The 71,875-nt window shown below is 44.5% G+C and overlaps 1 protein-coding gene across 1 annotated transcript; it reads right to left on the minus strand.

The window, feature by feature from the left end:
- Window positions 1-13,221: 13,221 nt before the first annotated feature.
- BMP7 (bone morphogenetic protein 7) lies at window positions 13,222-54,874 on the minus strand. Its single transcript, XM_086852772.1, has 7 exons — window positions 54,361-54,874; window positions 29,783-29,975; window positions 19,866-20,014; window positions 18,502-18,699; window positions 17,170-17,246; window positions 16,502-16,612; window positions 13,222-16,001 (listed from the first exon to the last, which is right to left on the minus strand). The coding sequence occupies exons 1-7, from the start codon at window positions 54,872-54,874 to the stop codon at window positions 15,852-15,854; spliced, it is 1,392 nt and encodes a 463-aa protein (XP_086708898.1). The 3' UTR covers window positions 13,222-15,851.
- Between the last annotated feature and the right edge of the window lie 17,001 nt (window positions 54,875-71,875).

Below are 71,875 nucleotides of genomic sequence, written 5' to 3' on the forward strand. Positions count from 1 at the left end.
CTTCTGTTTTTTGTAAATTTTAAAGCAAAGTTGTTTATTCATTTTTGAAACACAAACATTTCACACTTCAACTATTTTAATTTTGAAATCAGAAAAAAAACCAAAACCTTAACTGAAAACAATACTGGGCATAAAATGCTGAAGTTGAGTGAGAAATGCTCTTGGATTCACAGAGCATTCCTGAGTTCCCCCATCCCATCTTGCAGCATGTCAGAAATTTTACATGACACTCTCCTGTGTCTCCTGCACACACACATACACAGGAGAGTTTCCTCTGACAAGCTGGAGAGCTTTGTTACAGATTTTCCATCCCTTACCATGTCAAGAAGAAAATATCTTAATGCTCTATTCACAAAACACTTTTGGCCTGTTTCCATTTGAATGTTATGCTTGTTTGCATAGGAAATTCAGAGGGGAGTTCATAAAACCTGAATTTTGCCTGAATTTGTGAATGTCTGCCCACTGCACGGTCTTAAAATGAAATTACGTTGGAAAAGGGGCTGTTTGGGGATTCATACACTTTGCACTCATCCTTTAAATAACTCAGATATGTTTTCTGAGGGGAATGTTTTTCCTGTGCACTGAAGGCCACGTTTGAACCACCTATGAATTTCTTCAGCTTCAAAACAGCACTGAGTAAACAGCTGAGGGTTTTGCCAACTCAGTGTTTCCAGCACTTGGATCTGCCCATTGGAGAGATCCCTCAGCACAGAACAACCTCTTGCTTTAGTTCTTGCTGTTTAGCTCCAGCAGAAAATCCTTCTCCTGCCTCAATTCCCAGCCTAAACCTGTGATAATGGGGACAAAGCCTCTTCTCTGCCCAGCCCTGCCAGGAGCAGCCAGCCCAAAACGGATGTTTGTCTGTATTCATCAAACACACAAAATGTGCAACCTGAACCGTGTACAGAAATGAGTGGAAAAAGTGCAACCTGACCACAGAAGTATTATTTTATAAATAAGGTCCTTTAGTAGCAGTTAATTGGATACACATTTTGCTGGATTCATGGAACATTAAAAACTATCATATCCAAATTGACTGACTGAGTTCATGTTACATCTCCAAATTGCCAGTGACCACTCTGCCTCGCAACATCAGGCCTTGGGTTCAGCAATCTCGCTCAAGGGCCTTTTTTAAGTACATTTTTTTTTCCCCCCTAATAGAGATTGATTTAGTGTATGTTTAATGGCCCCATAAATCACTCAACATGCCCAACTCGCATACAAATTCTGCCAAAAAAAAAAAAAAAAAACGTTTTCAAGGCAGCAGATGCCTTGTTGGTGGAACCAATCTGCCTTGCTCTCTGCTGTGCACGAACCCACCATTTCAAGAACCAACTCATAAAAATGTTCTGCTCTCCCAAGCCTTCACATGGGTCATTTTCTCTGGGGCTGCTTTCTTACCACGCCAAGTTAAACTCGGGCGATTCCCCCGCCGTGCCCGTTCTGTTCGAGCGCCTTTTGGATCAGCAATAAATAAATTCATTGTGCATTTCAACAAGGAGAAAGAGCCCGAGCTGGAGCGGGGTTTTGCCTGCCCTTGTGAAGATCTATTGTGTGCAAAGCAGAGCGCTATCGGATGGCGTGGGTCATTTTTCATTACCCCACCGAGGATGCAGCTCAAAGCAGAGGATTATAGAAACTCATTTCCTTTGGTTGGGGGGGGGAAAAAGAAAAAAAAAAGAGTTAACATTCAATAAAGTGGAGGGCTATGACGCAACGTGGCCCTCAGAACCTTCCGAGCAGAGCTGTTAATAGCTTCCTTTCCCAGGACGAGGGTTTGCCCCGCTCACTTATCGACTTTGATGCATTAGTAAAAGAAAATATCAACCCCTCATAACTCTCAGAAATGATACAATACATCACTTAAAAGTAAGCTAGGATCAACACGTTGTTAACTGTTTGATCTCTCGAGTCAAAATTAATGATAGGTGTTTTGCACACAAAAAAATGAATGTTAAAAGCCGATTTAAGCTAACTAAAGACATCCCTACAACATCAGGGTTGAATTGGAGGTGATTTCCTGCAATGCAGCTGTTATAAGTTTATCAGTCTGCGGGTGGCAGTAACCAGTAATCATAACCAGATTGCAGAGGGGTGGGATGGAACTTATCTTTAAATAGAAGATCTATCTAACTAACTAACTACAGAAAGCTGGTTGGGAACCGAGTCCACGGCATTATTCACTAGAACACCCAAGGGTCTGGGAGAAGCCAGTTTTCTGTATATTTTGAAGAAATGAAATGATTCTGAAGGTTTAACAGCTAGGCAGGGAGAAACCAAGGTTCATAATGATTAACAGCAGACCTCCTGCGCTCTTGTACTTGCAGCATTTACACAATGATGATAGCTAATAAGAAATGGCATTAAGAAATGACTTCAGCTTTCTCCACTGAGATGTTGCCATAGGCTGTTGATGAACTTTTAGCTCATTCTCTTGTGACACGGAAAGGAAAGATCTGAAATGCAGCGTATACTTCAAGCAGAAAAGCGATTGAAAAAATTCCAAGAAGTCTCTGTGAAGAGCCAAAGAGAAGTGTTGCGCTGCGAGACAATGCCTCTGGACAATTACAGCCTGTTAGGTTTAATGCAGCTCCAATTGCTTCCGTCTGCAGCTAATCTGACCACTGGAAACAGGCACTTTTGCAATGCCCTTTAATTTTTCTGATTTGTGTGTGGGCGGTATCTGTTGGTATTAATATGACTCTTTTCCGGATTGAATTAGGGAAAACAAGATGAGCTTTCAAAGGAGACTCAACTTTCTTTGAGAAACGTGAACTGCAGAGCACGGAATCCACGGGGATGGGTTAGGTCTGTCCCAAGTGTTCTGCAGACACAGAAAGGAGGGACAGAGAAGTCCCATGGGTCCCCAGATGTCTCCAGAACCACCCTACAATCACTTTAGCCGTTCTTGTTCCTAATTTTGTCAGATATTTCAGGTATTCCAGCTCTATCTTTAGAGCTGTGCCCACAGCCAGCAGGGATCCCCACAATTCCCAGCTTTCTGAGCCACGCAGATCCACGTTTTCTGTGGATGAATGGATGCCTTAAACAGCTCATGAGTGAACCAAAATCTTCCATCCCTGAAGTCAGACAAACACACTTTTTGTTTTTAAACTGAGTCTAGTTTGCAAGAGGTGCTGTGTGAGCCTTTCCCAGACCCTGCTCCCTCCCCTTGCAGGGATTGTCCCGTGCCTACTCTTAAGCCTGGCTTATGGAAACCACAGCTCTAGAGAAGTTCAAATTTGCTTTTTTTATGGGGAACAGGATGAAAAATGGCAAACACAAAATTCTAATAAAAAAGAATGTATTTTTAAAAATTCTCTACACAGCTTTCCTTCAGATTCTGCTGCAAGTTTAAACCTAAAGTAATTCTTCCCCATGTCCGACATCTGTACGTTATTTATACAACACCTTTTTCATAGAGGCCTTTTAATTATTATTCCAGAGGTGTTTCTCAGTGGACAAAAAAGGAAATTATTGATAAAACTGTAAATTTGAAATACATTTCAATTAAGACCCTTAGTCATTTCAAGTTTTTTGTTTTCCAAGCCTTACTCAACAAACCTTCTTAATTATTTCTCCATGGCGATGGGATCAGCTCACTCTGTTCCTCTCCCTGCGGGGCCTATAAAAGCCTCAGCTGGCAGATCTGCATGTGCAGCAGGCTGAGAGATGTGGCACATCACAAATATCTGCAGAGGATAAATTTTCCATTGAACAAAGTGTCAGAGAGGCCCCTGCATTGCCTGCATGAGGACAGGTGGATGGTGGCCCAGCGCTTCCCAATTTTCTGACTTGCTGTGTGATTTCCCAGTTGCTGCTTTGGAATTGACCCATTCCAGGCAGTCTGGGCTGGGCAGGACCTGTGGCCACACTGTGCTTGCCCTCATTGCTCCCTGTGCTCACTCCAGACTGCTCACCACAACCTCTGCCCCCTGCATGCAGTGCTTTGTGTCCTTCACAGCCCGTCCCATCATAGCCATTCCTTCCAAAATCCTGCAAAACTAAAATTTTACAGGTGGGGAAACTGTGGCACTGATGGGTGAGGCTCCCTGCACAGAGCTGTGTAGTGGATGATGTGAAACAGAAATCAAGACTCCAGGTCCAGCTCCTTCCACATCATCCTGAGTTATGTCTTGTTAAAGGACAGAAATGAAATTATCAATATTCAACACAGGAGCTTTGGCCAGACTAGGCTCTGAAATTCTCAGATGTGTAAATCTCCTAAGTTTTAATAAGGGCTGTGTTAAGATGTTGTGTGGTTTGCTGCAATCCTTACTCACACCCCCTGTTAAAGCTCAGCCCTGTGCAGGTGTGGGAGCGCTGCCTGTCCATCTGAACTGGAGGAAGATCTCTCTGCAGAGAATGGGGGAAACACCCAGGGCTGGGGCTCTGTCACTCCAGCCCTGCTGGATTCCTAAATGTGGGACCCAGCTGCAGAGAGAACAAAGACCACATTAAAGTGCTGCAGATCAGCCGAGCTGTGGCTCTGAGGAAGCTGCAGAAGTGCTTGGGAGGCTGACACAGGGCTGGGGACAGACAGCACAGCCAGCAGACGCTTTTGCAAGGCACATGTGAGGGGGGAAAAGGTTTCTGTGCCTCCACCAAACCTCCTTGTGTGAAGCCTTGGCATCTGAGACTGTGCCTGTACACCCACACACGTGGGCAGATCTCCCAACCCCTCTGCAGATGTGAGGTCCTCCTAGACCAGCTTGGGACAGGACTGTTTTGGGAGCAATCCTTGCTAAAATGAGCCATGAGATGTGAAAAATCTACCTTTGTTACACCAGGCTTTCCAGGGAACCAGTGATTTCACTAAGAGCTCCCCACTGCCCCTGTGGACACGAAAAACAGCCCAAAACATGCTTGGACATCCTGATTCTCTGGGTCAGCCTGGCTGTGGAGCCCCAGGACAGGGAGACAGGAGAGGCAGGCTCTTCCCAGTCCCCACAGTGATGTAGGGCAGAAAGTCCCCTGGCAGAGGGACCAGGTATGGGGGTGGATTCTTGTGGCCAGCAGAGGACTCTGAAAGGCTGTGTGAGAACACAATCCAGGAGGTGACTGCGTGTTAGGGGTGATTGCCTAATTAATGAGGTCTTTGGGGATGGAGTCTGGGAGAAGGGCACAGAGAGGCTTCTCCATACTAAAGCCATGCACATGGGGGAGAGACAACGGTGCCTCCTAATTGAAAAAACCGATGGGTAAATTATCACCAAATGAGGTGAAAATCAGAAGTTCCCAGAAAGGACTGAGCTGCAGGATTTTGAAGCAGTCACTGAGAAGTTGGGCTTGGTTCTGGGGCTGGGTTAGAGAGGCCAGAGTTTGTTCTAAGGAGGGGAAAGGTCTTATGGGTTCTGGTATTTTGGTGACTTCACAAAGGTGTGAGTTCTCTTTTCCCTGGAAGGACAAAATGCTGGTGCCACCTTTATGTCACAGCCTATTTCTATTGAGAAGAGTGTGTGGAAGAGAAAGGTGACCTCTGATACTGGAGAGGTAAGATTTATCTTTTGTAGTCCTAAATGAAATGATGCAGTAGTTTGAAGCATCTGAGAAACAGGTGTTTGGATTGATGACTGAACAGCTTGAAATTGTGTGTGAATCCTGGTGGAGGAGATTCTGTGTAGTGTTTTTAGAGTAATGTTATTTTAATTATTACTCCAATGATTTAATTGCTCTGGTTTTGCCTTCTTTTTGGTCCTGAGCAGGCTGGGGCTGGTGTGACAGAAGCAGTTTAGGCAGTGGCCCCAGCTGTTGTAGCAAAATCTGTCTGCTGGCTTTGTGTGTCGTGCCTTGTTCTGCTGCTACCTGCTCTGCTCCACTCACTGACAGGGGTGAGCACAGCAGAGCTGGGCATGCTTCCTGCAAGTCCTTCACACTCTGCAGACAAAATAATCTTAAAATTGTGAATTTTGTTGCTGTAGCTTGGTCTGTAGGGAAGAGTGGATGTTGCTCTATCCGTGTAGGGGGGACCAAAAGCGTTGCTTGGAACCAGGGGTGCAGAAGCAAAGGATGAAGAGATGCTCTGCCTTTGAAAGCTGGTTTGCTCTTGTCCTCAGGAGAGCAGAGCTCAGCCTGCAGCTCTGGCTGGAGGGATCCTGCTGCTCTCAGCCAGCCCTGGGTGGGGTGAGCTCCATCCCAGAGCAGGCTGATTCCAGCTTTCCCAGGAACGCTGCTGGCTTATTGGAATGAGCTGTCCTTTGATCTGGCAGAAGGAGCCCACAACAGCTGCTCTGCAGTAGATAAGGACAGGCACTCTGCAGGCTGGTGGGGTTTGGGGATTAGTCCTCAGGATGTTGTGCAACAGGCGAGGTTCCCCACCTGCAGCGAGGTCAGTGAGTAGGGAAGGGACCTGTGTGCTGTGCACCAGGGCTCAGGTGTGCTGTGAATGGACAAGATGCTGCTTTGTCCTTCTCTGCTGCCCACCCACAACTCCTTCCTTGTGCAGAGGCTGGGGAGAAAAGCTGTTCTTGCCAGTAAAATGTGTGAGCTGAATCTTGAAGTTGCTGTAAAGACTTTTTTTTTGTTGTTGGTTGGTTTTTCCCCCTCTTGAATGGAGATTGCTTGTTACAAACTCCTCTCTCACAGGTTTTTAGTAAGAAGTTCCTAACATTCATTATTCCAAATAGATTCACTAGAATGCTTCTTTGTGCATTACCTGACTTAAATGTTGATTTGCTCTTGTGAGAGAGGGTGATGTGGCTGGTGCAGCCCCTTTTGTGTCACGCCTTCCCTGACACCTGGGGATGTTGTGACAGTTCAGTCCCTGCCAGCAATGCCAGCGCTGGGTGAGCAGCAGCCCTGGGATCTGGGGGCTGCCAGAAGTGTGGGTGAGACTGGAAATAACCTTTGCCTGTTGTCAAAGGCAGTCAGGAGTGGTGGTGGACATGACTTCACCGTGCCCACTTCTCAGCATGAGTAACCAGTTCCACGCACGTCCGTGCCAGCCATTAATTTCCAGATGCAATGACGAGCACGGTATTTTCCATTTCCAGATTGTGTTTGTACTGGCATGATTTAAAATACTTTGTAATTGCAGTGGTTCCTATAGTCGAGCTGCTAGAGTGATGCAGGGTGCTTAGAACTTCTTTAACCAGCAATTTTGGTAATGACAGTAATTCACATAATCTATCTTTGTGGCCTTGTGGCTTTCAGAAGTATAGGCCTTTCTTTTGATTCTTCAGAGATGTAGCCCTGTCTCTAAATATAGCTCAGTAGATATCTGGTATCTAGATGTGTTAAGAAAAACTCCACTGAGGAATTCCAGTCCCATCACCACAAACTTGCTGCTGCTGCTGCTGTTAATGTAACTGGGTAAACCATGGAAGAAAATGGAGTGGGGAGGGGGATATGGCAGTTTCCTCTCAAAGATGAGGAGGCCTCAACAAATACAACTTCAGGCAGCAGTGGAGCTTCATTTTGGCTGACAACTCACAGCACAATAAGCAATTTTGGCAGCCAAATGTGACAACATCCTACTGAACAGGGAAAATCCTTTAGCTTGGGGAAGATGGCTGAATCCCAAAGCTGCTCTCATTTACGGGTTTGGAGTAACAGAGACGCTTCTAAATTACTTGAGGGAGAAACTGCTCAGACAGATCAGAGGCAGACATCTCCCTCCTGTGCAATTAGATGTGCTGCCTCCTTTGAGAAGGGGCCAAAGCAAATGGGAAGCAGCAATTAAGGTAGACACCAGCAATGAGGACCTAAAGTACAGGGCTCAGCGTTTATCAGCTGTCACTGCACAGAAAAGGTCTTTAATTTGACTGAGGAGGGAAGAGCTGTAGCTCAGTATTTTTGTGAATTGATTAACTGTTTTGTTTTTTTTCCCAGAAGATCCTCATATGTGCTGGGTGGGAGGGACAGATGTTGATTAAATGTAAACTTCTCTGCAAATGTGTGTGTGACCTCTGGCATGTTGTTCATTTGCACTCCCTTCAGAGGCAGGGAATAGAGCTGGGGAGGGTTTTCCATGCCTCTGTCTGATTAACCCATGTATTTTCAGCCAGAGACTGAAAAACTGGGGGATCCTGAGCCTAGAACAAGCCCCCGAGGTCACTGTTCTCATACTGGCGATAGATCACCCCAAATCATTTGTTTTTTAAGCTGTAGGAGCAGTAAATGCAGTGTCTGATATGCCAGGGACTGACCTAGATGGTGACAATCCTTGTGATCTGTCCCATTGCTGAGAATATTTCAAGAGGAGGCAGGTGAATCACAGACTCGATGCACCCCTGGTCTTCCACCTCTGCTGGTAAAGGGGGCTTGAGGAGACACCAGGGTATGTCTGACACATGGTCTGGAAATGAAGCAAAAGCCACTCCAATATCCTGCAGTGCCAGCAGAGATGTTTTTCTTTTCATTTTCTGAGAGGTGCTGCAGCAGAAAACCAGATCTGCTTCCTCAAAGACTGTCACTCCCATCTGGAGAACATAATATTTGACCCATGGGCTTTATTTGCTGTCAATCTCCCACAACTCCCAGGAAGGAGACTCCATCTCTTTTTAACTTGAGGCTGTTACCTCTTGCCCAAAAACCAGGTTTCTCAAGGCTTGTTCTTGAGCCAGATGAGAAACATGAAATAAATGAAGGCAAAATACAAGCATCTTCCTTTTTAATTGCCATCAATAAAAACTCTTTGAAGAGGGAATGCTTAGCCAGTGTTAATTAATAGGGCTGTCATTGTGACTCCCCACTGCCACTGCACAGTGCAGTGATCTCACTGGAGACACACAGCTCTCTTTGGCTGTGATTTTGCTTTATTGAGCATCTTGTTCTCAGCTGCTACCAGAAGCAGGAAATCTCTCAGAGCTGTGAAGAGCTGATCCAGTTTGTGCCTTGAACTGGTTGTGCTTTTCCACCTACTCCCATGAAGGAGTGCCTCCAGCAGCTCTCAGAGGGGGCTGCTGCCATTCCTGGCCAAGGAAGAAATTTCAGGGCTTTGGGACCCCCTGTCTCTATCAAGTGTGGTCTAAGCACGTCCCCACTAATGTAGACTACGAGGAGCTTTGGTTTTTTCCTGCAAACCAAAAATACCAACAGGGTTTTTTTAAATATCTGGAAATAAACAGTTACATGATCCACTGAAATTCATAACAAAGGACAAATTGAATCCTTCATGCTGTGTAACAGCCATAAATAAAGGCTTTATGGCTGAGAAGTTGTAGGCAAAGCTCCAGCAAAATCAGATTTATTCCCTCCCCACCCCCTGCACTATAAGTCTCTGGAAATGGGGGTTCCAAAGGCTCTTCTGACACAACTTTAAGTGCAGCTTCTTAAACCAGACTCCCTGCCAGTATTTACAGTTCACATTCTGTGCATGGTATGTGTGTATATAACTGCACCAGCTTTTACAGTTGATTTCTCAGTAGTCATGTGAAACCAAAACAACTGATGGCCTGAGCTTGGAATCACTTGTGCATTTTTCTGATCTAGAATAAAAAGAGGCTGCCTTGGTGTTAGGAAAAAAAGATCTCCTGATTAAAGTTGCTCCAAGTTGATGGTGGCCCAGTCTCTGTGAGTGTCGTGTTCCTTCTCCCCAAAACCACTGGCTGGGTTTCCAGGGGAATCTTGAAAGATGGATTTCAGAACTTGGTTGTAAATTGCAAAGGCAGTAGCTGCATTCTTTCTTCTCACAAAGGCATGGCCCTGCCTCTCCTTGCTGTCTGCTCTGAAACTTAGCCCTGAGGTGTCATGAAATACAACTTTGGAGTAATTAACCAACTCCTAAAACTGCAGTTCAGCCAGGTCATTGCCTGTTAAGGAAGAACAACTCATTTCAGTGGATTTAAGAGCTGGTTTCTCACTTCAGGAGCTGAAAATAGGTCAGGAGTGGCAGTAGATCACTGTGAGAAATGTATAAACAAATTGGAAGGAAAACTCCTCACGTGTTGGTTTTGGATCAGCTGATATTGGTTTGTTCTCCTTTCTTGTGTGCTTAGAATGTAGCCTAAGATAGAAGCTTAAAAAACAAAAGGATTTATTCTCATTAAGCAATTGCTCAAATCTCTGTTTTTAAAGAGTCTGAGTGGTGCTGTAGAGCCACTGCTCTGCTCTTGTCTAGAGCTTGTTTTGAGCACTGAGCAAAATGGCTTAAATTGTTGGGACCTGAGAAACGATATCTTTGAGCTCTGACCCTTCATAACTGAATCCAGACACTCAATGTCTCTGCTTCCACATATTTTATATGAAGCACCTGACACAGCAGCAACAAATAACACAGGAATAAATCCAGCAGCCTGCAACAGTTCTCCTTCATTAGCCAAGCCAAAGGTCACCTCACTGGTGTCACCATCGGTGTCTGGCCACTGCTGGGGCTGTTGTCCACTCTGGACCTCAGTGGAGAGGTCATGTAATGGAAGGGAAGGTGGGGAGCCAGGTCAAAAATGCCTCTGTAGCCCTTTTTGCACTCCACAACCACAGCGACTTCCCAAACCTTTGGTGCTGCTCTGGAAATTTAGCACAGCCCCAACATCCTGGGCTGGAGCCCCAGGTGCTGACACACTAAAGCACAACAGATCCACTGAGTTCCTGGCATCCCCTCCTTTCTTCTTAAGAGCTTCTTAAAATAAGCCCATTAGGCCCAAGTTATCAGCAGCACAGAGATCTCTCTCAGGAGTCACTCCAGCTCCCGGGCTCTGAGCGTGGTTTCAATTACGGAGGTTGCAGTGGATACAGCCACTCACCCCTTCCCAGTCCCAGCACAAATGCTCCATTCCCCAAATTACTGCTGACTGGCCTGGCATTGGCTTTTATTGCAGACAAGAAAGCCAATTCTTTGAGGCTGGGGTTAATTCAAGCACCCCATGTAGAGTTTCAGCCTGAGAATGGTTAAATGTTTAACCATGACTCCAAAAACTGCTCAAGTGCAAAGTTGTTTTTCTAAGGGTTTGTGGGGTTGAGGCTCAGCTCCCTTTTTCCACCCCCTAACATTCCCAGTGCCTTTCACTGGGGGAAAAATGTGTGAAACTGATGAATCTGTCTATGGCTTGTCCTGTTTTCCTTTTGAATACAAAGCCAAACTTAAGCTGTTTTAAGATTGTGCTGTCTTCATTTATGGAGTTAATTCATACATGAGGATTCTGTTGGAGAAAACAGCAGATTTATCCAAAAGTGGTAAACCTCACAATATCAAGACACAACTTTCCAAATATTAAAATTAAAAAGTCTGTTCCTATTGCCTGATAAACTGACCCTTGGAAAACCAGCTAGGAAACAAACCAATTAAACCTGTTATCCTAAACTTCTGGTGTTTTTCAGCTGCTGATTTAGGAACACAAATTCCACAGCATTAGGCAGAAAAAGGGAATAGATATTTTTATTTAAAACAGAGTAACTCAGAGTGGCCATAATAACCCATTTGTGTTGCTTTTGTACTCAGTAATGAATGACTGTAGTATAAAGTGCTCCTAATTTTTGCCTCGAGGTCTTGTCAATCATTACCTGATAAATAAAAACTTCAAACTGGCTCCTTTTAGCTTAATTGGGCAGAATTTCTCTCTGAAGGAAGGCTGAATACAGAGAATAATGTGTTTGTGGCAGCAGTGGAAGTCAGCAGGCAGGGTATTTGGATGGAAGCATACAGAGGATGTGAATTCTGAACTCAAAAGATGAGTCTCTGGGGATTTTTATGCAGAAGTATCTGTCCCCATCGCAGGCAGAGCTGAGGGACTGAATCCAGCAGCAGGGGGAATCCTGCAGCCCCTGGCCATGCCCTTGAGCTCTGCTGTCCCTCTCTGGTTTGGGGCTTTACAGCTGATGCTTCCAGAACAATCAGGAATCTTAAAATTGCACTAAGGCTTGTTTAAACCATTATTTTTTATTATACGAACCCTGGCAGCAACAGAGGCAGTTTCCTACATAGGAACAAAAGGATCTTATTGTCAGTACTGGAACAGATCTGAAACAGCTCAATTAAGCAAACATAACATCCTCAAAGTTTGGCCTGAAAGGAAGTTAAAATAACTGTTCTATAAAATGCTTTAAATGTGCTTTAAAATGTCATTACTCAGATAAATCTAGCTGTTTGGAAGCTCGTTCACCAGGGTTTTATGGCCCTGCCAGTTTATGGCAGTGTATGTATTCATGTCAAGAATTCCTCTTCCAGAACAGTAGATGAGGAGACAAAGCCACAGGAGTGCTGCAGACCAAGGGGAGGCTGCAACCAGCTTGGGAATGGAGTTTTGGCTCCTAGGCTGGGAAAACTGCTCCAAAGCACATCCAGCAAGTTGTGTGTATTTATGGCAGAGCTGGAAACCAGCAGATATTTCATGATAGAAGGCTGGACGTGTTGAAGGCAGTGGTAAGGCTGCTGTTGGCTGAGGACTGGCCCTGCAAAGCCAAAATATTTATTTTATTTTTTCTCCCCTTGCTGGCACCACTCCTGCCTTACACCTAAATGAAGAGAATTGGGACCATAATGAGAAACACCAGAGGATCCTCCTGCTAAAATTAGTCCAGGCCTACAGGAGCTGAGTAGGCCTCATTTTACATCAATAAAGGTCTTTCCACTGATGCTTTCCTGGACTGTCAGAGCAGTGCACAAAGCAAATTTACTTATGAATTTGTGATTGCTCATGGAAGATGGCAGATTAAGTCCCAAATGCTGATGATTTAATCCACTGACCCAGCAAATATATCTACATAAACTGGCACAACTCTGCCCACAGTTCAGTGTAAACAAGAACCCCAAAATTTCTGATATAATGCTCAGTTAATAGAGGGATTTAGACATTATTTTTTTCATTGCCTCCATAGCAATGCAGTGTGGTATCCACAGTAGGAAACCTCATGCCAGCAGCATCTCTCAAATATGCTAAAACAATCTAAATTAGAAAATGTCAGCTTCTTGGCTGATGTTTCTTTGGAGTTTCTTTCTTCCTTTCTTGTGCCTCTATAATTTTATTGGGATGACTAAATCTCTGAACTATGTTAGCAGTAAACAGAACTAATTTACCCCCTGCTTCTTTGAAACAGCTGCTGACAGCTGCACTATAATTCAATCATGGATCTTTGCAGCACAGACTGCAAAAACACATCCATATTTTTGCTATTCTTCCCTCCCTGTTGGATTTGGACCCAAGGAGCTGCACCAAATAATGACATGTGACAGTTTTGCCCGTACATAGAGACTGAGCTGCATGAAAACAGAGGCTCAAGATGGAACATTGTCCAGCCAAAAAGGTTCTTTGAATAAAAGGAGAATAACCACACAGATACACAATGTCGTCGGGGTATCTTTTGTAAAGTTGCAATGATTTATTTTACTAGTTTGTACAAAAAGGCTTCTGACAACTGCTCTATGAAAAGAACCAGAAATGTGTATGCATTTTTGCCAACTGTTAATAAATATCTTCTTAAATAAGGAAACAAATGTGTTTAGGAACCCAGAATCATTTTTCCTGCATGTGATTGAAAAGGAATTCAGAGATGGAAATAAATAATTCTTCTTCCGCTTGTGACAACTATTTACAGAAAAATGTACAAACAGTGAAGCTGATGTTGAGCCTAGCAACAGAAATCCTGTTATCATGCTTAAAAACAACAACAAAAAACCAAAACAGAAACAATCCCCACATAATATTTAATATATGAATCCTATACAGCAAGATACCGTGGTCCAAGTTAAAAATGCAACACACCAACACAGTGACCACCAACACTGACACACCCGCAAGAGAAAACTAATCCTTGACTACTAAATAGTGGAAGTTCAGGCATGATTAGCTTTTAACTTTCTAGGCAGCACCTTCACTTCCTTTAGGAGGTTTACAGAAGGTGTATACATGTGTACAATGTCAAAAGATGCTTCCTGTGTGTGTGATTTCAGTTCCTCACTCCAAACCAGGGCTGTGCTGGGGGCAGCTTTGGCTGTTTAAGGTGGATGGTGCTGTCTGCAGGCTCCAGGGCTTTTGGCTCCAGCTGTTGTCCTGCTGTGTGTCCAAAGTGTCCCCGTGGGGAGGTTTGCTGGGTCCTGCCTCTGGAGGGTGCCTGCTGCAGCCAGGCTGCCCCTGCAGATGTTGGGTGGCTGGGGGGGATGCCAGGCACATCTGGCAACGTGGCAGCTGCTCACCAAAGCCCCCATCCAAAACCTACCAATGTCGTGGATGGCATTCCCCTTTCCCATCAGCCTAATCCTGCTGCTGAGAAAACTGCTGGGAAAACACCAATTGACTTAAATGAGATGAGAATTAGGCCATCAGAAACAAGTTTCCAATTTATTTCATAGACAGTGGGTTTTTTTTCTTCCTTTGCTTATTCTTTTTAAAGTGAGGCATCTGGTCTGGATTTGATCTGTGACTTAAAGGGAGAAGAGCAGTGAGTGAAGTCCAGAATTTCATTTATCTTCTTTCTCTAACTCTCCTCTAAGGCAAGACATGGAGCCAAGTTCCCACTGTGGCTGCATGGCCCCATGTGTTCACTGAGCAGAGACCCATCTCCAGGGATTTATGGTGTCCTGGACCCATCTGTTGGAGGTTTAGCCTTTTTGAAGTTTGGAGATTTAGAGCTGGGTGTGCTGGATGTTGTGTTTTATTGGGCATTATTTTCTTTTTATCTCCCTGGTGAAATTGATGCCAATGCTGTTTCTGTGCGTGCCAAAGCGGGGAATTGGTTTGTGATTGGTTACTGCAACTGTGTATTCTTCTTTGCAACAACTTTAATTGAGCCTTAATTGTTAAAGTGTGATGTTTGTGTAACCTGTGACTTTGAAAGAAGGGAAAAGAAAAGCCTTGAGGGGACATTTTCTTGCTTCTGGTTCCAGCTTCTTGGTGGCCCTTGAAGGGGATTGTTTAGGGGTTTGCTGAGGCAAAGCCAAGAGAGCAGGGGGTTTATCAGAAGCTCTGGCCCCAGCAAGGAAGGTTTCCTAGCACATTCCCAGTCTGTGTGGTGCTGGGTGCACATCCCAACTCACAGCACCTTCCTCACTCGAGTCTCTGTTCTTGGAAAAGTGCTGGGACTTGTTCCCTCAGGGAAGCCAATGGACATTTTCCACACAGCAGCAGGATCTTCAGCTACACCTCTGGAACTGCTTAGGACGCCCCAGATAAACTTCAGCTTTAATCCCTGTTTCTCAGCATTTTGCTGCTTTCCTGTTTCAAGTTCATAGCAAATTGAAATACTTTCTGGCTGCAAGAGGAAATTTCCTTCCTTGTTGATAGAAAAAAAGTGCACCCATAAATTCTCGCTCTTTGAAGCACTTTTCTTCAGTTCTTTTGCCTGCCAATTGATTTGTTTTATCTTTGCCTAATCTGTCCTTTGAATTTGTGTCAATCCACATCCAGCTTTTGCCACTGTAGTTTAAAACTGGATGTTGCATGGAATTTATCCTTGGTTTTGCTTATGAGATTGAAGCAGAGGGGTGGAAGCAATAATTCTCTAACAAAATACCTGTTCACTCCAGGTATATTTTGTTCACTTATTTTATTGCAAACCGTGTTACAGGAACTACACACACTTATTAGTCACAGCACAAGTCTCACCTTGGATAGATTATTACTGTTTTACTCACAATCAACACTGGTGAGTTTGCAATCTCCAGAAAGACTCATTTGCAAAAGTATGTACTGTAGGAGCCAATTTTGTGAGCAGATTTGGTTTTAAACAGTTTCTCTGGCTTGTTTCAGTTTACAAGCTCATTGTCTGTAATAAACTCAAACAAAATGTGTTCAAATGCCTCTTAAGATCCAGAAACTCTTCCATTGTTTGAACTTTCAGAGGTCTGGTCCTAAAATGGTTTGGGACTTTTTTAAACCCATGGCTGGAGCACCAACCTTTCCCCCTCCCCCACAGAAGCCACACAAACCCACTCTTTACAAATAACTTCTTTTTCTTTCTTCTTTCTCTTTCCTACAAATCTAGTGGCAGCCACATGCTCGTACCACCATGTTCCTGTATTTTTTTAGGATAACATTGGAGCTGTCATCAAAGTAGAGCACTGAGATGGCATTGAGTTGTGTAGGAGCACAGCAGGGTTTCGGCACAGTCTCTGGGTTTATAAAGTGAACCTGGGGAATGAAAACAGAGGAATGTTAAGGTTTGCTTTTCCCCTCTCCTCTCCCATATTCTTCTTTCCTGGACAACCTTCTGCCTGTCCCGTACCCTCACCCAGACAGAGCTGAGCTGTGTACCTTTGGGATTCACTGACCCCAAATCCACTTTTGTTTGCAGCACAGAGTGGATCCTCACAGTTTTTCTAAGAGATGCTGATAGTGGGTCTCATGTCTTGCTCCTTCCTTCCCATGCAGTGGGACTAAACCCCCACTGCAGTGTCTATCCCAGGGCCCTTTCAAACCAGAGAGATCCTGCCAATGCCTGCAGCAAAGACAGGGTCATTTCTGGCCAGGCACCAATTCAGGCCACTCAGGCAGACACGTGGAGCCAGATGCTGCAGGCACCTTGACAGCTAAGGCAGATCTTCCTTCCCCTGATAGCTTGGAGACCCTTTTGTGTATAAATTTACTTCTGAGTAGATGTAAGCCTGTGTTAGGAGATAGGGTGCACCTACCAGTGTCTGTACAATGGCATGATTTGTAGCATTCATGTAGGAATTCAAGGGGAAAGCACATTCTCCTTCACAGTAATAGGCAGCGTAGCCCTCCGGAGCGATGATCCAGTCCTTGGTTAAATTGAATCCATTAGATTGTGGAGAAAGACAGAGATGCAGTGAAACAAAGAGCCAACCAGCACATAAATCTAAACATCCATACAGCCTGCAAAACAAAAATCTGCCCCCCTGGCCTTTCTAAAGCTCTCTTACAGGCCTCTAAAATGCCTGCTCTTCCTGGAGGGACACATCCCACCTTGCCAATGTGCCCACAGAGCAGCTGAACACCTGGGTTCAGTTGTTTATGCATCCAGCAGTGTCCTCCTGGCTGTCCACGAGGATCACTTCACCCAGCAACACGATGCAAACACAAGCTTTCAGAAAGCAAAATGTCTTTAATCAAGTCTAAAAGAATGGGCAGATGAAAATGGAGAGCTGTGAGTGCCCTCAGCACTGCCAGAGCACCCCACAGCTCCTCAGAAGGACCTGAGTGTGTTGAGCTTCCAGCCAGTCTCACACTAAACATTTGTACACCCAACTTAGCAGAAGGACTTAAACATGCTAAAGGCAGCATACAATATTTTTCCCCTTCAGGAAAAACACCCTGAATACCCTGTGCCAGCCCTTACCTGCCACCCCAGGTCCCTGAAGCTGACGTAGAGCTCGTGTTTCTTGCAGGCCTGTCGCTGGTCACTGCTGCTGTTCTCTGTCAGGGGACAATGGTGGCCATGAGCTTGGGCTGCCCCAGCTCCCACAGCCCTCAGCAGGGAGCGAGGCATCACTGCTCGGCTGTTTTTTGGTTTTTTTAGTTGTTTTAATCATATAATAATGGCTGGGTTCAACATATATGAGATGTACTTCTGGCTTTTTTGTGCAAAGCCAAAAAAGGCCTGGGGAGATAGTTGTTGTTTTTTTTTGTCTTTATTTTTTTTTTTCCCCTGGACTTCCTCTGACCTCCTAATAGCACCACACAGGTCACTGATTATTGCCTGTACATAAAAGGAGGATAGGTGCAGTTTTAAAGTTTTGTCCATTCTGGATGTGAAGCCTGAGCAGAGACCCAAGTAGAAGGAATGGCTCAGGGAGAATTTCTTCACTGAAAGTGTGGTCAGGCATTGGAAGGAGCTGCCAGGAAAGCAGTGGGGTCCCCATCCCTGGAGGTGTTCAAGGGACTGGACCTGGAACCCAGTGCTCTGGGCTGGTTGACAAGGTTGGAATTGGTCAAAGGTTGGACTTGATGATCTTGGAGGTCTTTTCCAACCTTAATGATTCTATAAAAATATACATTTCTTTTTTTTCCTGGTCTTTCTGCTCCTCACAAGCTCTCCTTCCACTCAGTGAGGCACTCCCAGAAGCAGCTGGAATTTGCTGCTGCCTCAGCTGAGCCAGCCCTGAGCTGTGGCTCCTGCTGGGACCATCATCAAGGGCCTGTTACTCTGAGGTATCACATAATTTAGCCACATTTCTATTTCAAATGCCTGATGGAGTTCTCTTCCAAATTAGGAAGCACTGCTTCCCCCAGAATAGCCGTGGTTATCCTGAGAATGAATGGATTTTCCTCTTCCATGCAAGAATTTGGGGACTACTATGCTTTCTAGGGGCTAAACTTAAAATCACAAGGCCTGAAAATGAACAGCATCTGGATTCAGATCCACTGATCACTTGCTCATTGCTTTAACGTAATTATCTTCAACTTCAAAATGAGAATTTATTTCATATGGGAGAAGGAGTTTTTTTCTGGTTAGGCGCTTGGAGTATTTTTAAAATTTGGATTAAGAAATCCCTCAATTCAACATAGCTTCAAAGAAACATTCTTTCTGCTGACATTTTTGGAACAACCCTAACCCCACACGGTTTTCAAAGCAGTGATGGGCCAAAGGGACAGCAAAGAGATAAGGTGTGAGAAACGGCTCCCAGGTCACCCACGGGCAGAAACGGGGACCAAGGCAGCTGTGCCGTACCTGCAACGTTGGACACCCGGAAAGCCTCCTGGTTCTTTGGTGCTTTGGATCGGTTCTGGCTCCTCTGCTTCCCCCCCGTGGAGCGGATGCTGCGCAGGTGGACCTCGGTGGCTTTGAAGAAGGCGACGGTGAAGGGCTGCTTGTTCTGCGGGCCGTGCCTCCCGATGAGCCCCGCCAGCTTGGGGTTGATGCTTTGTCCTGCAGACACAACAGCCTGGTGAGAGCTCCTGCAGCAGCTGTGCCAGCAGCCAGGGTAACACAGGGCAGAGCTGCTGCCCATCCTGGGCCTGCCATCAACCCTCCAAAGACCTGGATTTGTTGGCCAAAGCTGCTTTGTCAGAACAAGGGCAGCTCAGCACAGCACACTTCATTTTATATCTGGGTGTAAAAGTTACATTAAATAGTCCTACATATAATTATTTTACCCCAAATCCGCTTAGCATTAACTTTTCCTGCATTCTTTAGAGGGGTTTCTTCAAGTTCACCAACCTATAATTTGAAGTGATCCTATAAAAGGAACCATAAAACTCAGCCCATAGGAGCATTAAATTCCCACTGGAAGGTTATTAGCTTAAAGTAAAAATGCCTTGTATGAAATGCTGACAGAGTTCCAGATACACCTTAGCTGAGAGAAACAAATGCTTATTGCTGCATCTTGCCATCACTAAATCTGATAACTTTGTACAAAACTTTGATTATCATCCATGTGTCCTTCATCTTGGGCTTCAGAACAATTAGATTTTTTTGTAAAAGACAATTAGTAGGTTTCTCTGTAGAATTAAATCAATTTTTTACAAAAAAAGGCAAGGAGAGGGTGGCAGTGGGAAATTTAATTTTTCCCCCTGTTGCTGTCGAGGGATGTCTGGGTGCTGCTGTGAAGTGCAGAGGTGACATCCAGGATTATTCTGTCCCAAGCTACTGAGTGCTGCTGCTAAACCCAAATTATGTTAATGGTTTTGTGATCCTTTTGCTAAGGACAGAGCTGGGCCTTGTCAGCCACAAATCAAACGTGCCAAAAGACAGCTGACACTTTCCTGGACAAGCCCTGCAAGGCAGCCTGGCCAGGGAGAGTGGGAAAAGGGCTCTCAGATCATTTGTTTTATAAGATTTTTTTTTTCTTAAGTAGACTATTTGTTTCATGATTACAGCTCATGTAACAGCAGACACAAAGAAAAATTTGGGGTTGCTTTTTTCATTTTTTACTTGACTTAAAGCCTCGAGGATTGCCCAAGCACAGTTGCATCAAAGTCCTGCAGGGCTTACAGCACACGGTTAGAGAATGCAAAGATGAATGTTTGGTGCTTCCCCTGGCTGGGAATGACGTGCCTGGCACGGGAAGCCCCTGGCTGGTGGGTGCCACTCACCATCAGTGCCCTCCACGGAGAGCTGCAGGCCAAGGTTGTGCTGGGGATTCACCACCCAGTGGTTACTGGTCGCGGTGATGTCGAACACCAGCCACCCTTCCTCTGCAGCCCAGATCGTCCTGGAGTCCAGCAGGAACAAGTCTGAGTCCCTGGAAGCAAGAAGCAGGATTCCCAGTTAGGCAGGATTGCCACTGGAGTCTCCAGAAGTTTCCTCTAGGCAGCGTGTGGGGTTGGGGTTTCAGAGAGCGGGGCTGGGCTGGTGGGTGCTCCCCTCTAATCACCCTCAGATGAAGCTTCTCTTCTCTTCCAAAAAGACAGGATGGGTTGGGGCAGAGCTGAGGTGGTCTGGAGTTATTTTGCTGCTACAGCTAAACTTGAGCTCCTGATGAAACTTCAAAAAATGCTTGCCAGGCAGAGATCTGCAGAATTGCTGTTTGCATATGCAAACCCGCTAATTGGGCAGACAATGCTGCTCATTAGCCTTTCCACACATGATTTCCTGACTTTCCTGCATAGCTGTAGCCTGGTGCAAGCCAGCTGGAATGCTGGTGTGCATACATTAACATGTGTAGTGGGTGCATTTTAAATTTGCTCATCTGAGGTTACAGACAAGTGATTGAGGCAATAACCCTCTGCACAGTCACAGGTCTGCACCACTGGGGTCACAATCTTTTATCTTTTTTGGGGTTTTTTGTTTAAAGGCCACTGCTGGGTTACTCTAGCTGAAGAAATAATAGCAGAAAATGAAAAATATCCTAAATAGGGAGAGTCTGTTCTTTTGAAAATGGTGAAATTATTTCAGATTTACCAGATGTTGCCTGGCAAATTTCTGAAAAATTAAAATTTGAGAAAACACAGGTTCTGTAAAGGAAGGAGTCCTATCAGAAAAGGAGGAGATAAAAGTCAGATTAAAAATGGATGTTGTTGCAGTTCTTTTATAAAAAATCACTTTAAAAGAGGAACAAAGACACATGGTGGTGGAAGTGTCTAGACAAGTCCTGTAAGAGCTGTTTTGTACCTACAGTGAACAAACATGATAACTTGTTCAAGTGTAATTATATCCTTTTGAATGAAGAACTATCCTTGAAAAAGCCTTTAATCACATCCTCAAAGCTTTAAAAGGCCTTATGAATTTTATCACTATGGATTTGTCAGTGCTAATACACATGTTTAGCTGCGTTCACAGTGTCTCTTTGCACGAAACATCAAGTGATCAGAAATGAATCTGGGGAGAGCTGCTGGCATAAGGGCTTTTGACTCACAGCTTTTAGTGATTCTTTTCCCTTTGGCATACCAAGAAATTAGAAGATTTTTTCCCACACAGAACAGGAATGGAGGGGGTTTTGCAATGCTTTTACTATTTAGTTTTCCTTTCAACCTCAGTGGGCCTGTGTGTGTGTGAGCTGATGCTTTCCTCCACGAGTGAAGGGATGTCACCACCCACCTCTGCTGGCTTACATGAAATTCAATTTCTGAAATGAGTTGCTGCAGAGCACGTGAGCACACGGCCCAGGGTGTGCAAGCAGAGGATTCTGTGTTTCCTCCCTAAAGTAGGATGGATTTGGATGGAATACGCTGCCAAACACGCAGCCAGTGTTGCTGAAGGTGCAGCCAGTGCTTGCTTTTAAGCAAAGTTCTGGGGTGTGGAAACTGGACTTGCTGCAACAGCTCCTTGCTAAGGCAGAGGGGATCCTATGGAATATCCCAGTGGGTGTTTGGGAGCCAGAGTGGGTGGCTCAGGAAGGATCCATGGTGCAGCAATGCAGAGGCTCAGTGCAGGTGCTGGGAGCTCCCAGGAAAGCTGAAGTTAACCAGGATGGGTCACCCCTCTCACATCAGCTACAGCAATGCAAGATGCTCAGGCTCTAACCAGGGGACAAATTCCTGGGGTCTCATCCCCACTCAGGAGCAGTGGCCCTGTCCCCACAGCCCAGGACACCTCCCACCCTTCCCTGTTTACAGCACACCGAACCAAACACATCCCAGAGGAGCCAGGGGTGAGGGAGTCCCATGGATTGGCCCTTTCCAGTGGCTGAGGCCAAGTTTCCAGGAGTAAAGGGTTTTTATATTCACACAGTACATTATTTAGGCATGGCCTCTGACTGGAACTCATGATTCACACAAGGTTTAGTTAACAGGGACTTGGCTTGCTTGGTTTTCTCCCCTTGTAGTTCGCAGGTTGATGATAGTAGCAATCATGATAATTTTTTTGTTTTTAGCTACTGCCCAACTGCAGTATTATTATTACTGAGAAAAAAACAGCCTTTAAGCTTCCCATGCTGACATGATGCAATCAGGGTAAGAGACAACACCAGGCATCAAGTACCAGGGTGAGTCAGTCTGGGAAATTGTATAATGCGTTTGTTTTCCTGTAGTTACAGCAATGTGCAAACAATAGGCCTGGAGGGGAAGCCCGAAGTGAGAGATCAAAGGGACCCACTGAAGGGAAATGTCCTTCCCACACACACTTGGAACATTTGGACCCCAAAAAGCCCCGAGTCAGATGCCCTTTGGAGGAGTTCAAGCGCTCCTGGATTAGCGCTTTCCGCCCTGGCCCACCAGCAGTGGCCAGGGGTGGGATGCAAAACCTCGCTGGTGTTGCAAGCACAGGCTCCTGAGATTGTGGCTCCTGTTTTGATGAAAAGAAACCTCTCATTCTTTATAAAAAGAACAACCTCCTTTAAGTGGAATGTCCTGCTCTCCAAAGACAGGCAAACAGCATTAAATCACCAGCTAATAGCCAGCCCTTGAGATATCTTTGTTGGACAAGACACAGTAAACACAGCAAGGAAATGTTGTTCTGCTAAGACTTAAACAACATTTATTCTGAGGGCTCCCATCTAATGACTTATCACAGAAGATAGTGTTGGTTATGTCTAACTAATGTGGCTGCTTTGGGTTTTAGCTGTGAGATAAAAATCAGAGCCCAAAGAGAAAAGGTTTCTAGGGCACATCTCACTCTGTACCTCACCTTCCAACTGTGAACTCACTGAGCATGTTCCTGGAGCAATGTGAGTGATGGCTCTGCAGCAAGGAGGCAAAAAAACCCCTTTGGTTCCTTGGCCCTGCATTCAATTCCTTCATTTTAGAACTTTGGTGCATGCAAGAAATCGTACCGTGCCTTTTTCCAGAGCAAGAGATAGGAAAAGCACATGATCCTTCTTTTACAAAAAAATTAAGCTGGGACATGGAAATGTTAATGTCTAGATTAGAGTTACATAAATTACAAAGTCTGGATCCAGACCACAAGAATGTTCTGTTGAGACCACATCAAAATGGCTCAGTGTTCAAAGAACTGACATCAGCGGGAGTGTCAGAGCTTTTAGCAGTGATAAAATTTGGGGCTTTCTGCTCGGTTTTCTCAAGCATCAGGCTGTCAGAGGAGCCTGAGATGAAGGCAGGAGGTTGGTATTTGCCTGCTGATGTCTTTGGTAGTGTCCAGCACTGGATGCCAGACAGGAGAGTCACCTCCTGTTAGAAAGCACTCCCAAAAATTTGTCTGCAGGTCATAGAAGTGCTGTGTGGTCTGTGAAACTTCCTTAGTGGAGTTGTTTTCTGGGCTCAGGGGTGAGTAACGAGTGAGGGTGGCTGGGCAGGATGCATGTGAGATCGTGTCTGGGAAGCAGCTGCAGCTTTGGAGGTGGAAGGGCTGATGCTGGTAAGGAAAGGGATCACAAATATTTAGTGAAAGAGGAAAGGGCTGGAAGAAGTGAGGATTGTGGGGATGAGCAGAGAAATAAGAGAACACAAGTACAGAAAAGGCAGGGAAGGAAAGGATAAAGGAAATTGTTGCAACATGGCAATTCTAAATTAAGAGAAAGGATTGACAACTCTGAAGCTTCATGAAAATAGTATGTATGCCTTCTTTGCTTTTTGCTTGGGTGCTTTTTCAGTCTCTGGGATGCAGTTTGGTTTGAAGCCATAAACACTAGAAATATATACAAAAATGAGAGGTGCTGCATTTGCCCCAACCTGCCTGAGTGAACCGGGGCAAGAGGAGAACATGGATGAAAAGATGAGAGATAGAAATTCTGCATCAGCAAGAGAACAGGAGATAAAACTCTGCATTTATAGACTACAATGCTGTAAAGTCTACACTATTTTAGGACAGTCCTCTTGCCAAACAGTCCCTGCTTTTCCGTCTGTTTTCTCCACTCACGGAACCCATCCCGCTCGTCAGCCCTGTTATTTCAAGCTGCTGGTTGACAAGTGGTAGTAAACACTAATGAGCACTTCCAAGTGGGATAAAAATAAATGGGAAAATGGACAGGCAGCAGCAGTGAAGGTGACTCTTGGCAATTTCCATTGCACTGTAAGACAAGGTGATTTCTGTCACCAGCCAGCGCTCTGTGCTGGGAGCAGCCTCAGAGCCCCGGCTCACCCAGCTCTGTCCTGACAGCAGCAGGTCCTGCTGTCCCCTGCCTGCATCAGGGACAGGCAATCCCCCAGCCCAAATCCCTCAGGGCTGCTCTGATCTCTCCCTGCTACCTGCAGGAATTACAAATTACAGTGTTTTAAACAGCAACCGAACAGCAGCACCTTGCAACAGCTTTTGAATGGCTTTACAAACATGGGTGAGGCCTCCTGCTTCTGTTTTAAAGTAGGAAACACTTGAGGCATGGATATGGTGAATTCTTATTGATTCAGCATGTAAACCACAGTGTTTAAGCCAGGAGCACAATCCTCTCCTCTTGACTCACATTCTGACCCTAGAGGGGCTGCTTGGGTCACAGGCATGGTGCAAGTTTTCCAGCAGGCAGCCCAAGGACAGAGCTGGCAGGGGGGGAAGGGGGTTATTCACAGCCAGGTTTGAGCAGGTGGAGGGAGAAGAAGGCAAAAAGAGCATCCTGGGAGGGTGAGAGGAGATGTGGGGTTAGAAGACATCTGTTTGGATTAAAAACCTGCCGTATCCAGATTCCAGTTTGCTTGGTGTCATTGCTTAAAGTCAGCTGCAGCTGTCCAAAGACAAGCTTAGGAAAATATTTTTCAGACTTTCCTACTTTGAGAGGGCCCCAGGATCTCCCTGGGCCTCTCCCTGGCACGTTTGCAACACCCTCTGTACACAGACCTGATGCAGTCCTCCTCCCACACCTTCCCCTCCCTGGGCCTGGGATCCCCTGCTTATCCTCCCCTCTCCCCAGCACTGATAAAAGCTCCCCCACTGATAAAAGCTCTCCCCACTGATAAAAGCTCTCCCCACTGATAAAAACTCCCCCCACTGATAAAAACTCCCCCCATGCCTCGGGCAGGAGCCACCAGCCAAACACAGCCCAGGGGCTCTGCCAGGTGAAGGGATGTCCACAGCAGGAATTCTGTTTGCTAGAGGTGTTTTCCAAGGATTGGCCTGAAAGCTGGCTGTGCTGGTAGTGAAACAGGTCTGTGTAAATTCTGTTGAACCTAGGGGAAAATTAAATTCACTTTAAAATTGCAGCAGATTCTTAATTCTGCTTTGTGTGCTTCTAGTAGCTGTGTGGCCTTTCTTACAGTGTTGGAGAAGAGTAAAATAGAGATTTCAAAGGCTGATTAAATGGCAATGGGAGTTTGTTTGATGCAACATGTTGCCTAAACATGAAGCCTCTTGTAAAAGCAGTTCTGAGAGGAATGAGGTTATACACACATCTCTGCCACTTTCCATGCAGCTGTATCTGCTCGGCACTGAAGGGCTGTTCATTAGTGCATCACTCACCCAGCAAGGACCCACTGGGGTTTGCAAAATTCCTCCTGCAGCTCTTCAAGTGAAGAGCCGTGCCTTGCTAAGTTCAGGATTTGTCAGAGGTTTTTGCAGGCTGTAGAGGCTTTTAGGAATGGTCTGAAGGAGAAAAGCAGATACAGCTCTGTTCCTGGAGAGCTGCAGGATCTCTATGCTCCAGCTGCCTTGCTGCTTGCTGAGAGATAAATGTAGTTATCAACTGAATTGCAGAAAAGTCACCAAAAAATTATAATCAAAGCTACTGTCAGCATTTGTAGATACTGTCACAGTGCTGGGGCACATTAAATCAAGCTGTGCTGTGCTGTGCCATCCCCAGAACGATCACACCGCTGCCAAAAAAAGCTCCAAAAAGAAGGCACATCTGCTTAATGGGCTGGGTGGGCCCAAGCCTTTCTTAGGTACTAGAATTACATGTTTCAACCCACAACATGGAACCAGACTCCAAAGAATGGCAGAAAGGGGTCTGGAGAGGGGCTCAGGTTTGATCTGGTGCAGCAGTGGTGTAGTTTGAAGCTCAAGCTAAAGTGTTCCAGCTGCAAGTCAAACCCAGGAATGCATCCTGCAAGATCTGATTTTTCTGTAGGGCTGGTAACATGAGCATTCAAATCACTGCCTTTGAAGCCCTTGAAATCCATAATGGCCACAAAGTGAACATGTAACAACCACATTTCAATTACCAAAGGCTGGTCAAGTACCTGGTTTTATTCTCTCCAGTAACAAAACTCTCATCGACTTCAAAGGGATTGGGATTCACTCTGCAGTGCAAGTGCTGGCTCCAACGAAATAGGAGATGTAACTCTGGGATGAGATATTTCAGCCTCAAAAGGTGCAGACAGAGAAGCAGGATTGAGCTCTGAGCTTTAGGGCAGCTCCACAGTCTGAATTTTTCTGCAGCTTCAGGTTAATCAGCTGAGGGGGATGTCCTGAGTGAGCACTGGGATCTGCTTTGCTCTCCCTCCTTTTCCAGGAGGGAGGAGACTTGAGCAGCACCCGGCTCCACCTTCAGCTCCCACTGGGAAGGGTTTGTCACCACCACCATGGAGTGGATGTCCTGCTGCTGTCACCCTTCCCAGGTCAGTCACTGGCTTTGTAAAACCTTCCCAGGCTTTTGGGGGAGTGAGCCACAGAGTCCAAACAGAGGTTGGACATGAGTCACTGGACTTTGAGCTATGCACTCGAAAGCTTTGAGACATGTTATACCAGTTAAAACATCACCAGTGTGTGTGATATTTGGGACATTTTTGTTCATGAATGTACTTGCTTGCCTAAAGTGAATAACTGATGCTGTGTGCCTAAGGAATGCTGTGCATGCCTTTTTATCACAGAGATGTTGCCAGTTTGAAGAGCTTGCCTTGCAACGAAAGATTTGGAAAAGTCAGAAAGAATATTTGAATCATTTGGCCTGATTTCCTACAAACACCTGTAATAATATCTTCAGTCCAACTGAGATATAATTTCTAGTAGTCCCAAGTCAAGTGGCATCTCCTCTGCTGCAAAGGACAGGGCTGGGCTCTCATTTTTACTGTCAGGTTGAGTAGGTGGATGGGGGAGAGTTTCCACCCTGCAAATGTTTGTGCTGCTGAGGGGCAGAATTTCAGGAATAATCTGCTGGGGGTGCAGCTGTTGCTCTGGAAACACCTAAGCCTGTATTTTTCACTGACAATGAAGTGCACACAAGAGATGTTGCTGGTTAGATGCCTCCAACCTGTCTGAACTCGTGAAGTCATTAAACGCTGAGCTGCTCATACCTCTGCTTTATGTGAACCGAGGGCACCATCACACCCTCCAAACTGGAGGCTCCTCTGTGGTTTAACTGAAAATCCTTCAGCACATCTCACAGAGGAAAATCCCTGCAGCTTGAGCTCTGCAGCTCTGTGCTGTGGCTCAGAGCTGTCCTGCTCTCTGCCCTGGGTGAGGTGATGCTGAGCTGCCCCTGGCAGGAGCTGCTGTGCCTGGAGAATCCCCTCTCCTTTCAGTCTCCAAAGGCTGAATTCCAGCAGTGCTTCTGTGTCAGCAGAAGGAAACCCAGAGGCAGCAGAGGTTTCCCTGCCTGCGTGGGGGGGAGGGTTTGGCTTTGTTTTGCTCCTGTTGCTAACAACGTCAGATGGGGATGACTTTCCAGCGGCTCAGGATGAGACAAACAGCCAAGGAAGCATCAAAGTGAATGGGTGGGTTTTGATCAACACTGGAGAGGGTTTGTTTTCTTTCTCCACTTGCCCAATGACACACTGACTTGGATGACTGGGCTGTGACAGAGCCGGGTGGAAAATGTCAGTGGAAAAATGCAGGAAAAGAGCAAATATTTTTACAAATGTTAGTGACAATATTTTTACCTTTCGTCAAACCAAACCAACAGGAATATTTTTTCAGGACAAACTGTTCAAAACTCGCCATAGCCTGTGCCAAAATGTATGCAAAAGGGGAATATGGATGAACACTCATTAAAAATAGTGTTCCTGTGGTGAATATGATGTAGTAAAATTGCATCTAATCTTGTGGCTGGAACATCTCTATAATTAGCAAGATTCCTCACCTCTTCCAGAGAGTGGTTGATGTATATGCCTGCCCTTTGCATACATTTTTTTTCCTTTAGGAATAGGAATTAGTGGAGAAGGCAGTTTGCAGAAGCATTTGCTGCTCCATCCTCTTCAAACAAAGTCATAACAAACTTTTGGATGCACCATGGTAAAATTAAGATATCAGATTTCGTTCTGACTCTGTCAGTAGGATTCCTAGGGTGCACCTCACTCATCAGGACGTGAGGGAGAACTTCCCTGGCATCTGATGAGGAAGGTCATTTACTCCAGAGCAGGTTCCTGGCAATTCCCCAGTGCCCTGGCACACAGGTTGGCTCCTGTGCCTCCTCCTCTGCCAACACATCCACAAGAGTTTCTGCTCTTCCCAAAACTGGAAAGTCATCCCTGCAGGCTTGTACCTAAATAATCTACTCAAGAAATACAGCCAAGGGAAGCTGCTGCCTCTGGAGTGGCCCAGGAGGGAATGAACTGAAATGTTCTGATGGGTTCTGTGCACAGTTCTGGCTTGTTGCCTTCTCCTTTCAGGAAGACCTGGTTGAAATGCACAGTTTGAATTACCACAGTTTGATAAAAATATATTCATTTTAGCACAGTTCCCAAACACAGCAAATAATTGCATCATTAGAAATGCCAGGAGAACTGTGAATTTTAAGCTATAAAATTAGAATTTCAGATGTGGAAGAAAACACACCAGTGGTTAAAATATTTTTACCATCCAGCAAAGCCAGTTGAAATTTTCACCATTAAAAAAAGGTTGACAAGGTTTCCTGACATACTTCAAGTTTTTCTGCATCTTTATTAGCTCTTATAAAACTATAAAGCCAGAGTCCTGATTATACTTCTTTTTCTTACCCTTTTGGACTTTTCACTTTTTAAATCCCTAGTGTTTCGCTTTTCATAAATCTAAATTAGGACTGTAGTATTATTGGCCCATATTTAGCAGTCCTCAAGAATAACTTCTGACTAGAATGTGATTGTAAATACTTTTCACGTAAATAAATGCAATCTCACTTTTGGTAGGATTTGTATGCAAAAGAAATATGTGCAAATGAAACTGAGTGCCTTTGATAAGTGGTTTGGGATTGCTGATTAATTGGAACTAAAACCAGATGAGAAAATTGAACATATGTTCTTATTCAAGTTCCCTGGACGATTTGTCAGGGAGCTTGGCATACATTAATAATTGCTTGGAAGGGGTTTAATAGCTCATCTTGTAGTTTTGCACATGCAAAACAATCAGTCAATATAAAAAGCATGGTGTCATCTGTCTTTGTTAATTAGGGAGCTTGAATGCCTTCAATAATAAGGGTTAGTAATTAAGCTACAATTCCAAAGGAAGCATTTGGGTTTGCCACCTCAGGATCCATCAGAGGCAGGAGGAAGGAGTGGGGAGATACTTCCAGAAATCACTAAATATTCCTGGTTTACGGTAGTTTTTCTGCACTAGGACACGGCCAGGCTGCTGTGTGCTCCCAGAGGCAGAGCAGGAGCACTGGGGATGCTCCCAGGACATCCATCCCCAGTCACACCCACGGGAGCTGAGCTGAGCAGCACAGGCTGGGCTTCCCTGCACAGCCCCGCTGTCAGAGCCAGCTCAGCACCCCTGCATCCCTGCCTGTAACTCCCTGGAGGAGCCAGCCGTGCCAGTGCTTCCAGAGGGGTCTCCTCACCTTCCCGGGTGCTCCTGCAGCACCTGGTAGACGCTGATCTGGAAGGTTTCGTTGTTGAAGCGCTCGCGGATGTAATCCTTGTAAATCCTGAACTCGGCCGCCGTCACCGCCTCTCCCTCCGGGATCCGGGAGAGATCAAACCTGAACTCTCGGTAGTGGCAGCGCTGATGGTGAAACTCTCTGTCATGCTCCACTGAAACAGAAAACAGCCCATTAGCCACCTGCTTTGTTCCCCTTCCCCTCGCCATCAAACACGCTCGCGAGTTGCCACAACAGAAAAGGGCAGGAATATCTGATTGCACATAGGAAACGCCGGCCTCTGTCGGGGCTATTATAGGCAGATTTGTGTTTATCAGGCTGCCTTTGGAACAGTTTTACTGTTGGCTGGTACAGGGGGCCATTGTGTTTTAATGATTTTTGGCAGCTTTGTGCTTGACAAGTGACTCTGGACATTTGCCACCGATAAGGACCGAGCTGCTGTGGGAAGGAGCTGAGACAAACAGATGGGGCTTTTCAGGAGTGCTGGTTCTTGGTCTGGCTCTGCTTCTGACAATCACACACACACACACATACCCACACACTATAGACACAAATTCCAGCCCTTGAGGCTTTTTATGCCAGGGATCCACGTTTGGTGCCAGCTGAACTCATCGCAAGCTCACGGCTCCGCTCTGCAGGGTGAAAGCTTTCATTTTAAAGGATCCTCAGTGACAAGGGCTGTGGAGCAACTGTTCAAAGTGAGCGACTTTCTTCCACCTCCCAGCCCTGACTGTGAAATAACAAGTGTCACATCCTCCCAGGCCAGTGTTGGGGTGTGTGTTATCCCACAGGGTGACAGGGACAGCTGGTGTTGGGGTGTGTGTTATCCCACAGGGTGACAGGGACAGCCAGTGTTGGGGTGTGTGTTATCCCATGGCTGACAGGGACAGCCAGTGTTGGGGTGTGTGTTATCCCATGGGTGACAGGGACAGCCATTGTTGGGGTGTGTGTTATCCCAGGGGTGACAGGGACAGCCGGTGTTGGGGTGTGTGTTATCCCATGGCTGACAGGGACAGCTGGTGTTGGGGTGTGTGTTATCCCATGGCTGACAGGGACAGCCAGTGTTGGGGTGTGTGTTATCCCATGGATGACAGGGACAGCCAGTGTTGGGGTGTCTGTTATCCCATGGGTGACAGGGACAGCCATTGTTGGGGTGTGTGTTATCCCATGGCTGACAGGGACAGCCAGTGTTGGGGTGTGTGTTATCCCATGGATGACAGGGACAGCCAGTGTTGGGGTGTCTGTTATCCCATGGCTGACAGGGACAGCCATTGTTGGGGTGTGTGTTATCCCATGGGTGACAGGGACAGCCGGTGTTGGGGTGTGTGTTATCCCAGGGGTGACAGGGACAGCCATTGTTGGGGTGTGTGTTATACCATGGGTGACAGGGACAGCCAGTGTTGGGGTGTGTGTTATACCATGGGTGACAGGGACAGCCAGTGTTGGGGTGTGTGTTATCCCAGGGGTGACAGGGACAGCTGGTGGTCCCGTGTAACCCTGCTCGTGGGTACGGAAGCAGGGAGTCAGTGCTGGGAGGAAACAAAGGCTTCAAGCCAGTCCTCCAGCAAGGGGGAGGAGAGGTGTCAGTGCCCCAGCCCAACACATGAGGCAAGGCACCCTTCTTGGAACAAATTCCAAATTAAACAGACAAGTCAGACAAAGGAAAAGGGGGAAATGGAGGTATGAGGGGATGAACTGACTCGCCCAAGGTCACAACACATGACATTTTAAGAGCCGAGGTTTGAACCAGCCACTTCCTATATGTCCCAGTCCTGTCGTCTGTCCACTTGACCTCTCTGCAGCTTGACTGCACAATTCAAGTAGTTAGCTCTGAGATTTCCTTGGCAAAGAATGTACATCTTTCTACAGGCCTGATTTTCTTCTGGCAGCAGCAAATCCATTGTGTAAATCCATTGACTTAAAGGGAATTACTCCTGAAAAAGAGGAGTTTCGAGCCTGGGTTTGGAAAGCGCTGTTGATATTTGCAGCTCTGCAGGGTACAAAGGCAGCTCAGCCATGGCCAGGGTGTCCCTGTGGCAGGGACAGAGGGTGGGGAGGCTCTGGGAACAGGGCTGTGTCCAAGCATGGAGCAGCTTCAGCGCTGCTCTGCTGGCCGAGGCTCAGCCGCTGGCCATGGGCTCTTCCTCCTCCTCGCTCACATCCCTTCTGTGAGGAGTCCAGTTTGCCACTGTGTGATTGCTGCTCGGGGAAAAGCTGCAGAGCTCTTACTCATAGCTGGGATTCATCTTAGAGGAGTTTTTGAGGTATGAAACCTCTAAACTTTCCAGGACAAAGGTGATTAAGTTTAGCAAACGGCTTTATATGTCAAGCAGTCTCTGTAGCTCCTCTACTAAAACATCTCAAGGACAACTTTTAGTGTCTCAAACCCTGATGTGGAGGAATATTGAGAATATTCACCAGTGTTTGTAAAAGACTTGGCAGACTACAACTGCCCTGGACGTGCTAGCAACGCTATTAAACATGCCACAATCCCTTTCCTCCAAAGTACTCCTAATAGAATGATATAAAGAGCATAATTTCGGTTTTAAAGGAATTCATCTGCACCTAAATTAAAAGGCAACAAAAAAAAAATACCTTAATATGGTATTTATATATCACTCCTTTAACCACAAATGTACAAGTATGAGTATAATGCAGTGTGGCTTTAGTTGCAGCTGTTAGCAGTAGGATGTACAAATATGATTTGCTTCCAAAGACATGGGAAGGCTGAACTTCCAGAGGAAGGTGGGTGCAGTTTTTCTGTGTGTGTGTGATGACAGCTACATCAGCCAACACTGGCCTTTAGCTGCACTTTATACACAAGTTCTGACAACAAGCACATGAAGATGAAACTTTTTGGGGTGCTGCTAAAGTTTACAGCAATTCCCACTGCTGAGCCCTAGAAAAAATGTGTCGTGTTAGTATGAAAAATTAACGGCCAGGGTCATAAAATAAAGAGCCCCAAAGTTTGAACTTTCCCATGCTTTGCAGATGTTTGGATATAGGGTTTTGGCCTGAGCCATCTTTAGTGTTAAAGCAAACATTCCTGTGGCTATAGTCATTAAGATCATGAAAATATGTGGATATGTAACTGAAGAAAGAATCCCAAGAAACCCTTCAACTCAGTGTTTATTGTTTTTCCCCTTTTTCTTTGCACTCTGGACCTATCTGCTGACCCAGAAGTAACAAATCCTTTCAGAACTAATTTATGAGAAACACTGACCCTGAATCAACATCTGTTAGATGACTGCAGTAAATCTTATTACATAATTAAACACCAAAATCTATGTTAAAATAACGTTAAGGGTCTGACTCGAACTCATAAAAGCAAGACTCTTCATTAGGAAGGCTGAAATCCTATCCCTAAGTCATGCTGCTGTGCTGGTGTTTGGGAACATATGGTACAGTATATCTGATCAAGCACTTTTTGTAGCCCCCCTGTAATACCTTAAGCACAACAGCACGGGGTAAGCAGGGGAGCATTCAAGGAGCCTGAGTTTCCTGGGTTTGATGGGTGTTAGACCTTTGACAATGCTGCAACTGGGTCATTTCCAGTTAATTACCTGAGGAGCTGGAAGGGGGAGAGTGAGGGGGAGAGCTCAAAAAAAAAAAGGCAGGGGGGAATATTTTAAGTGTTCATTGAAATGGGCAAGAGAATTCCTGCAGCTCTTTGGGTGTGACTGTAGTTTCTCCATTAGATTTATAAAATCCATGGTCCACATTGACACAATGACCACAAGAACCTTTTGGTCATCCTTGGAGGACTTAGTCTCAGCTGTTTGTTAGCCATTAATGTTAAATTAATGTTAAATGCTCCCTTAAAAGATACCAAGCATTTTGAATATTTTCTGGATATGCTTCATAGCCTTTCTGCCCACAGAATTTCAACTCATCTTTGTCCCAGGCTCGTAGTTCTCACAGATCTACTACCCAAAGGCTTTGGTGAATGGTTTTAGCCCAGATGCTAATTTCAAACATTGGAAATTCCAGCTCACAATTCAAATGTCTTGGCAAGGCAGCTGCTTGGAGAGGAAGCCAAAGCTCTGGATGTGCAATCAAAGGTTGTAAAATAGGAAAAGGAAGAACACCATTGAAAAATAATTCTGCTATGAAACAGACTGTGTGCCTTGACTGTGGGAAACCAGGGCATTTCCTCTCCTTAAAAAACAATCCAAAGTCACTCACAGGTGATGCATGTGCAAACACAAGCCTCTCCTCATCCTTAGAGGCATTATTGCATTTTGGAAGCACAACCACTGCAGACAAATTCTGGCCTAATTTAACAAAGGGCTCAGAATTTGTAAATGTGTAAAATAACCCCTGGCATGGTGAGTGTGGCTGTTAGTTAAAGCTATGGTGGATGGGGATCATCAGACACTCCCTCTGGCACAGTCCTTGGGAAAGGTGGAGATGATGGGAGTAGAGAGCTGTGGGATGGAGGAGGAGAGCATCAGATGCATGAGAAAATGAGCAAGACACCAAAAGTCGTGGGGGGACAATTAAGGTGATGCAGCCAAAACAAGGAATATCTCAGGCCTGTGGTTATCAGTAACTTGGCCACACCTGTCACAAATATGCAAGTCAGATCAACACCTCTGAAAGGCTGGCCTTGCCTATCTGAGCAGGATCTGAGTGCTGCTCTATCTGATACACAGAGGGCTCCCAGCCCTCTGAAGTCCTTTGTCTCTCCAAACCTCTGTTGTGGCCTGAAGGTGATGCAAGAGGGGGCAGGACACAGTTGTGCAACTGACAGGGATGGTTAAAAGAAAACAGGATGGATGCATGTGCTCAGGTGTGAAGTAGCCAGATATCAGATCCAAAAATATGGGAAAGCTGGAGATAAAATGTCAACAAATATTGGGTGCTTGTTCTGACCTGTGCTGAAGATACAGAACTTAGAAACATTAGCATACAGGGATGAAAAGGTGTAGCTGTTGATATTTAGGACTTGGAGCAATACAGTTAAAGCCAGTACCAAAAAAAAATAGTGTTGGACAGAAAACCTTGTGGTCCTGATGTAGCACCACAGGTGCCCAAGCTCCCAAAGCAAATGTCACATCAGCATAAAGTGGGAACTTAAACTGATCCCATGCTTGGTGATTTTCACAGCAAAGTATGCTGAGATTAGAAATAAGCACCCCAACTGTTTGCAGCTCCTTTGTAAATCTCTGCTGGCAAGTGCAAAACCAACCTGAGCTATTTTCCAACTCTAATTCTGCAAATGCTGGCTGGACCCTGGGGTTGTGTCAGGGGCTGATGGTAGGCAAGGCCTGACACATGACACAAGGATCCTGGTGAGGATTGCAGGGCTGTTATTTCCCCCAACACATCCCAGCTCAGCCCTGGGACCCAGCACAGCAGCACAGTGTCAGTCACCAGCCCCATGTGCTGAGCAAAGCACCAGGGAATCACAGCCAGAGATGTTTTGGTTTTTTTCCCCAAGAATGACTGTGTTAAAAAATAATTGTTACTGAAGCATTAAAAAGATTATCTAAACGCCAGGGAAGTCAACAGAAATATTTTCACTTTTTTCAATGGATTTCATGGGAGGCCAATCTCACTGCTTAGGTATTTTTGCTTTCTTGTTTTCTGAATATGTAGAAAACTGCTTTTCAGAACAAAACTCAACAGCAGATGAATGGAGTCCATTCTCAGGTTGCCAAACTGGGAAAGCTTTGGTAATTCCACACCTCTTCCTCCCTGGCACATTTGGGTGATGCACTTAGAGCAGACTTTGAATATATAAACAAGTAAAAACTTAAAATTTTCTTGTTAACGCTTTCACCTGATAATATGTTAATTGTTTTTATAAGGCACTTTGAGAGCAGTTGTCTCATTTATTGTAGTGCTTACAACAATTAGAGCTACTTGTTTCTCATTTACAATGGAAAAAGGCACCAGAAGGAATGTGCAGTAGGATGTGTGTGACTTCTTCACTCCCAAAAAAGGCCAGAAGGGATTTGTAAGGGACTTTAATCTCAAATAGATTAAAGGTCCTGAATTCCTGAGTCTGAAAGATAAGTCAAAGAAAATAGATTCCAAAAGACAACACCCCCTTGCCTCAGCCTCTCAGCCAGGCTTCTGCTGAGCCATCAGCAGTTGCCTGAGAAACCCCTCAGAGATTCAGATGCCAAAAAACCTTCTGCCACACTCTGGCATTAAGATCTAACAGGTTTTCGGAGTCTAGCTGTGAGGTGAGTTTAGAGGGGAGGAAAGTCTTTATCTGCTTTCTCTGCAACAGCTGCAGAGCTACAGAAAACGAGCACTGCTCCTTCTGAGGTGGCTGAGGGCTGCCTGGATTGTCCTGAGATCCAGAGGAGTGATCTCAGCCTCAGCATTCCCATGAAAGATCAAACTAATCTCTGACTGGCACATTCGCATCCAGCAGTGCAAAATCTAATTTGAATTTTGCGAGAATCTTCACCTTTATTTCCCTCCATCGTCACCCCCTGAGATGGAAGCCAAAGCTTCAGAAACCCTGCTGCATCATTTCAGGAGATTCCCAGAATCCAGCTCCACCTGGGCCCCACCAGCCCTTCCAGTGTCTCCAAGGGAAGCTCCACTCCAATCTCCTGCCTCGCCCTCCTGTCTCCCTTGGGAAGTGTATTCAACTGGAAAAAGATGTTCCCTTCCCCAGATGAGCTTTTGGGTGGATGCTGTCCCATGCCAGCTGCCCAGAGCAGCGTGGCAGGAGGAGCAGGGACCTCCAGCACGGTGGGAGGGAGGCCAGGGCCACCCCTTGGGCTCGGGGCTTGTGCTGCTTGTGAAATGCAGCCGTAAATTTTCGGGATGCCAAATTCGAGACCTCTTGATGGGCTTCTAATTAACAGGCATTAAATGTTCCCTCTATAAATTGCACTTCTTTGTCTCTAAAATTGGTGGATAAAACCATGGCACTTATGAAATATAGGCCTTTTCTCCTTATGTTGCTGAGGTTCAAGAAGGAGGAAACCAATTAGGGGAGGGATCCAGCGGTCTCTGCAGCTGGGAGAGCCTACTGGGCTCAGCAGGACGCCTGATTGAGCAAGAAATGCGAGGTCAGTCCTTATATTTTTCAGAGGAAAAGAGAGACTATAATAAAGATTATTGCAATAATGTCATGCCAGGCCACAGCCTGCGAAGGCACATGTTTCCCTCCTCATTGTGCTTGACAGCAAGAGTTACAGGGGCAGTGGCAGGAAATTTATAATGGCAAGAATTTGGGAATGCAAAGTTCTGTGATTGGTTTTCATTTGTTTCATTCCCCCGGCTTCATGATTTACATGCTGACATTAGGCAGCTAAAGCAGCAGTTACAGAAATATTTGAAGAAATAGTTGAAGAATATATACTGGGAGTTCTATAAATGGAATAGAACAAACATCCTGGGGGGTGTGATGGGATATATTTTTAAATTTTTTTAAAAGAGTGATCAAAACAGTATTTGGAGGGCCTTTCACATGGAATACTTGCAGCTCTCCAAGTCATCCAGAAGCTAGTGCAATTGTTTTTGGAAAAACCTAAGGAAAAACCAAATACAGCCTAGATTTTGATCTGTCAGATAAGCTTACTAGAAAAATAGCCTGTGCTTTTTCCATAACTCATTAATGCATCCCATCCCCAGGGATTGCTGCATTCCAAAAACACAACCTGTCCTTGAGCCACAGACTCAGCACCCCCAGATATTTGGGAGCTCTGGGCCCATCTGCCCTGTTCTGCTGCCTCGTCCCCATGTGCCCTTTGCTGAAGGGGCTGCTCTGAGCCCAGGCTCAGCAGAGGGGAACCTGCACCCAGCTGCTCCCTGCTCATGGACCCACCTCACAGCCAGGCAGAGGGAGGAGAAGGTGATAAACAGTTCCTTGCTTGGTAAATTCAGTGTGTGCCAGGGCAAAGTCCTGCCCCATCCATGGGTGGAGAGCGGGACTAACGCACTAATTTCAATGAAGATGAAAACCAGGCTCCATAAATCCCCATCCCCAAACCCAGAGGTTGAAAATTCTTCAGTGCTCACTCTGCAAAGTGATCTGGGGTAAGCATTTTTGCTTCAAAAAGGGAAAAAAAAATCCCTCTGGAGTTAATATTCTCCTTTTAGCCATCACTTCATTTTTTCAGCTTTCAGCATGGAGCTGGTATTGCCAGCAAGACCACCTAGCCACAAACCCAGCAGGGAGCTTCCAAAATTCTTCTAAACACTGACTCCTTGTTATAAATTGAGAAGTGGTAATAGCAACAGTGCATATCACATCTGTGCCAGGCTTCAGGCCTGGGAAGCAGCAGCCTCCCTACTGCAGAACACAACCTGGAAAGATCCTTTCAGTCCACACATGTATCAGCATTAGCCATTTCTTTGTCAACAAATCCCTTAATACGTAGCCTTTCTATCATGTACAGATGTCCAAAAAATAATGGAATACTGTACTACAAGATTAAACACTTTAATGTCAGCATATGTGTTGCATGACTCTGAACAATGGCATCATTGTGCGTGTGCAAACAGCCGGGCGAGGGAAGATGGGTTTAATTATCTCCCAAACAGCAGCAAGTTCTTCCTGACCAAGTCAAACTTCAGCTAGCAAGAGCTGCTCAGGACAGAAATTGGGTGTTTCTCCCTTCCTGGTGTTCCTAAATCAGTGCTCTAAATCATTGTACCCACATCAGGCAGTGCTTTGGAGCCACCTGCATCCCCTGGAGCCACCATGGAACGTGGAGTGGGGACCAGAGGATGCTGTGAGTCACCACATCCTCTCACCCCATGTGTCACCCAGGAGCCTGTTAAGTTAAAAATTCCCGAGTATGGTTGATGGTAAAAGGGGAAGCAGTCACTGGGAAGGAAAGGACAGAGAGAATCGTGCACGCTGCTGTCTGAATTCAGAGACGTTCCCTGCTGAGATTTCTCTGCAGACACTTTAAGGCAATGTTGGATGGTAAAACCATTTCTTTTTTAAAGAACATCCATGGAGTATCTGGGCAGGTTATGTACAGGTAATCCATTTTCTTTCCTGAGTGTACCCTGATGGGTACCCGCTCAGGCTGTGGTTTCTCTGCTGAAAGCAGAGCCAGACGAGATGAAAGGTATTGTGAAAAATTTACACGTGGGACAGCTCTGTGAACACAAAATTCTCCTAATAGTAAACAGACCGATGGTGGTGTGACTCCTGGTGCTGTTTGCTGTGTCTGCATGTGTATCTGGGGAAAGCAAAGTTAAATAAGCAGGGAAGAGTTGTGTTTCTGCAGAATACCTTATTCACAGCCCCATCACGTGAGACACAGCAGCACATGGAGCTGCAATCCATCTGCAGCTGCTCCAACACACTGAGGATTGCTGTGGGATTTGAGTGGTGTGAGGGAATGGAGAATTCGGGGCGGGTGACAGGGAAAAGAAAAAAAATGGGAGTTCATGAAGTTTTTCCTTTTGACAGACTCCCTCTATTTCTACCTTCATCCTCCTGGAATCCACTATAAGGAAATCTCCTGCAGGGCCCTCTCCAGGCTCTCAGACCTTGCTTCTCTTCCTCCTTTCACAGCAAAGGGGGAACCCAGGACAGTGCTGACCTGGGGATTTGCCCCACCAGCTCTCCCATTCCCAAAACCTTGTGGGTGGCTGTTTTCCAGAGAGGCAGGCTGGGGACTGTGGTGATGCTGCAAATTGTGGCTCCTGCTGTGTCCTCCCCACTGGCCAGTGTGGCCACCACAGATGTCCCAAGCTCTTGTGCTGGCACTGGGAGCAGGATAAGCAAGGCTGGTGTTCACCCTGACAGACCAGGGCTACTGAGAGATGTGAAGCACCTGGAGAGCAGCTCCAAGCCAGGGGCTCCTGCAGGGACCAGGGGTGCAGAGACTGAGGTGAGAGCACCCAAAGGCAGCCCCAGCTCTGCTCCACACCCTGCTCTAGAAAAGTCCCTGCAGCCAAACTGAGCAGTGAGCAAAATGACAGGCAGAAGCTTGTTATTGCTCCTGCTTTCTTTTCTCTGTCTGCACAGCGTGGAATAAACAGCCTGAGAGCAAAGGCATGCTGCTAAGACATCCCCTAAATCCTCTGGGAGCAGCTGTGGGAGGTATGTGAAGATGCAGGAGCACACTTTTCCCCCTTTGAGCAGAGATGACAGCTACATCACTGGCTCTTTGTGACTCAGGGGACAGCAATGCTGCTTCCCTGATGCTGTGGGATCAGGGAGCTGTGTCTGGCCAGGACACAGGAAAGCTGTTCCTTTCCCAGGAAAGCTGTGCCAGCATTAGGTGTGAATTACAAGTCACAGGTTTTGCCAGTGCACCCAAGGGTCACCGAGATAGTGGCAGTCTGGAGGAATCATGATGAGGATCAGGCTGAGGTGGCAGCCACAGCACAGAAAAGGGGAGGTTTGGAGGAGGAGAAAGCAGGAGGGTGATGGGTGTCTCGAGGAGGAAGAGGTTGCAGAGCACAAAGAGGGAGAAAGGTTAAGTGGCAATAAGGTTTATTGAGAAAAATAATCCCCCAGTCCAGACACTCGACAAATGGGGCCCAAGGTGCTTCCTGCAACCTGCTCTGAGACTGAGCAGCTCTCAAAATATCACTGATGCAAAAACCAGCAGCCTGCCCTGAGTGCTTGTACACACAGCCCTGAGCAAATGGAAACATCCCCAGGCCCAAGGAAGGAGAGACAAGTGGCTGAGCAGATCTGCTCAGAAATAAAGTGTATTCAGCCAGGGAAGATAAGAGGCAGTGTGAGACACTGCTACAGGCAAACCTAAAATAGGGGGGAAAAGCCCACAAAAGAAGAACTTGGAGGAATATGGGAGCCTGCTGGGGGCACAGACACCTCAATGTGCAACTGGCATGTTCAGAGGACATGCAAATTAAAATCAAATCATATTATACCAACTCTTCAGTGCAATGATTCGATCATGCAGAGATGTAACAGGATCAAATTTTTCCCTTGAATTCCAGTACCTACACTGGGGCAAAGTAATAGGTCTTCAAATGTATTTGATAAATTAGATACTACTCATAATTAACAGCCTGAGTCAGGAATTTTGGGAAAGGCACTGCCTGAGCATCTCTGATGTGTTTATACAAAACAGACAGAAATGGCTAAAGGTACCTCTGGTGTCTGGAGACTGGGTTCCAAATCCTCCTTCCAGGGCCAAAAGAAAAGTTGTGCTCATAATCTGATGCTTTTAAGCTTATATGCTAATTATCTTCTACTACATGATTTTTTCCAAGCTGCTCTCTGTTTTTTATTACTGTTGCAGTATCATTCTATAGCATAAAGTTACTTAAGACAGCAAAAGATTCGACACTTGGATAAATGATAGAGAAAGAAGGACTGGATTCTGGCCTGGTACAGCTGGTTTAAGGTATTTTAGAAGTAAATGAAATCAAATGAGAATTTATAATCCTTCCTGAGGTCTGGATTCCATCAGACTAAACTCATTAGGCATTAAGGTGCAGGTGCAGCTAAATAAAGGATTGTTCTGCTTTTCTTAATGCCATAGATTCACATCTTGAGTTCAAAATAAAAGTCTTTTAAAAGCACATGTATATGTTGTGCATCTACTGGCAACACTTGAAAGAGAAAGCTCAGCTGATGGAATCTTCAAATGCCTCATTTTTGCCAAAGGAATGTGCCCCTTTCTGCACCGGCTGTGCTGAGGGACACGAGTGGAGAAGTGACTGGACATTGGCCTCTTAAGGCTTATTCATTTCATTTGCATTAGACTTCCTTTCATCTGCTGAACAGCTGCCCAAATAAATAGCATAAATCTAATTTAATCCTCCTTTAATATCGTATTGCCACAACAATTCCAGCGTGCCCCCAAATGCTGCAGGAGTGAGGGCCTACACCTGCACGGGCTCCCCGGGAGGAGCACGGCAGGAGCCCAGGGAATCCAGCCTTTCTTGTGGTTTACTGGGATAGAGGGAAAATAATTAAAAACCAGTTTCCCAGGTTTGGAGCCATGCGACTTGCTGGGTTTCTCAGCTGAAATCCCAGGTTCTGGAGCTGAGAGAGCAGTTTGTGGGATATTACAAAATAAGCAGCCGATATCAGGCACGAGGCCACCAGATAAGGATCTCAGCCTTTGATTGTGATCAGCAAAATCTCAGCTTGGAATGCACACACCGAGCTGTGCCCCAGGACCAGCTGGGCCTTTGGAGCTTGTCTGTGCACTAACAAACATCTGCAGCCCCAGGCCAGGCGAGGGCTGGGAGATTAGGGGACAACAAACCATTGAGGGGAAAGGTCCTGCTGCCCCAGAGGGGAAATCCCTGCCAGAGCAGTGCTCTCCTTGCACCCAGCCTGTGTCAGCCACTGCCTCTTTCTCAGGTGTTCTGTACGTGGGAGGTCCAGTGGTATTAACACAGTTTATAGTTATTAGACAGAAATGAGGTATTTGGAGGGTATTTTGGAAAATAACCACTAGAAACTTCAGTTACTGCTTACAAAGACACTGTGGAGTGCCCTTCCTCATGCAAGTGTGACTTCGTGACCTAGTTCACATTTTTCTTTGAGATCATCATGTTTCCTCTGTGCTGCCAAGAGAGGCGAGCTCAGGTGGGGCACTGGGTTTGGGACAGGGGACCTGGAGAGGAGGTCACTGCCTGGAATGACCCTCCCTGCCAGCACCACTCATCCTCTCACTGTCCTTTAGCCTCTGGTGGGACTCACAGCTTATGCATAGGAGCTTGTTGCTTTCTAGGAATATCTGCTGTGCAACACATTTATTTTATTGAGAAATAGGCAGGCGGCTGTTGGCTCTTTATTAACTCTATACAGCCCTGAGAGCTATGAATATTAAAGACCTGTGAGTTGCTGACATCCACATATACCCCTGTTTGCAGATGTAAAATGCTAGTGTCTCAGAGTGATGGCAAGTTTAAATTGTTTTTTCAGGAATGTCCTCAGGAAGATAAACATGATATATCCAAGTACAGAGCACGTGCACGTGTCTGTCCCCTTTAAAGGTAGGTGGCCCGTGCCCCAGGCATAACGGCATCTGAAGGTGAGGCAAAGATTTATTTGCAGTTTAATTCCCACCCACGATCCCTATTATACAAGAGGAATTTTCTTTTGGTACAAGATAAGCCCATCAGTGACATCAGCAGCACCTAGCCCTGCATACCACAGCCCTGCTGGATTCCTGACGCCGAGCCTCTCGCTAGGGCTGGGCCATCCAGGCCTCCTGAGTCAGCCCCTAACAACAGCATTTTCTGGTTTGTTTTGGGTTTTGTGCGTCTTTAAACACAATTCTGCAATTGCAGCTCTGGGGTAAAAGATCAGCTGTTGAAATCCACCCTGGTGTCCCCACATGGGGCTGGTATGAATGGAGGGAGCGCAGCTCACGTCCTGCTGCCTGCAACTGGGACAAATAGCTCAGAAATGAGTGTGTGGGGTTTGTGAGAGCATCTCTGGAGGAGCAGGAGCACACAGCACTCTTCTCCAGCTCGGGCTCCTGCCCAGCAGGCTCTGCTCACTTGCTGGGCTGCAGGGAGGAAAGATTCTTGGTGTATCAGCCACACTGGCTCAGATTCACCCCCCTCCTCTGCAGGATTTCCAGTGAAGCAGCTCTCACCCCACAGCTGTGGAGTAATGAGCAAAATGACAGTTCCTGTTTGCTGAAGAAATATTTGGGGTTTGCTTGAAAGCGTTTCTGCATCGCTCTGGATTCTTTGGTGTGTTTCTGTATTCCCTGTGTCAGGCTTTAATGCAGCGGAACGCTCAGAGATTTCCGTGGGTATGGACTCTAATATTCTGGTAATTTGATTACAGTGCATGCCATGGATTGCAGGAACTATTGTATTCAGAGGTCAAAGCTGTGTCCACACCAATGAGAGAAGTTTTATACCACATGTCTGATTTGCTTCTCCTTTTCACCTGTCTCAGGAGACAAATGATTCATCACACAGTGCTGAAATATCTTCACCTCCTGATTTGGGCCAAGATTAAGAGTGGTTACCCAAAAGTTTTTTTTTGAGCTGAGGAGAAAGATCTGTGATGAATGATTCTTTTTCAATTCTTCACTCCTGCAGCTTATTACAAGTATATCTGTGTAATTAGGGGGCCCTGTAGTAATGTTGTTAAAATACAAGTGGGCACATTTATTGTTTCCTCCAAAAGGAAACAACCAGTCTCTAGCAGTTCTGGTTTTTCCCTGCCTCAACTGAACATTTACTGTTTTGTGTAGCTAGCAGATTGAGGCTAAAGCTACTTCTTTTTTTTTTGCCCCTTTTATTTCTTTTTGTTAGAAAGAAAAGAAAAAAAAAAATCCCTTCCATTCTGTTAACAAATGCAGGATTTTTTAAGGATATGGTCAGAAAGGGGAACCTAAACTCAGCATGATGTTTATAGTGCCACACAAGCTTCAGGAAAAGTGATGTGCAGTACTCTTTATTAACATCTAAAAAGTCCCTGTGGGATTATAATGACTGCAGAGTAATAAACAAATAAAAGTAGCAAGATTAAATTGTTCAGAATTCTTTTAGTGATGGAAGAAGCAATTAGCTTTAACCTTGAGAACCAAGGGAAGAGCAGCTTATGGCAGAGCAAATACAATTAGGAATGGATTCCTCTTTGTGATGACTGGTTATCACTCGTGGCATTACAGATAATTGTCTTATGTAAATAAATTGCTAAAACATGGATACAAAAGAACAGAACTCAAATGTAAGCACTAGAATTTCTAAATTACAGTAATTTTTAATCTTCCATCTAAATGGCAGACCTGAATTTGCTTTTCCTTGTGGTGCCAAAGGACTCACTTCAGGCAGTGGGTGTTCCAGGGAAATACCACCAGCCCTACCTCACCCAGGGAGAAACTCTTCTCTCCATCAGAATGAACACTCCCAACTACTGATACTGTATTATTTTATGAGCATTTTTTTAGTTCTTCTCCCAGAGCTCTTCTGGTCTCTTTTAAAAAGTTTTTCAGCCACTGAGCTGTGGGAAGAACAATCGGTCGAGCCGGGGGAGCCCCGCCAGGGCCGAGGCGAGGCGCTGCCAAGGGCAGGATTTGGCTCAGGGGCTGCAGTGCCAGAGCTCAGGCTGATTTACAGCCCCCAGGCTGGGCACAGGACACAGTGCCAGCTCCTGGGATGGTGTCAGGGCTGGTGACTTCACCGCCGGGGTGGCCTGGGGCCAGGCTGGGGATGTTGGGGTGACATCAGCGGGGCTGTGCGGAGGTGTGATTCAGCCCAGCATCGCTCAGCGCTGCGCCACAACCCCAGGAAACTCTGTGCTCATTGGAAAGGCTCTTGTGTGCACCAGGGAAAAGCTTCCAGGGTGATGCTCTGCGCGATTATCCCGCTCCCCTGCCGCACAGGGAGCTCTTGCTCGCTTTAATTATTGCTTAGGGGGAAGCTGCTTTCCCTCTCCCCTCCTTTTCCGTGGTTTTTTTTTTAAAGAAGGTGGCTTTTAAGAGCTTGCCATGAAGATCTAAGTTAAGGGATTTTCTCTGCTACAAAGCCTGCATAGTTTCCCAGGCCAGGTGGACCCGATAGCACTGACTGCATGCTGAAAAATCTCATCCCCACCCTTCAGGCACTTTAATTGTAAGCCTTTCCAGATACACTGGATAAACACTGTCAAAATGAACCTGAAAGGGTTGTTGTTGTTGGTTTAGCCCTGAAATAATTATGAGTTTGTCTGTCTAATTACAACATAATCTTGTTTAAACTTGGATGGCTATTTGCAGTATCTCTTAAATGAGGTGGAAGCAGAAACACTGGGGGGGGGAAAAAAAAGAAAATTCACAGCTCTTCCACTTTGAGAGAAGGAAAAAAGAGTTTTTGCTCCTGTAAAATTTAATTCAACCAGCCAACAAAATGCTCTAACTTGGAAGCTACTGTGGTAGGATAAAGATGATAAAGAATAGTGTGGAACCTCCAAGATGCAACAGAAACTTAATCCTCCACCGATAATATTTTTCAAACAGTGTAGAAATAGTTTAAGGTAATTTACAGGAAGACTTGAGTGACAAAGCACATTACTTGAAGTGCCTTTCCTTCACTAGGCACTTTCTAAATTCTTTCTCTTTCATTTCTTTACTCTCAGGAGACTTTTAAATCCAGTGAAGCAAAACAACACTTTGTTTGTTGGTATAGCACAGGGCTGGCACGGATGGCAGACACTGCACCTGTTCCAATAAACTGGGGAAATGGAGAGATAAACCATAGCACTCATTAAGGGGAATCTACTGAAACATGAACAATTTGTATTTTGAATATCTTCCAGGAGTAAAAGGAGAAATACATAAACAGACTTTGTTTTTACCATTAGCAGTTTAAAATAAACTTTGTTTAAAGGGAACTTCACACTTGGTTTACATACAAAGGCAGACATACCACTAAAGAAACAATGATAATGCTCGATTTTCTTTAAGAAAGGCAAATGATTTTATCTAGCTGCTCCTATTCTTCTAAAGAAAAATTACCTGTTGGCAGTTTAACCAAAATCAGTCAATTCCCCTGATCCTGAGTTGTGGCAGCTTTTCTTGCTTTTGCATTTTCTCATGTTGAGCAATATCACATTCTTACAGTCTGGTTCAGAATGATCAGAGGAACAACATAAACTAAAGTCCATCTGCTCATCTATTAATAAATAACTAAAATTATTGGGGGGTGAGGGGGAATTGTTTGGATCGTTAGCAACAAAGTTCCCTGCAAAACAGCTTTTTTCTAGGCACGAGAAATATACTATGTAATATCTGACAGATTATTTAAAAATCATAAATAAAAAGAAGCATTAAGTAAGAGTTCCTCAAAGGATAAATTTCTTTAAATGTTTGCCTTGATCATCAGAGCCTGTGCTGTTCAACATGCCATACATCTCTCTCAATTTCTCTCTCTCACACACACAGCATTAAATACAAAATGTCATGAAAATTCCTAAGTATCATTTAATGTTGGCAGCCCTGCCCTGTAAAGCCATTTATATAAAACTGTGGTTGGCAGCTCTCACTCTTCCATGGGAACAAATTAACATTGGCATTCCAAACACAGGAAAGTAAGGAAATTAGAAACACAGTTTATATTTGGCCAGTGCTTTGAAATACTGTACCATGCTACTGATGTCAATTAATGAAAAGCAGAATTTTGCGGAGAGGGTCTGGTTTTGAAACACATTAACACACGTTAAACATGTTTGCACAGGAACTGGATTGTAAGCATCTTGGTTCCAAAACAATAAAGCAATTACTCTAAAACTGGTAGTCTCAAAGTTGCCATTAATTCAGTCCACTCAGTCTGGATCTCTGAAGGATTTTCACTGGCTCTGAGATAGATGACACAAATGTTTAAAAGACTGGGTAAGGCACAGTGTGGTGGGGATTATACCCATGATGGTTCCTCTGTTACCTGCTGGTAATCAGCTATATTTATGTATAAATAATGGGATTGTAGAACATACACCCAAATAAAGGGGGGCTCAGCAAACTTTGTGGTCCTCATCAATAAAACAAGCATTCCCAAAAGGGCTTTTTGAATTAGAATGGGTACAATCTTTGCTACCTGCAACCTTTCTTTGTAGCAAAGATTTCTACTGACAAAATCTTCAACACCAAAAAAATCTAGATGGCAGTTTATCTCCTGGCACAGTTCCACTAACTTCAGTGGAATCACTCCAGCACGGAATTTGGCCCCGCAGCCTCTACAAGGCGCTGTTTATTTGTACTATGATTCAGATATTTTGATACCAGGAATCTTTCAGCACTGAAGTTTCTCCATATGAAATATGTCTTGTATTAAGAAATATCAGTTTCACATTTTTGTCAAACATTATTTGCTAAATTCTGTTTGTTGCAAGGATGGGAATTCAGCTGTAGTTCAACAACAAGGATCGGGCTAATAATGATAAGCAGTGACTAATAGGAGCTGGTGCATGTTTTGATTGTTTGCAGCAAAGGAAACTTCCCTCAGAAACAATTTCAAGATTAGGAGAGAAAACTCTGTGAAGCTCTAGCAGAAACTACTGCCTGCTCATTATTTCAACACAGGGGCACTTCTTTGGCCCAGTTCTGCTCTCAGTGGTGCTCGTGTAAATCAAGAGGGACTTTATGGGAATTACTTTGGACGTGGAGTTGTATAAATGAGACCACGGGGCCAGCTTCAGTAGAAATTTGACAATTTACACCAATGAAGACCTAGCCAAGAATTTTCTCTTGGGTTTCCATTTTTCCAAACTTAAGCATGTGCAGAACTTTATCCATGTGATTAGTCCTTGTGTGTAGTCTCGTTTATTTCAAACAGTTGTGAGGGAAAATCTTTATCCTGAAAACAATTTAAACAGATCTCTCATTTCTTTAGAAGTGTCTTCTGTTTAGAGAAGAAATATACATATATAAAAAAAGCATATTTTATTTATATATAGTAATGGTATGTATTTTTGATGTATATATGTGGTTAATTCATAGAAGTACTTTGATGTAGGCCCTAGAGAGAAGGACTGGAAAAGGTTTAAAATATCATGGTCTCTTAATGCTGTATATCAACAGGTAGTCTCTTTATCTGGCATGCTATCAAAATTTGCTTACTTGTGTTCTTGCTCAGATGGCTTCATCCATCATTGCGACTTCTCACTGGTATTCATCCAGTTAGGACAATTTAGAGGCATAAAACTAAATGTGTTATCATTTTAACCACGAATTAACAGTTTCCATATAAATATTAGCATTTCCTCACTCGGTTCAAGGACAGCAGCCCTAATGGCACTAACCGTATATTTGATTTAAACTAATTAAAAACAGGGGCTGTTGCAATTTAATATATTGATTTTACCAGTGGGACTTAAATCTTTTATAATAAGTGTACACAGCTGCAGCACTCACCCACCGCCACTCTCAAGCCTAATCCCTGCATTCCTCCTGACAATAACATGACAGGATCCACACATCCCAGTATTAGCCTTAACCCCGCTGACACTGCCAGAATGTATTAAACTAAAACATCACAGTGTCCTATTTAAAAGGAGCCTGTCAACGGCTCTGACTGGGCTCTAATAGTTATAATCTTTTTTTTTAATTAATGTTTCCAACCACTTGTGTAACCTTCTCTCACACGTCTCTCCCTGCCGACCCGAAAACGTGTTTCAGGCTTATTTCCAGGGAATGTAGAGCCTGGTTTCGTGCTGCCTGTCCAGAGACCATTAAAGCTCCTTTTCAGGGGGAGTGCTGGGACACACACACACACACAGAGACCCACAGAGACACAGGCATGGCACAAGTGGGGGCACTGGGAGCAGGTCCTGCACGCTCCACTGGTGCCCAGCTCCTGCTGTCACAAGGCCTGGCCATCAAGGCTTGTCTCCTTCACAGCCCTTCAAGAGCTGCTGTGTTTTGGCTTCTAAACTGCAGCTCAGGAGGGGGATTCACCCCCCCAGGCCAGCCTGTGTGGGAACAGAGGAAAGAGCCTGTTCTGGGATAAATCTGCTGTGTGTGAGCCGATGGGGACAATTTCCAGGTGCTTTTTCCTTGTGTGAGGACATCTGTCCTTGGCTGCTCCTTCCTCTGCTACCAGCACACCCACATGGCAGAGGTAAATACCTCCTGTCCTGCTCTGCTGTTTTACACCTGGAAATTAGAAAATTCATGAAATTCTCTCTGGGATGGGTCTGTGCATTCAAAGAATACCTACTGATCACTTGCTGCATTGCAGTGTCCTTCATAACTTTACTTGGCTGCGAGCTTTCTGCCTTAGCCAGCGTTACACCACAAGTGCTGCACACATCCACACTGCACAAAACAATTATGGGATGTACCTGTTCAGGCTTGAGAGCTTCTAACAGCATTAGGTGGAAGAGAAGAAAAAAAGGAGATGAGGGTTTGGCCTAATGTATGGACAAACCATGTGATCGGGACCAGGCATCCAGGGCTAACTTTTAATCTGCTTTGTTTCAAGTGGGAAATATGTGAAGATCAAAAAAGTTCAAATCCAGGTCAAATATCCTCGAAAAATCTTTGATTTATATAAGCAGGAAAATGAGTTTTAAAAGAAGTGATTATGAAAGGGTTACTAAAAACACAGCTGTACGCGTACTCTTATATCTGAGGCTCTCCAAAGAAAAACTGTGTGACATCTATATTAACCTTTGGCTGTACACCAATGAAGGCCTGTAGCGAGCTGGAATGCAAGGCAGCCCCTTCCAAATTTTAACACAAGCCAGGTTACAGCTGCAAATGCCTGCAGCCCGTGCTCACTTTATAAAGTATTCCCCAAAGGAAATTTTTTAACTGTTATAGAATCTTTTTCTAATACCCTACAGTGTTAAAGCTTGTTATTAAAGGGCAAAGAGATGGTTCTCTATGCCAAACACTTGGCAACAAAAAGGATAGCCAGATGGTATGAAATAAAAGGAAACTTGGGGGCTCTTCAGCTTCTTGATTTATATTAACAAAAGCCACTTTCAAGTGCTCCTTCCAAGAATGACTAATTCCCCCCCCTCTTCTTTTTTGCCAGGATTAAACAATGTTGTTCATTTTATAATCAACCACGAGACAAATTAACAAATTGCGTATCACTTGTGCCGACTCTTTTAAAAATACTCTAAGCAAGCCTGTTTACCAAGGCAAGTTTACCGGCATAAGGACAACACAATTATTTTTAGAAGAGAAGGTCTAAGTCATCTAGAGGATGTTTACTCCTTAGCTGCTGTTTATAAACTTGAAATTAAACTTCTGCAGAAAATGCTTTGCATTTTTTTCAGTTCCTAAAATGGATCAGTTTGTTAACTGTATGGGACAGGATCTGAAATTAAATTCCAAATGCTAAAATTACAGTAATAAATTTTACAAAATTAGCTGGTAATTAACTGGCTAACTTAGACCACTGTGGCTAAATTCTCTTTTAATTTACATATAACTTCATTCTTGACACAACTCCATTTCCCCATTCATCTTAGCACAGGTGAAAGCTACGACAAAATGTAGCCTGTAAATTAACTGGTTATAAATCTAAATCTAATTAGTTGTCAGGATTTTACAGTAAGTAAAACTTTGCTTGGTACAAAGCTCTCTAATATCAGAGCACCTGTATTCTGGTTCCTCCCTACCAATACCCAGCATAAATTCTCTGGATTAAATAAATATACACTGTATCTCCATAGAAATCAATGTGTGGGGGTTTTTTGTTGGGGTTTTTAACTATGTAGCCCAGTCAATTTTGCAATGTAGCTTTTTAAAAAATATCATTCCCTCTAAAGTTGTTCAACTAGATGGATGCAGAATATGAATAAGGGAAAAAAAGTGCTTCCGTAGATTAGCATTTGGAAGCCTGTAATTATTGTTTTTTATTGACTGAAATTTCAAAGTATTATTTCTTTACTAGCTTTTACTTCCTCCATGCTAAAATGAAACTTTATTATGCTGTGACACTTCCTCATTGTGATGGCTCTGCTATAGTAATAAAAGCCTACCTGTGAAATGCAATGCTCACAGAGTATCTCTTACAAAAGTAGGACACAGTTTACTACAGTCTGCATTTGGGAATTCAGCTGTGCTTTAAAAGGGATCATTGTAGAAAGTCTCCAAAAAAAATCAGTTCTACAATAGATCTTCTAATTTTCCCTGAATGTCATAGAAAACTGTACGTCTCAAAGCAGGTGTTGTGTTTGATTATATACGGAGTGAGTGGCTGCTCTAATTCATTAAAACCTCCATAAACAGGCCTGCCTTTGTCCTATAAAGATGAAAGAGGAATGACTATAATGGGATGAAAGGTGTGCACAGCGATGAAGAAAGCTATTATAGATCTATGTCCTTTTTAAACTCGTCCTGGCATGCACTGTTGACAAGGGAACAAAACAGCACAGATAAACCTCCAAAATGTGCTTTGCTCAGAGTAATTCCACCTGTCCTTAAAACTATTGGGTTTTGCTTGTGCTCTCACTACTCCCTGACTATGCTGACAGCAATTAAATAAAATCATCATTTAGGATTTTGCATAAAGAACACTCTTGGATTTCTAAGCTGGCAACAAATTTCATCCTGGCAGGATGAAATGAATTAATATATCCATTGCAGGCATCCAACCACGGCAGGATGTCGATTATCGGGGGTTATGGCTTTTACAGGTGAAACCTGCTCCATACAAAGTTCTCATGTAGACACAGACATATTCAAAAATGTAACTTTTATTTCACATTTACGGATCGATTCCTCTCCCTTGTATTCGAAATAGTCGATGGCCTGACCATTAATTCTTTCTTATAACTCTTGCATGAGCTGACAGGGAGACTCTTCCTTACACTGTGGGACAGGAGCGCTGCAGTTTCACTGATGATTCAGTAAATTACTGCACCTGAGGAGCAGAGCTGAACTCCCTCCCATTATGTACTTACATGTTTCATAAGGTTCTCTCTACTGAAATGGAAAGCGAAGCGCAAATTTCGCTATTGTTACTTCAACATCTTTTGTCTTCTGTTCAGAACTCTCCTTGCTCTCAGTGCAGGACCCAAGAATTACGGAGAACAGCGTTAGCGAGGTCACCCTTATCTTTAAAGTCAAATATTTGACTGCCATTGGTACTTTTGACTGCCCAAATATTTGATTTTAAATGTATCATTGCTCATCGGCTCAAGTATCCAGCAGTGACTAGACAAACACTGTAATTCCAAATGGAAAGCACCAGCCCTCATAGAGCACAGCCCCCGGGCCAGATGTAATTCCGAGCTTCCCACTGTGAAGCTTATGGCAGTTAATAAGGAGGCGCAGCTCATGCAAACTAGAGCTCTCCCACAGCGTCCCGTGGCTCCTTATCATGCAAGAATTGTGCCGGGATGGCTACCGTGTCTAATAATTATTAACCTGTGTCACAGAGCCTTTCCAGCTGCTGATCTTTTTGAGCTGGTTAAAGTGCTGGGATTACAGAGGTGGTGCTTTAGGTGGTGATTCAATCTTTGCTGCCTCTGAAGCTCCATACAGTGGAAGTGTCCAGAACAGTGACATCCATAAAGGTGTTAATGGATTTACTGGAGACGGGGGTTTGTAATTCCTGGCAGGTTATGTGCCAGAGGTGTGCTCCTCTCACACTTTGCCTTTCCCTTTGTTTGGGACAAGGTCTTGTTTTGGAAATACAATTCAGTTCTGCCTTGAACTTGCAGGCACCCAATCTGTACGTGTGTGGTTTAAGAGCCGCACATGACGAGGTCTAAAAACGGATAGAGCGAGCCAGGTCTGTAATTACATATTTAAAATAGAATGCACACCCTGACAATGTTTTACTCAAATCCGGCCAAGTCAGTCCACACGGGTGTGCAATCTACAGCGAGCAAATAGAAATGAGATTGGGCCGTGGCATCCAATTAGAGAGGCCTAGTGAGGCGCATACAAAGCGTGCCAACTCTCCTATCGTTTGCATAAACCCATCCACATGTGCTTGCGAAAAGAAGCGAGTTAGCGGCATAAACCGGGGTCAACAGGAAAAGCTGCAGGAGTAAATAAGGATTTACTGTGGAATCCCTCCCAAGCCATTAGGAAAACATGTGCGAGCAGCTCAGCCCCTTCGGCCGAGGGAGCGCGGCGCTGGGATGCCGCAGGAACCATCCCAACCATCCGCCCCCGCATCCCCGCATCCCGCACACCGCATCCTGCATCCCGCACACCGCATCCTGCATCCCGCACACCGCATCCTGCATCCCGCACACCGCATCCCGCATCCTGCATCCCGCACACCGCATCCCGCACACCGCATCCTGCATCCTGCACACCGCACCCTGCATCCCGCACACCGCATCCCGCACACCGCATCCCGCACACCGCATCCTGCATCCCGCACACCGCATCCCGCATCCCGCACACCGCATCCTGCATCCTGCACACCGCATCCTGCATCCCGCACACCGCATCCCGCATCCCGCATCCCGCATCCTGCATCCCGCACACCGCATCCCGCACACCGCATCCTGCATCCTGCACACCGCATCCTGCATCCTGCACACCGCATCCTGCATCCTGCATCCCGCACACCGCATCCCGCATCCTGCATCCCGCACACCGCATCCTGCATCCCGCACACCGCATCCCGCATCCCGCATCCCCCACACCGCATCCCGCATCCTGCATCCCGCACACCGCATCCCGCACACCGCATCCTGCATCCCGCACACCGCATCCCGCACACCGCATCCTGCATCCCTGCATCCCGCACACCGCATCCCGGCACCGGGAGCCGTGCCCTGCTCCTGCCCGGCTTTTCTTCCTCGGCGGTGTGGGATGTGCGGCAGACACTAATCGTCCTGTTTAACTCCTACCTGCAAATCCCATTTCTGACGTGCAGCAACTACCAAAGGGAGAAGAAGACAGAGACCTCGGTGCGTGCGGAGCGTGGGGAGAGCTCGTGGCTGTCCAAATGCTGCCACGGGAAGTCAGAGCCCCCTCCGCGTCCATGCCACTCTATTACCGCCTGGCAAAGCAGCCCTCCCGAGGGTCGCTACCTGCCCTTCCTTGCCCAGGTGGGCTGTCACCCACCTGAGCCGCTGGGAAATAGCTCCCAGCCGGTGCCACCTGCGCCACCAGCCCCCGTCCTCCCGTCGGTGGGCACTTCCAGCCTCCCCCCGGTACGGTTCCCTGCCCGGTTGCCCCGCCGAGACCGGCACTCACCCAAGTTGACGAAGCTCATGACCATGTCAGCCTCGGTGAGGAAGTTGCTGTCCTGCAGGCTGGCCAGAGGCGGCCCCTGGGTGCTGAAGATGGGCTTGTAGGGGTAAGAGAAACCCTCGCCGTCCTCGGCGGCGGCCCCCGCCGCCCCCTCCTCCACGGACATGGCATTGTAGAGGTCCAGCATGAACATGGGGGCCGAGTTGTGCTTGCCGTGGAGGTGCGGCCGCGGGCGGTGCGGCAGGCCGAGGATGGAGAGGATCTCCCGCTGCATCTCGCGGCGCTCGGGGCCGCGCAGCCGCCGGTGGATGAAGCTGGAGTGCACCTCGTTGTCCACCGTGAAGTCGGCGAGCACGCAGCGCAGCCAGAGGGCGGGCGCGGCGGCGCCCAGCACCAGCAGCCAGGAGGCGGGCTGCCCTCGGCCCGCCACCGGCATCGCGGCGCGGCGGCGGCGGCTGCGGGGCGGCGCGGGGGGCGCGGGGCTGCCCCGCCGCGGGACGCGCCCCGCCACCGGCATGCGCGGGGGGCGCGGACGGACGGAGCGGCCCCCGCTCAGCCCCCGCGGAGACGCCGCAGCCCGCTCATCGGGGCCGATCAGCGGCACCGGCCCATGGACGGGGCGGCGGCGGCGGCGGCCCGAGGCGCTTCCCCCGGCAGCGGGAGCGGAGCGCTGCGGAGGAGCCGTGCGAGCGGCGCGGCTCGGCGGGGAGCGGCCGGAGGGTGTCTCTGGTGGGAGGAGCAGGCAGCAAAACCCAAGCGCTCTCTCTCGCTCGCCCGCTCCAAAGCGCTCGGGAGAGAAAATCCCTGGAACTGCCTCGAGGAGGGACGAGTGCTCAGGTTGCTTTTCAGGATGTTTGTGGAGGCTGCGGGCTCGGCGAGAGGCTGAGCCGGTCCCGAGCGCCTAAATTACCGCGAACGTCATTAAGGAGAAGACACCCCGGGAGGGAGGGCGGTTTATGAATAAGGAAGGGGCCCAAACTCCCACAGACTTTAGAGATGCGAGTACATCGGCTGTCTGCACAAGCACGCGTACACAATTTTTTTCCCCTGCCTACTCCTTTTTTTTTTTTTTTTTTTTAAGAAGTACACATTAGAAGAGAGTGTCCGTGACAAAACCGACTCCATTAAATAATTGAAAACGTGATGATTATATATTCACGTACATAGACACGTACGTATATCTCTGTGCACAGAGCCCCGGGTCACTTTTTCCAGCTGGCAGGGGGGAGAATTCATGGAGAAGCGTTAAAAATCCAGACAGGGAGATATTCTCTAAGAATGGTAACACCAGGAATATTTACTTGGAATGAAACCACGAACCTGTGCACACGGGTGCCCTTCCATTACCCTGCACCTTTGCTTTCCCATTTCCTTCTGCTCCTGGTACATGCCATTTCTGGGATACTGCCTTGAAATGGACTTCAGCTTCTTAAAGCAGGGACTTTTTTAACTCAGTGGGAGCAACATCTACAGTAATGGAGCCCCAGCCTCAATTAGCCCAGGCAGATGTCTGCTACAACATCTAATAATAAATAATAAACAGAAATTAATAACGATAATATCAGATGACAAATGTACACTAATGCTTCCCAAATCTTACTTGGAAAGAAGGGGAAGCCAGGATGGTCTGTTTGGGTCACTGAATCCAGCTTGAGGTAACCTCAGAAACCATACATATATCCATTAAGTTTATGCTGATATTAAGATTCATTCCTTGGGCAAAGGAGGAAGAAGAGGGTGGAGGATAAAGGAGGTCAGAGGTTTTGGGGGGTGTTTTTTTGATTGATTATTCATCTAATATTTTCTGACGAGCAATATCCAGTAGCATCCAGCACCAGATCCTGCAACTCTTTTGGAAATTAATATTTAGCACTTCTTTTAGTTTTTATGTTTCAAATCTTGGCGTTAACATCAGGTAGCCTGTCAAAAAACTGCTCGGGAATCATGAGGAATGATTTACTGTGTTTGTATGCATACATGTGCATCCCTTAATAACAGGGAAACTGAGGCATCACGTAGAAATGACTCACAGCACTATTAAATAGTGATGGAACCAACACTAAACCCTCAGCTCAGACCTAACACATGTTTAGGAAGGGCTCAAGCTCTGGGAGGATGGAGAGGGCAGGGAGGTTGTGGAGCTACATCCACCTTAGGTAACATGAGAGCACTTGCTACACTCCTGTAGCAATCCCCCCTGTAGCTGCATTCCCAGTGCTCCCCACTGATGGAAACACCAGAGCTGCTGAATTTTGGCTGCCCAGTTAAGATCAAACTCCCCAGCATCTTTTGTACTTCCTGAGGAGCAGCACTAACCGGCTCTTCACCACGCATATATTTGCCTAAATTTCTTCCTCGCCGAGGGTGTGGTTTTTAGATCAATTTAAGTTGATCTAAAGCCAGGCTCCCCCTGAGCAAAATCTTTGTTTCCTCATCCCACCCCAGCCTGGACCTTCAGCTGTCTAACCCCATCCCTCTCTAATGCTGGTACCAACACTTACACACAGGTCAGGAAGCTGAATCTTTATATTTTTTTTAACCTTTTGTGTATTTATTTATGCTGAAATAATTTTCTGCTGGATCAGCTTCTTATTCTGACTGACTCCATGCTGTGGTGGAACGAGGGAGGCCACAGGAATGCACAGCTGGGGGCAAGGAGAGGGTGTCTGGGTCGGGCTGCCTTGGGAAGGGCAGACAGATGATTTGGGATCTCTCTGCTCTCCCTTTCTGCTGCAGACAACTTGATTCTCTCCCTTTTCTGCTCCTTGTAGACTGTTTTTCCAGAGTTGTGAGTGCTGGCCTTTCATCATGCAGCAGTAGGACAAGGAGCCTTGCCTTTGGCATGGATATGAGATTAAAAAGTCTGCAAGGATGGAACAGTGGGCTGGAAAGCAGGTGTCTCTGCTGCCTAAATTACTTGTACTTGAATTGCTTGTAGCTCCCATTTAAAAACTGACTAAAGTTCAGGTCAGTGCTGTGTTCTGGAATGCTCTGAGAGAAAGAAAAGTGTGGGAGGTTTCTCTGCTCACTCATTAACACCTTAGGTAACTGCTCTTGGAGCTGTAGGTGCCATTGGAGAAAGAGCAGAGGACAAAAACTAAACCTTGAAAGCCTCGGTTTGACAAATTTCTTGAAAAAGTGATGTTTGAAGCTATTTCCTTCTTGTTTTGCCTGAGTGATCTGGGTTAGGCCACATTTAGCTATATTCTGATTTAATACAGGATATACTCCTAAAGGAGGGGCAATGTTACAATTGGATCCTGTGCTTGTATAGGAACAGTTGGGAAAGTTTTCTCTTTTTTACAGTATTTTCTATGATTCTGCTGCACCACTGCACCTTTTAATAAATGCATGATAGTTTGCAACAGGGGTAACTTAAACAGCATAACAAAACCACACAAGCAGCAAGGGATGAAAAAGTGAATTTGTTAAAGAATAACTTTTTTGATGTGAAGTCCTCAGCTCTTGCCTTCATCTTGCTTTGGGACACAACAAAGGGCAGCATTTATTCTGCTGGATACAATAAGGGATGATGCAGCTCAAACTGCAGTGGTTCAGCCCTCAGATCTGAGCTTGAATTTCAAATACCTTTCAAACAGAAAGACAATCCAGTTTGTACATTTTCTCATGGACAATGTCTTTCTCTTCCCTCCTCTCCTGCCTGCTGTGTAAACCCTATCCTGCTTCCTGTAGGATCAGTTCCACACAGGTTGCTGAAATATTGGCACCTTCATGTCACTGTCTTTTTCCTCCTCCTTCCTGGATCAATTAAGAAACCAGTTTTTCCTCTTAGTCTTCTCTACTTCTTTTGTGTATCCTCCTCTTCTTGAGAAGGAAAACTAAATGCTTGTGATGAAGTAATCCCTGTTTGTTGGCACTTGCTGCTTCAGATAATTTCTGTAAAAACAAACTCCCAATGATTCTGGGGTTCTGCACAAGCCACATTAGCAACTGAGTAACTTTTTGATCTCTGGGAGCCGGGTGCACATGCTCTTACCCGAGTTTAATACCATTTTTCTGTTTGTGTGGAAGTCAGTATATTTGGAAGTATGTATTTAGGAGATAAATAAAGGGGCTGATTTAAAAACATGAAATGCACAAAAATGTGCAGGTTTGTGCTTGGTGAATTTGCCATCTTCATGTGTCCATCTGAGGCACATTTGAGGCAGGGGCAGAATTTGGCCATTTGCATTCAGTTTTACCAAATGGGCAGTAAAAAGTGTGGGCTCTGCTCAGAAACTCATTTAATGACTTTTCAAAAGTTAGACACAAAGCATTCTGTCCTCTTTTCTGCTGATTCAGTTTCAAGCTCCTTGTCTTCCTACTTTGATGTCCTCTTTTTAACTTTAACCATGGTTCTTTTCCATTCTGTTTTGCATCTTCCCTCATTTGTCTTGAACAAAGTGCAAGTCCTAAATTATAGCCAACTTTTTTCTCCTTCCAAACTGTCCCACTAAAATAGCATGTGTTTGGGGAATTTTGAGTTATTTGTCTATGCCCTTTGCACGAAAAACATTTATACAGTAAAATAATAGCATTATTATTTGTATAAGAATGGATCATTAGCTCACGTATTTTTTTATGCTGTATTGGATCATTCTTATCAAAAGTTCCTGGTCACACCTCCAGTATTATTAATGAGAACATATTCACCAACATGAAGTTAATCACATTATGGATGAAGCCATTATATTAGCTCTGATCCAGGAATGTGAACAGATCTGAGTTGAGCTGTGCTCTGCTGGACAATACTGATAATGTTATATAAATTAAGTGTTGGCTCCCAATGCTACTGATCAGAGGACAGTCAGAAATGAAATCTGTGTTTTAGTGTGTGAAAAAGGCATTATTATTTCTGAGGATGCCAGTGAAACCTAAAATAGAATTTTAGGATTTATGAAATTGTGCTATGGCACTGAATTTAATGTTCATCAGCTGAGGAAGGTGATAGAGCTCAGTCCTTCACAGTTCAGCCCTTCATTTCATAAATCTGGATTGCCACAGGGATCCTTTAACTGCTATTGACTTCAGAGAACATTAGGAATGAGTTCATGTCACTGAAACTTTTGCAGTGTTACATTTATCATACATTTCTATACAATCTGGCTATAGGCCTGTGCTATATTTTCTATATATATTTATATATTTGTATGACCATGCATACATACACCAGTGCACTTCAATAATCTCTTTAAACTTAATGTAACTAATGTATTTCTGCAGCACAGAGAGTATGGGAGTATTGTTTAATGTATACTCCAATATTGCCTAAGCAGCTGTAAGAAAACGGAATTAAATTTTGTACTATTAAATTATTGTGTGCACACTTGATTTGGTTGACGCTTTTGGCACAAGCCCAGGTATTTCCTCTGTTGGTAACATTGTAATCTGAACATTTGAGATCCCAGGCTTATATTTGTGAAAAGCTAGCACCAGCACCAGCTCGGACGTCACTGTTGGGAGCGGATTTGAGTCACGCTGCAGCAGCCTGGAAATGTGCCTCTGAAAATCTGCTTAGTTGTTACATTTTCTCACAAGAAATGGTGATCCTTGCTCCTACAGACATTCAGGATTCCTCTTCTTAACATACATTTATGTCTTTTTCAGCTTTCTGCTGTTTGCATTCACTAAAGGCAGAGATTTTTGCTATTTTTATACTGAACAAAAAAACGTATAAAACATTTTTTTTTTTTTTTTTCAGAGGGAACAACATAACTGATCCAAATGCAATGGGATGAATTTGGATGGCTTTACTTTTTCTCTCCAGGCAGGTGCAGAGCAATACCTCAAAAGAACCATTATTTTGTGCCTTTATTCCAATGTGTACATAAATGCTTGCATAACCCTTGCACAGCTGCTGTACAAACTACTCATGCCACAAGTATTAGTAATCCTAACAGGGGAGGTTGCATGGAAAATTGGGGTGTGTATGCTAAACCATATGTACCATGCCCCTGAATCATAAAACTCGTGTTGCTGGAGCAGAGAGATCTTTGGAGACTGCTGGTTTTACAGGTCTGTAGGAAGCAGGATTATATGCAACAGCTGCACCCCACAGCTCCTCTCCTGTTGAGGCTTATCTCGTGCATTTCAATAAGCAGGAAACAGAATTTGGTCCAACATTATCTTTTATGGTCTCAGCTCCTACTTTTATTTATATTTCATTTCCATAGGAACAATTATTTTCACTGTTTATTTTGAATACACATTAGAGCCACTCCAATTGGAAGTTTTGAGCTGCCAATTCCAAGCTGCATGGGGCTGCACAGACACAATGTGCATTTTTTTGTCTCTGGTTCTGCCTCTAAAATAACTTTCTTTATATCTGCGGTGATTTATAGCAGCGTTTGTGAACCAGTCTGAAGGAAGATGGAAGCTGGAGATTCATTTGACTCCCTAAAGCCCTGGCCACAAACATCCCCTCCCAGGTAGAGCAGGGATGCAGGACTCGGCTCCCCGGGGCTGGGGGAAGGTTCCAGCTCCCGGTCCGGCCGAGGGAGGAGATTTGCCACAAGTGGCTGCGTGAAGCAATCTCCCAGACCTTTAGCAGAGCAAAATGATGAATCAGGAACATTTTCAAATAATCTGAAGAGCCAATTTGTTGTGCCGGTGTGTGCTGGTGCAGCACTGTGTGAGCAGATGGAGGTGTGCGAGTTCCCACCCAGCCAGTGGCTGGGTGCTGAGTGCTTGGTGTCACTGCTGCCCCTCTCCTGGGGGGTGCTTTAATTGTAAGTGCAGTGCTGTAGGAGTTTATCTTTCCGAGACTGGCACTTCTAAGTTTTCAGTCAGAAAAAATGCGTTTGCTAAATGGTGCTCAGCGTGCACTGAGTTGGCTTTGTCAAGTGCATCTTTTCAGCATTCATCCAAAGCCCTTTCTGCAGTTGTCTGAGCCCCATAGGCGAATATATACTGTTAGACTATTAAGATAATTTTTCAGTTAAGACATCGTCAAACTGCAAGCGGGACAATAGAAACAAAACCCCTTTTGTTCTGACTAAACTGTTCCTAATGACCCCCTCTATAAACAGTGGCACCAGCGGAGGTCTCAACAAGGCTCTGCATTGAGCCCCCTTTCAAAAGGACAAGCAGAGCAGAACATGGGGCAGAAACTCTCAGAGTTACTGCACTTTACTCCGCTCTGGTGGTCTGACCGCAAGAGAGAATCTGTTGTTTTTGTTGTTTAAGGCACCCAAAAAGCATAATTTAAAAGCATGGATTTCCACAGTTAGCATCCTATAAAGAGTACTAAATATTTGGATGGTCGGGGAATGAGCAGAAGGAAGCAGTTTGTATGTTTGTTTGTTTGTTTGTTTAAATCACGGAGCTATAAAAGAGACTATTTAGGGTTCAATATAAAAATGTAACTTATTTCCTTGGGTTAAGTTGCTGTCTGTTAAGCCCATGAAAATGTAAAATCCAGAGAAGTTAAGATTTTTACAATCCAGAAAGACTTGTTTTGGGGGCAAAAACTATCTTTGTGAATAACGTGTTTGTCATGAGCAGGGGAAAGGCTTCGGTTGTTTAATGTCTACAGAAATTGAAGTTCTGATGATAAACTGAAACCACTCAGGACCAAACTCCTGCTCTTCCAGCTGAGTAACTGCAGGGTACGTGCAGCACAGACAGTGTCCTCACACAGATGAGAGCTATGGAGATTTTGAATCACTTCCTGATTATTCCTGCCCCTATTTCCATGTCCTGGATACACGAGGAGAGCAGCACAGACCTTCCACTTCAACAAAAACCTGAGCATTACTGTCTATAATTGGGAAATGATGACAGGTCAGACAGCAAAAGTCCCTAATTTGGATAATTTGGGGGCCACCTTTGCAAGTAGAAATGACAATTTCTTTTGAAAGAAGTTGGGGTTTGTGTTTTAATATCAAATTTAATAAAGGTATTTCTAATTTAAAGCATAGGCTACTGCTTTATCTGGAAACAGGGAGAGATCGAGGAAGGAAAAGAGAACATCCATTAAGACAGGAAGCACATATTGAGTAAAGGCTAAATCATGGAGAAAAATAACAATATTCAGAACATCTTAAAAAATCCACAGTGTGATGGGGGTCGGAGGGCACTCTGCCATTTTTGGGAGGAGTTCAGCAGTTCATAGCTCTAAGGTTTTGGGGTTTGGTTTGGGATGGTGCCTACACTTTTCCTTTGTAAAAGAGTGGGATGGAAGGTTTCAGTGCGTCTTGGAAAAAGGAAGGATTTGGGTAAGTCCCAGGATGAGGGTCCAGCGCCCTGTGACAGGATGCTGAGAGAAAGAGAAACGTCAAAGAAATCTTTAAGAGATTTTCAGTAGAAACAAAAGAATCTTTGTGAAAGATACTGTTAGCAAGTCTAATGGAATTGAGAGGATTTACAAGTTGTTTCTAAGCCTTGAGGCAAGAACAAAAAGCTGAGCATTTACTGTTTACTATATTTGGTAGGTATGGAAGAGCACTTTGGCCATCAAGGGAGCTCATAAACTGCAGAGCCTCATTGTCTCTTGACTGAGTTGTTGTGCTGGGGGTAGAGAAAATGCTCCTGTTAAAGGGCACTTCTGAGCAAGAGCAGCTTTTGTGACCGTGTCTTTTGTGAAAATGCTGTTTTCACAGCCCCACGTGCCCCTGTTTCCATGAATCTGATTTTATTTTTCTTATTTGTACACATGTATGCATAGAGTGTGGTAGCTCTAGCTTTCAGGATTAAATATGATAACTGCAATGGGATAGCATGAAGGTACAGTATTCGTTTTGCCACCTCTTTTCTCAAAAATACACATTTGAAGACAGTTTTTACTGAAAATTTATAGGAACAAGATATTAATTGTATCTGACTAAAATTTGTTGCCTCAGAGAAGTTGAAGCAGATAGATAAAAGAAAAAAACATATTTTTTAATCTATCAGAAAAAAAATTAAACGGATTTTTAACTGCTTAATGCCACGTAAAGCAGATTTTATTCAGTGTTTTGATTAGCCACTCTCATGTGTAGGGATCACATTAGAGATGTGATAACTTTTAATCTTGAAAAACAATTGTGTCAATTGATAATTTCCTCCAGTTTTGGGGTACATGAGGAAAAAGTAACAACATGAACTTTATATTAACTTTGACTGTTGTAAAATTGCTTTCTCTTGAAAGTGATGGATCTGGTCATACATGTATCTCCTGAGCCAAAGTATTCTTCTTACTCTCTTCCAAAAAATGTTGTGATTCACTTAGTTTTTAATAATGTTAATAGTTATTTCATCCCAGTGCAAAGAAAAGCTTATTGCAAGCTTTCAACCTATACCAACAGCAGTAGGGTGCAGGTATATTTGTATAAAGCAGTGATCTTTAATGTTTTGCAATTTGCAGGCTTTGGTGGCAGCCAATTCTTTATGTCATGCCAAAGCAATGTGTCTTATTTACCTTTTTGGATCTCTGTAAAAGCAGCTCATGGGGCCCCAATGGCCCGTGAAGTAATTTTAAGAAATTGTGATACAGGACAATACAGAATGCACAAATCAAATTAATTTTCCCAATGCACTCTACCTAAGTGTCTCTCACTCTTTTAAAAGCCAGCAAGTTGGACCAAATAATAAAAGAAGAAATGAATTGAAGAGTTAAGGGTGGTGCACTGAGAATTAGAGTTGTCCAGAAACAGAAAAAAAATTTAGTGTATAAAAAAATTAACGGTTTTGACATTTGTTTTAGATTTGTCACAGAATGATTTAAAAAACAAAACATGAATAGAAAGAATGAGACATCCCAGAATAGCCAACATCCAGTGGCTAGGGTATTTACTTGGGCCCTGTCCAAGGAGTGCTTTATGGGTTTTGGAGCAGACATTTGACATAATGTTTTCAACATTATTTTTGTCAGACTGAAATCTGGGCTCTGTAGTGGGTTGAAAAAGGGTTTGCTTGGAGTCCTGTGCTTTGTAGGTGAGACTTAGTCACCAGCTGTTTCATCAGGCAGTTTTTCTTCAGCCTGGGGAATTTTATTTTAGTTTTTAAAATAAAATTAAGTAGCTGCATGGAGAATAGACAGTTTTTCTGTTGTGTTTCATAGGGTGCTAGCATATATTTGGATATTCTTCTGACTTTGGGAGTCTAATAAACTACCACACATATTTCTACTCAACTGTTATTCAGAAGAATTTTTTTCTTATGGAAATATCTGAACCTACCTAACTGTATTCCCATGGAAATTAGAATATTTTATTTTTTTTTTTTTTTAAATTAGAATTTTCTGATGGAAAAAAGCATTTATGCAAAAATTCTCAACCAGCTTTTCTCAGGTGAAATCTACTTCTGTATTCTATTACTGTGAGGTATTTACCTTCAGTATTTTTGTAGGCTGAAGAGGACATCATGAGTGAAGTGTGGAGTGGGATGGAAAAATCTGGTGGGTAAGCTTGTGGGAACTTGGTAAGAAATATGAAGAGTCAAATATAAAAAGATGTTGATGATTGTCTCTCAGCTATTACTGAAATTAGGTTAAATTCAGCATGTGGGGGGGAAAATTCAGAAAATGTGTTGAAAGGCTGAAATTTCAACCCTTCTGCTTTGCTTTGCAAACACAGATCTTTCAATCCAATCCTTTCATCCTTGTTCCCACTCTGAATCTCATCAAGCCACTGGACACACACGTTCAGCTTCTCCTTCTGGTTGAGCCTGTGCTCCTGCCAGCCTCCCACTATTTTGTATTCCTTCCTTCCTTCCTGCGTCTGTCTGACACCCAGGCCTGACCCTCCCACAGAGGCTCTTCCCCAGCCCTGGGCACCCTTGGGCACTCTTGACTAAGAACTGAGACTTGCAAGTGTCCCAGGGGACTCTAAAGGCATTTGCAGAGGTGGGGAGCATGTTTCACCAGACACAGCTCCACGCCTCAGCACTCTCCATTAGTCAGCAGAGCTCATCTGAAAGATGTTTACCACGTCTGAGACTGGTTTTTGGACTACTGGGTTAATGGCCCTGCTTGGAAACAGTTATCCCATTCCTGCAGATGAGGTTGGTGCAGTGCAGGACACTTTGTAATAATAAATAATAATTTATTATTATGAGGTTGGTGCAGTGCAGGACACTTTGTAATAAAGCCTGGTCACAGATCACCAATGCACTCAGTGCCCTGTTTCCTAGAAGAATCAAGTGGAAATACATTTGGCACCAGACAGTAAATGTTGTTTTCCAGACTCCCCAAGCAGTTAGAAGATACTGAACAGTATTGGAGGGAGCTATGTTTGATGTGCTTGATGTCACACGTGTCCCTCAGCTCCATTCCCTTGGCCAGATTCAGTATCTGTAGTGTTTCACTTTGAACTCAAGTATCTAGAAGTGAAAATCCATGCCATGCAGGGACATCTATCTCAGTCATCTCTAGCCCAGAATTTGGTGTAGATGTGCTAATTCACTGTCTGAAAAATAAACCAGGGTAATTATCTACTGAGAGGCAGAATTTATTAGGTCTGGTACAAGTGTCTTGTGCTCCTACAACCTGGTCCAGCTTGTTTTTGAGACCATGCAGGTAGTCTGGACAGGTGCTGCACACACTGTAAACAAAATTCTACTGACTTCTGGTCAGTGCAGATCCTATCACACCTCTTAGTCTGGTTCCCTAGGGAAATCACTTACACAATCTAATTATTTGTCTGACCCAGTTTCCAAGATGTTGACACATTTGTCACAGGTTATGTAGATGATTTGGAGACACTTACCAGTTGTCCTTACCAGTTTTGCAAGAATTAGCATCTAAGGAGAGGAAGGAATCCTTATTAATTCTCCCACTGAGGAAGAAGGGAGAGTTTAGCAATTGCTCATTGTGTTTGACAGCAGCAAGATTCTCGACTGATTTGCACATTGCTCTGATATTCCTTGGTGAAAACACTGCTTCATTCAGCTGCCAAATCAAAAACAAAACTCAAGGAATGCCTGGGAGAAGATGCCAAGGCATGCTGCGGTATTCCCCGGGGAATAAGGGAGCCTGCATATGTTCTTGCAGGGGGGAGGTGAGGGATGAAGGGGGCTGGAGGGATATGGTGGGGTTATTCCAAGAGGGAGACGTAAGAGCTGCAACATAAATCCATGAAGAACCAAGCTTCATTAGCTCCACTTTCAGGGAATAATTTGTTAGGAAAATTCTGAAGACTTTCTTTTGCTGTTTTGGATACATTTACACGCTGATTTAACCCTCCTACAATTCCTGCAGCAGTCGGGGCTGGTACACCGCCTCGCAGTTGCACAGCAGGCATCTGCTGTTATTTGACCTGAAAAGATCATTATAGGAGCTTTATTTGGTGTGCATTTAATAAAGCTGAAGCTGTTGTGACTATAACTCATGGCTCCCATGTCATTCCGCAGTGGTGCAACTAGCGATTCAGCATTCCAGGCCCATTAGTTCAAAGGGAAGTGTGAGGGACTCGAATGTATGCCAGAGCATTGGGACTTTTATTGCTCCTCTCCTCTGTTGGGAAGATACATTCTCGAGGAATTGAGAAGTACAAAGCATCCTCAGACCTTGTAGTGCAAAATGTAAAAAGTGATGTTATCTGCAGAAAGTGGACTTTAGATTCTATCAGCGCACATTTAGCATAAAGCATTTCCTATGGTAATGCCTCTCACTTTCCCAGACTTTTAAAGGCTCCAAGTGGCACACAGGCTGCAGACCTCTTTGTAATGTTAATGAATCATCTTAATGGACTGTTTTAGCAGAAACATTCATCACCTTTTGTCCCACAATGATTTTTTTTTTTGTTATCCTTAAATGGTTAAGTAGGCAATAAATGCCTATCAGACCAACCACTATGCTCTGGTAATCCACCTCACTATAAATCACTAGTGGATTATTATTGTCCTGTTTAATTAACACTCTTAAGGGATTCTATCGTTGGATAGACTTTCACCTTGCACTAAGAAGGTATTAACATTTGAAATAAGAAGTGTGTTTATGTGAAAAGCATTAATCAGCATGATCTGGAGCTGGTAGTGGTGGGTTGGATGAAATATGTGCCTGTGTCCATGGGTGAGGGTTCCTTGCATCAGTTTTCAATGGCAGCTAAAGTCAAACCTATGGAATACTTACTTAGGTCATAGCAAATGATAGTTCCAGAGTAATTTTTAATGAGGTCTAAAAGATATTCGGCTATATTTAGTTGAAAAGAGCAAGTTTAAAAAATTTTATTCCGGTAGTTAGGAAGGTAATAGCTTTGTGAGTGTAACAGGTTTGTTTGTGGTTCAGTTCAGTTTTTAGAGGACTGGTTCAAACCCTTTTCTTTTTCTGCAACAAAAGGTGAGAGGGAAATTCTGATCCTGTTGCTCCTCTGTGAACTCTTTTCAGACTTGCCAGCCACAAAGAGTAAGCCAAGCAGCCAGAGTTCCTGGGAAGGGCAGGGGGCTCCGGAGGCTTGGATGCTCTTTGCAGAACAATCCCAGCAGCTCTTTTGCAAACAAAATTCCCACACTGGGACACAAACTCGACACAGGATTACTCTCAATATACAGTTTGTACCTAGTACAGCTCGATGCTAGTTTTCTCCCCCTGGCAAAAAATAAAGGTGGCAGCTTGATTTTTTTTTTCCCCTCATATAATACAATTTAATGCATTACAAGTAATTTCTTCATCTTTTGTCAGGAGGGGAAGACATTTGAAAAAGGCTCTTGTTAAGGCAGTGTTTCCCATCCATGAAATTTTATCCTGTTCTCTTTGATTTTGTTACATTGGTAATACCAGTAGTGCATTTACCAACTGCTCGTTCTTTGGATTCCAGCACTAACAGCAGCCTTGTGAGGTAACCCACTGCTGAATTTCATTTTGCAAACAGAGAGCTAGAGAGTGCAGAGATTTTCTGAGGTCTTTAAGAGTCAAAACTAGTAGCAAGCTCAAGAGATTCTGGTTCTTGTCTGCACACAGACCTGGTATGCACATCCCTTTCCTCTTGGCATTTTCATTCAATTATTTCCCAGTATGGACTCCTGCAAATTAAAGAACAAATAAAACTGCTAAGTGGAACACAAACACACTAAATCTTTTTAATTAAGAGATTGAATCTCTTAGTATAAATTCATTTCCTGAAACAAAACTCCAATTATGTAAGATTAATTCTTTCCTCTGAGATTGCAGGGATTTATTGACTAACAAAATCTTCTATTGCGTAAATGGAAATGTGCTTTTTAATGCAGCCTGCTGCTCAGAGGCAAAGCCATAGCATTAGCCTTTTCACTGGGCATTTTTGTTTTAGTTACATACTAATCTGCCAGGTTTCTTTGTATTTGTAACAGGAAAGGGTTGAAATGGTTCACAGCTGAACATGTGGTAAATAACACAAAACACTAAAGGAGTTTAAACAAGATGAGAAATTAAACTAAGCTCCTAAGAAGCCTGTTGTGATTGAAGGAGGAATTGTAATGACAGAAATATCATGCATGCAGGGCAGTGTTGTGAGGAGGTGTGTGTGTGTGTGTGTGTCATTGATCACACAATAGTTTTTTTTCAAATCATTTAACACAGATGCACAAGCCCCACACAGTTTCAAGTGCAGGCACGTCCTGAGAAGAATCTCCTTCATTCCCTCTAGACACACCCAGCTCATTAAATCCATCACTGCCTCACAGTAAGCCCCAGGGTTCAATCTTTTCTAGAGCACTGTTACTATCCAACCTTTTAGCTCATAGAGTGGGCAGCCAAGATTTCATGTTGATGCATATAGTAAGACTCATAGCCAATATTTCCTACAGTTTCCTCCTCTCCATCCCAATCTGGACATATATAATAGTTTGGTTATGTTGTTGGGGGATTTTTGAGCATTTTTGGGGAGTTGTTTATTGTTGAGGTTTTTTGAGGGTCGTTTTGGATAGGTAAAACTTCAGTGTTGCTTTCAGATTACTTTCTTATATCCTGTTCCAATAACCTGTATGAGGGGGGCAAGTTAAAAGGTAATAAAATCAGGAATCTGTGCTCCATGTGAGTGGCTGGCCATGAGAAACTGCAGCAGGGATGGATATTGAATGACTTCAATAGTCCAGCCAGGTTTTATCAGAACAGGTCATCAACCTGTAGGCTGCCTAAACCTGTTCCACTGCTTCCCCATTGATTAAATATCTGGAAGCATTTACACGTATATCAAATTCTCCATAATCTATTTTATCTTAATGACATCCAAGTTCTTTGTAAAGCTAGAGCAAAAATGTTCCCTCCAGTGGTGAGAGAAGATGGTGTATGTCCTTAGTGTACTTCAGTACATTGAATTTCCTTGAAGCCAAACTATGACCTCAGATTCTCATGGGCTGAAACATTAGTGGGACTGCAGGGATATAAAGGAGGTAAAACCTGCTTGTGTACACCCAAGTGTTAAGGAATTTAAAACTGGATTTTTTTTCATTTGATTGCAGATCTGACAAATACAGAGGAAAGGAAAGAACAGAGAGAATGTGTAGCTTCCAGCCAAGTTCTGATGGCCCAAATTCTGTCTGAATCTCAATACCTGCTTCATCAAAACAAGACAAAATGTTTTGCCTGAAGTTGTCACCTGTTCCTGTCATTTGGGGATTTCCACTCTCCTTCCTGTGTTTTTGGGCCCAGCCCATTTTTCTGCTCTCACTCTCTGCCCCAGACAGAAATGCAAACAACCAAGCACTGCATTGCCTTCATCTTGCTTCAGGCTCCCAAGCAGTTCTGTCTTTTTTCCCATTTTCACAGTCCTGTCTTTATTATTTTCTTTTCTCTTTTCTTCCTTCCCTAACCCATGACAATAGAAGTCAGGGGAAGCAGCGTGGAAATACATTAAAATTCTGAATAAAAACCCACCAAAACTTCAACCTAGTGGCAAAGGTGGAAAAAGGCTGATTATTCACTGTCTTGTTCAACATCATAATTAAAGAACATCATAACTAATTAGAAAATGGCAGGTTCAAGAACAGACATCTTTGAGAATGAGTAGTTAATCTGTGGAATTCCCTGTCACAGGATGTATTATGTTAAAAATGTGCATAAAATCCATGGAAAAAAAAAAACCCCTGATGTATACAAAGACACCAGCAGAAGTCCTTGAATATGAAGTCCCACCAGTTATTCCAGAAGTCTTTGAGTCATAAACATGTTGGGAATACATCACTAAACACTGGTTTTGTACTCTTCTCATGATGTCCAGTATTTCTTGCTGTCAGAAGGGGAATATTAGTCTAGGTGGATTTTGGATTAACAAGTATAATAGGTCTTATGCTTTTTATTAAGAATAGAAGGCAGGATGCAATTTATCCCTTAGCTGTCAAACAGGACTACAAAGTGTTGTGGTGTTTGCTCTCCTCTTACTTTTTCATCCCTTAATCCAATCCAGTGAAGTGTGGTAGATGTTTCTTAGATTTTGTTGCCAACTGTTTTAAGAAGTTCATACAAAAGCTTCTCTCATCAAGAAAATTTATGGGAGGGCTCATGAGTCCTTGCAGCAGTATTTTGAAGCACAGAGACATTGTTAAATCAGATCCAAACTGATGGGCTCAGTAGAACAAGGGTAAACTCTCAGGAATGGGTTTAAAAATGAAAAGTTTCAAAAACTAGTCAGTGTAATAAAGCATAAATCTAGATTTATGTATCTCCAGACATTATCTTTACCATTACAAGTTTTCTGTGGAGAAAGCTTTAGCTTGCTTGTGGGCAAATCCACTTCTTGGGTTTTAACACTGTAGAGATAATTATGTCACCCATGTTGTACACATTTTGTGTTTCTTGAATAGAGAGTCTGTATTGAAGATATTAACCACATGTCTGTGGAAACTGAGAAGTAGCAAAGGAAAGGAAACCAATTTTCTCAGTGGGTACTGAACAGCTGAATGGTTGGAACTGTGTTTGGGAAGCACTAAAACTGCTATAAGCCATCTGAAAAGTGCTAGTGGATTTAAAATCCTGAGGGAAAGGTGAAAACTTGCTGCTGTCACAAGTGCCTTAAATGGAATATCTGCAGTTTGAGTGATCAAAATTAACCCCCTTACTCTCACACACATGTGGTGTTCTAAACCAATGCTTAGATAAATATCACAGCTGATGTAACAAATACCTGAAAGTGCAGGTAATAAATACAAGAAAAAACCTGTCTTGATTATTCAAGTAACTGCTTCTAGTTAATTAGCATGCTCGTGGTTTTTGGGCCAATGGAGTTCTGCAGTTTCCTTTCGGTTGAGTTTTTTCCCAACTTTTTAATCCCATTGGACACAGTGATGCAATAGTGCCCAAACAATTGAATGAATTCATTGTGAAGAATTAATTTTTGATTCAGAGATGATAGTCAACATTGTATTGCAGATTAAGCGCTATTGGGGTTTGCTTGTAGAAAACGAATTCATTACTCAACAAAAAAATGGCATTCTGTCAACTACTAATTGCATACAAAGAATGCTAAACAAAACCAGGTAGCATATGTATGTAAAATGCCTGTATAATTAAATGTGTGTAAGACTGTAATTCGGGTAATATCAAAGGTAGGAGATAGCTGAAACAATAAGAAACCAGAGGATGGCAATTTTTTGTTTTCTATTGGGTTTTTCAGCTGTAGTCATACTT

This window comes from Cyanistes caeruleus, chromosome 16, assembly GCF_971803275.1.
Source record: "Cyanistes caeruleus chromosome 16, bCyaCae1.hap1.1, whole genome shotgun sequence".
Taxonomy (NCBI): Eukaryota; Metazoa; Chordata; class Aves; order Passeriformes; family Paridae; genus Cyanistes; species Cyanistes caeruleus.

What these genes read in the sequence shown, in the direction of transcription:
- BMP7 (XM_086852772.1), bottom strand. Translation starts at nt 54,874, where the DNA reads ATGCCGGTGGCGGGGCGCGTCCCGCGGCGGGGCAGCCCCGCGCCCCCC. An exon ending in CCGGGTGTCCAACGTTGCAG is followed by an intron (nt 17,247 to 18,501) that starts GTACGGCACAGC and finishes GTCCCCTGACAG; the next exon opens with AGAACAGCAGCAGTGACCAG. An exon ending in ATGCCATTGTACAGACACTG is followed by an intron (nt 16,002 to 16,501) that starts GTAGGTGCACCC and finishes TTCATTCCCCAG; the next exon opens with GTTCACTTTATAAACCCAGA.